The sequence below is a fragment of the Marmota marmota genome, unplaced genomic scaffold, assembly GCF_001458135.2.
Source record: "Marmota marmota marmota unplaced genomic scaffold, marMar, whole genome shotgun sequence".
NCBI lineage: Eukaryota > Metazoa > Chordata > Mammalia > Rodentia > Sciuridae > Marmota > Marmota marmota.
In genome coordinates, this window is record NW_026000171.1 from 9183735 (window position 1) to 9255823 (window position 72089).

General features: G+C 38.7%; 2 protein-coding genes across 3 annotated transcripts in view; one reads left to right on the forward strand and one right to left on the reverse strand.

Annotated features, from left to right (window-relative positions):
• The first annotated feature begins 9827 nt into the window (after positions 1 to 9827).
• On the forward strand, positions 9828 to 44613 carry Bcl2l13 (BCL2 like 13). Its single transcript, XM_048787728.1, has 4 exons — positions 9828 to 9846; positions 15012 to 15081; positions 24027 to 24170; positions 40042 to 44613. The coding sequence occupies exons 3-4, from the start codon at positions 24057 to 24059 to the stop codon at positions 40822 to 40824; spliced, it is 897 nt and encodes a 298-aa protein (XP_048643685.1). The 5' UTR covers positions 9828 to 9846; positions 15012 to 15081; positions 24027 to 24056; the 3' UTR covers positions 40825 to 44613.
• Positions 44614 to 71010: 26397 nt separating this feature from the next.
• Positions 71011 to 72089, reverse strand: part of Bid (BH3 interacting domain death agonist) — a 44232-nt gene continuing 43153 nt past the window's right edge. The window contains exon 7 of one of the 2 annotated variants that reach the window (XM_015500820.2): positions 71011 to 72089. This exon is cut by the window's right edge and continues 324 nt beyond it. The gene's annotated coding sequence lies outside the window, so the exon portion shown is untranslated. The other variant, XM_048787729.1, reaches the window with a different exon arrangement.

A 72089-nucleotide genomic window follows, 5' to 3' on the forward strand; every position in this document is an offset into this window, starting at 1 on the left:
ATTTTAATGTGCCCTAGTTTGAGGAACCATAGATTTAGAAAGTATTTTGCTCTGAGAGGTCTAGCCCATTCAACTAGTCAAAACTTGTTAACATCTGATACTCACTTTGAAAACTCCACATGAATTTCAGGGCTAGAGTATAATGATTGCTGACTCACTTGACTCTTCATTTGAAACCTCTGAGGCAGGTGGAATTTGTTGTGTTAACATCTGTTTATCTTTGAAATATTTTCCCCTGGGTTTATAGTGTGGAGTTTATGGTACATTGGCCCTACTGTGTAATGCTATGCTTTAGAAAGTCTGGATAGAGAGGATTAATTAAATGAAAATCACTGAATTCTGTCTATGTCATGGGTTAGCTAAATAAATAGCCTTTTGTGTCCTAACAGGAGTAGACTTTTTCTGGTTTAGGCTTTCCACATGGTTTATTATCAAGTATGACAACTTGTCGTGTGTAATCAACATCACATTAGTCTCATGAGAATAGGCACTCCTTTAATCAGCTGCTTTCTTTAATCTGGTGGGGTGAGCCATAAGGTAACCAAGACATTATTATCATTTTTTTTTTTTTTGTGGGGGATAGTGGTGATATTGGTGGTGGTGCAATAAGCTATGTGGGTGTGTAAGTGTTTGGAGTGTACAGATTTTCTAAAAAGAGATAGGTGACAGATGGCAGATAAAGCATTCATGAGTTCCTTATTTGTCATGGTGCATCAAAAATTATACTCATGTGTTCTAGGATTCAGTAATAATTTTGCTTACTAGAAGCATTAGTTTCTAATCTGTCTCACCATGATTTATTGGAGCCTGGGCAAATCATTTAAATTCCAAGTCCATATTCTTCACATTATGAGGAGGATGGACTAGACAATTTGTATAGACTATAAATCTAAATCCAGGGTTTGGGGTCATAGCTCAGTGGTAGAGTGCTTGTTTAGCATGTTTGAGGCACTGGGTTAAATTCTCAGCATTGCATATAAATAAATAAAATAAAAAATAAAAGGTCCATCGACAACTAAAAAAAAAATTTTTTTTTAATCTAAATCTAGCCAGGCATGGTGGCACATGCCTAAAATCCCACTAGCTCAGGAGGCTGAGGCAGGAGGATTGCAAGTTCAAAGCCAGCATCAGCAAAAGCAAGGTGCTAAGCAACTCAATGAGATCCTGTCTCTAAATAAAATACAAAATGAGGCTGGGGATGTGAGTCAGTGGTCAAGTGCCCCAGAATTCAATCCCTGACCCACCCCCAAAAAATCTAAATCTAAAATCCTGATTTGGACATTGTTTAAAACTCTCATAAGCATGGAGATGATAGTTGAGATCTGATTCTTTCTTTTGTTCTCCCTATTATCTATCATGAGCCATCATCATAAATAGTCTATTTATTGTGCTATATGTGTCATTGATCTGTTCTCATGTGAAATGACTTCTCATTTTATTTCTTTTAATGTTTATCATTTCATAGCTTTAAATATATGGATAACATTTTTAGTCCTCTGAATTTATATATAATTTTATTTTTGTTATATGTAAAGTTATATGTAAATCCAAAGTTATATGTAAATCCAAAGGGGTTTCTTAAGGGTCTTCTCTCCTCAGCAAGGTTTCATATATACCTAGACAGTGCAGTGAGAGGTTAATCTATACGTGTTCATCTATTCATTGTAATCCTTTCAATTCCAAGTCCATATTCTTCACATTATGAGGAGGATGGACTAGACAGTATCATATTAGATATTGGTAGGTACCATTTTCAGATATTTGAGACTTATTTAGTCCATGCTGACTCAAGTCTTACAAGAATCAAATATCTTAAAATGTTTATAATGTAGTCAGAAAAATGATAATAAAGTATAAAGTCATCAAACAATATAGGATAGTATATATTTGTTATATTATGTATCAGACTAACTGATATCAAAAGTCTTTCACCAACCTTTAAACAAACAAGTCATGAAAACATCATGAAGAAATAGGCTTAAATTGGATCTTGAAGGGTGAACCAAATTTGAATAATCAGGAAAAGAAGGGCAGTCTCTGTAAGGTAAAAATGTAGCATAATGTGTTTTGCTTGGCAACAAGTTCAATACTTTTTTAAAATTTCTTTAGTGGTAGATGGACACAATACCTTTATTTTATTTATTTTTATGTGATGCTGAGGATCAAACCCAGTGCGTCACACATGCCAGGCAAATACTCTACCTCTGAGCCACAGCCCCAGCCTCTGGATTTTTTTTTTTTTTTTTGAGACATGGCCTTGCCAGGTTGCTGAGGCCGACCTCAAACTTGTGTTCCTCTTGCCTCAGCCTCCTGAGTCACCGGCATTACAGGCATGCACCATTCTACCCATTGCAATACTGGATTTTAAAAAATTCCTCACCACATATAATTTGATATGGTTTAAAAGAATGTATAATGGAGGGCTGGGATTGTGGCTCAGTGGCTGAGCGTTCACCTTGCATGTGTGAGGCACTGCGTTCGATCCTCAGCACCACGTAAAAGTAAATAAATAAAATAAAGGTATTATGTCCATCTACAACTAAAAAAAATTTTAAAAAAAGAATATATAATGGAAAAAATCTAAATAATAAGTAAAATCAGAAGTAGGGACACTGCATATTTCCATGGTGGAAACAGCAGAACACAGATATGTAATCTCTAATGTTATGCACAGTTATACTAGCATTGAGCAATAAATTTGATTCTTAGAAATAGGGGAAAAATTTGCTCCCAAAATGTAGGCTCTAATCTTTAGGGTATATAAAGAACTCAAAAAGCTAAGCACCAAAAAAAAAACAAAACAAAAAAACAAATAACACAATCAATAAATAGGCCAAGGACCTGAACAGACACTTCTCAGAAGAGGATATACAATCAGACAACAAATATATGAAAAAATGTTCATCATCTCTCACCATTAGAGAAATGCAAATCAAAACCACTATTAATATATCATCTCACTCCAGTATGAATGGCAGCTATTATGACGACAAACAACAATAAATGTCGGCGAGGATGTAGGGGAAAAGCACACACATACATTGCTGGTGGGACTGCAAATTGGTGCAGCCAATATGGAAAGCAGTATGGAGATTCCTTGGAAAACTGGGAATAGAACCACCATTTGACCTAGCTATCCCTCTCCTTGGTCTATTTCCAAAGGACTTAAAAACAGCATACTACAGGGACACAGCCACAACAATGTTTATAGCAGCACAATTCACAATAGCTAAACTGGAATCAACCTAGATGAATGGGTTAAAAAAATGTGGCATATATACACAATGGAATATTAGCAATAAAAAGAGAATAAAATCATGGCATTTTCAGGTAACTGGATGGTGTTGGAGAAAATAATGCTGAGTGAAGTTAGCAATACCAACAAAACAAATGCTGAATGTTTTCTGTGATATAAGGTGACTGACCCATAAATGGGGTAGGGAGGGGGAGCATGGGAGGAATAGACAAACTCTAGATAGGGCAGAGGGGTGGGAGGGGAAGGGAGGGGGCAGGGGGTTAGCAATGATGGTGGAATGTGATAGACATCACTATCCAAAGTACATGTATGAAGACATGAATTGGTGTGATCATACTTTATATACAAACAGAAATAGGAAAAATTGTGCTCTATATGTGTAATAAGAATTGTAATGCATTCTGCTGTCATGTATTTAAAAATAAAATCAATTAAAAAAGAGAGACGGGGGGAAAAGTAGAGGGATATTTTGTTGCAGGAGTAATTTTTTTCATAACTAGAAGCTATACTATTTTGATTTGGGTAGAGTATAGATCTTCAAAGGGACATCCCCACCGCAGCAAGGCATGGTGGCATACATCCTCAGCTACTCAGGAAACCGAGGCAGGAGGATCTTATGTTTATGGCTTAACTGAGCTACTTAGCAAGACCCTGTCTCAAAAGAAAAAGGGTTGGGGATATCACTCAAAGATAGTGTCCCTTGGTTCAGTTCTCAAAAAGATTTTATAGTGTTATAGAGCACAGAGAATGCAATAGAAAATGTCAATATCGAATGTGATATTAGGCTTCAAAACACTGTTTCTTAATGTTATTCTGTATAAAGCTAAAGAAATGACACCAAAATTCAGCTCAGTTAACAAGAAGTCAACACTTTGGGGACCAAGATTATCTGTATATACTTTTCTGATGGTCTAGATTAAAATGATAACATTTAGAATGTAGAGAAATGAAGACTATATTCAGGAAGCCTGATGTTTCAAGTCACATGAAGAAATTTATAAAAAATTAAATCCAATGGGCCTGTTCTCTGGCAAGGGTCTAAAATGATCAGGTATTCTGTTTCTGATTAAGGGCAAGTCAAGAGCAAAACAGTAGATGTTAAAATTGAAATATTTTTGTGGAATTGAGAAGTCTAACCATACTTTTCTCAACTTGATTGTTATCTTGCTCCTATCATCAAAGTATGTTTGCAATATCAATAGATAAAAAAAGGATTTCTCTTAAAAGTACTGTTATTCACTATGGTCCATGATGATGACTTGATCAAAATTCTTACATTTGAGTATGGGAGAGATTATTTTAGCCTGGAAAAAATTTAAACTGGGCCTGGTGGCACACACCTATAATTCTGGTGTCTTGAGAGGCTGAGGCAGGAGAATCACAAGTTCAGAGCCGGCCTCAGCCTCAGCAAAAGTGAGGCAGTGAGACCCTATCTCTAAATAAAATAAAAAATAGGGCTGGGGATGTGGCTCAGTGGTTGAGTGCCTCTGAGTTCAATTCCCTGTTACCCACCCCCCAAAAAATTTTTCCCTCTTCTTTCTCCCAGGCCTCCACATACCCACTCTCAGTTTATAATATAGTTTCCTTCATTTGTTTAATGTAGTGCAATTTTGTAACATTTTGTAACATTGTTGCTAACTGTGCAGTTAGCAAAATCAGCACTAAGGGAGATAAATCAAGAATGTAAGGGGCTGGGGATGTGGCTCAAGCGGTAGTGCGCTTGCCTGGCATGCGTGCGGCCCGGGTTCGATCCTCAGCACCACATGCAAAACAAAGATGTTGTGTCTGCCGAGAACTAAAAAATAAATATTAAAAAAAAATTCTCTCTCTCTCTCTCTCTCTCTTTCTCTCTCTCTCTCTCTCTCCCCCCTCTCTCTCCTCTCTTTAAAAAAAAAAAAAAAAAAAAAAGAATGTAATATAGGCAATTTGGTAGGACTGGGGACTGACAAAGAAAAGATTTTTAACATATCCAGAGAACAGAACAAGAGGAAAACAAAAAGTTTTTTCTGTAGGTTAAATGTGGGGCAATTTGGGGTACAGCAGCATAGTTCCTTTTATACCTTTAAAAATCTTCATAGAGGACTAAGGTGTAGCTCTAGGTAGAGCACTTGTCTAGCATGTACAAGATTCTGGATTTAATCCCCAGCACAGTAAAATAAAAAGTTTCAGCCAGGTTTGGTAGTCTCCTGTAATCCCAGTGTTTCAGGAGGCTGAGGTAGGAGGATCGCAAATTCAAAACCAGCCTCAGTAATGGCAAGATGTTAAGCAACTCAGTGAGACTCTGTCTCTAAATAAAATACAAAATTGGACTGCGGATGTGGCTCAGTGGTTGAGTGCCCCTGAGTTCAATTCCTGGTACCCCTTCTCTACCCCCCTACCCCCCCCCCCAAAAAAAAAAGAGATAATTAAGGATCTTTATAATCTGAAGTGGGGAGAAAGAATCCATCTCCTATCACCACTAAAGTCACAAGTTTTTGCTTTTGTTTTTGTTTGGTGGTGCAAGGGATCAAAACCAGGGCCTCACACAACCTAGGCAGGTCCTCTTCAGCTGAGCTACACCCACAGCCTTCTTTTAGTTGGCTTTATCATAGTCAGCTTTTTAAAGAACAGATAGTATACAAAAAGAGAGAACTTACATATATTAATTTCTTTATTTCCTGTTGAGTTCATGTGTTTCTGAAGGTTCTGCTCTTTTTTCTCTATTCCTGGCAGAAACATGGTCTTATTCTTTTCTGTTTTTTATCAGATTTCATTCAACAGCAGGTTCCCTTTGTTGCCCAGGCTGGACTCAAACTCATGGGCTCAAGTGATCCTTCTGCCTCAGCCTCCTGACTAGTTGGTACTACAGGCATGTACCACCACACTTGGCTTCCAGATTTCACTTTTAATGGACCCCAAAACATCTAGTTGTTAAAGTTTATTAGTGGTTGAAAAAAATATTTCCTAGCCTCCCTAGCCTTGACAATGTGATTTAATTTTGCATTTTCTGACTGAATAGTTTAAAATACTATAGTATTTTAATGGCTTCCATCTCCCTCTTTCAATAGTAACTTTCTTGTTGGTTTCAGGGGTTCAACTAGATATAGCTTCACAGTCTCTGGACCCAGAAGTATTTTTAAAAGTTAAATCTGAAATTGAAGAAGAGCTAAAATCCCTGGACAAAGAAATTTCTGAAGGTCTGTTTATTCTTATTTTCCTAGTCAATTAGCAGATTCTTTCTGGTTAGTTTGGTTTTCTGTGGCTTAGTTTGATTTTCATAGTAAGTAGTTCTCAACATTACACAACTTAACTGGTATGGGATTATAAGGATATGAAACTAGAAGGTAGCCTTTTTTTTCTTTTCCTGGGGGACATATTTATAAGTTTCTCAACTATACCCTACCATTTAGATGTAGCCTTCTCTGGTTTTAAGCAATGAATTAAATGATGTTAAGGTTCTTTCCATTCAATATGATTTGATTTATATTTGGTAACTTTATAACTAATAACAGCATGAAAGAGAGAGCTTCTCATTTTTACATGTATATAAGCTATAGATTGTTATAGTGTAGGTATCATTTTCTAGCCACATATTTTGCACTGAACACTACTTCATCATAAGTTTTAAAAATAATTGTCATTCTACTAGCTGTGTGAAATTATAGTCATTAAATGAACATTTACCCAATTGTTCCTTTATTATTGAGAGGAGCATTTGGTTACTTCCTGTTTTCACTTCCACAAATAATTCTACGTTGAACGTTTTGCTCAGTGATTTTAAAAAATGACTTTATTGAGGTATATTTCACATACCCTAAAATTTACCCATTTAGAAGTTGTAGTTAAGTGGTTTTTAGTATATGCACAGAATTGTGTAACCATCCCATAATCTAAATTAAGAATACTTTCAACTCTGCAAAAAGAAATACTGTGTAGATTAATAATCACCTCCACTAACCCCACCCCAGTCCCACCCAGGCAGCCACTGATCTGCTTTCTATTTCTGTGACTTTGCCTATTCCAGGTATATCTGTAAATGAAATCATGTACTATGTGGTTTTTTTGTGACTGACTTCTTTTATTTAGCACAAGGTTTTTAAGGATCATTCATGTTGTAGCAGGTATCAGTATTTCATTATTTTTTGCTGTTGAATAATATTCCATTGTATGGATATGCCATATTTTGTTTATCCATTCATCAGTTGATGGGCATTGATGGACATGGAAGTTGTTTCCAGTTTTTCACTATTATGTATGATGCTGCTGTGAATGTTCTTGTACACATTTTTTGAGAGCTTTATAATTATACACAGTAGTTGGATTCATCCCAACAAACTCATACATGCATGAAAATTGATTACCCTTTTCCTTCCCATCCCCCCTCCCGTCCCCCATTCTCCTTCCTCTGCTCTACTAGAATTTGTTTTACAGTACTGGGGATTGAACCCAGGGCCTTGTGCAGGCAAGGCAAGCACTCTACCAACTGAGTTATATCCCCAGCCCACTACCTAATAATCTTTAATGAGCAAATTTATAAATCATGTTTATAAATCAGTTACCTGTTAGTACAGAAAGAATCTGAATAGAAATATATAAATAATCCAAAAGCCTGTTGATCTTCTCTTTTATATTCATTTTATCAACTTTTTTTAAAATGGTGTTGGAGATTGAACCCACAGCTTTGTGCATGAAAGGCAAGAACTCTATATCTATATCCCCAGCCCTTCGTTTTATCAACATTTTAATTTATTAAATTTCCAGTTCTCTCTTAAGTCTTGATACACAGTCTTCCACCCGCCACCCTTTTGAGATGAGGTCTCACCAGGTTGCCCAGGCTGGTCTCTAATTCCCAGGCTCAAGCACTCTTCCCACCTTAGCCTCTTAAGTAGCTGGGACTAGAGGTCAGCCACAGCACCCAGTTTCTTCATGTACACTTTGATATTAGAAGTGCTGCATAATAAAATGGGCAAAAGGGAGAAAGGAAAAAAGAGCAACAAAAGGTGTAAATATAATCTCTAAGTCCCATATTATCCAAAGCTAATCATTAAAATGAATACTCTAGGGGCTGGGGTTGTGGCTCAGAAGTAGAGCACTTGCCTAGCATGCGTAAGGCACTGGGTTCAATTCTCAGCACCCCATAAAGTAAAATAAAGACATTGTGTCCACCTATAAGAAAAAAAATAAGTATTTAAAAAAATGAATACTCTAAAGCTTGCTCAGACAGCAAAGTAATTATGAACTCTGTAGGCATTTGCATCTTTCTTGGATGTAAGCAAGGTGTATTAAAATTTGCAGCCTTCTAGGAACAAGCCAAGATGAATGCACAGCATTTTATGAAAATAATTGGTAACTCTGAGGAGTGGGTGTAAACCACTTGCTTTACTGGGATTCTGTGCTGACATCCAGCTTGCACCCTAAAATGACAGTCATTCTCCCTATTCTTCCTAGAGTCAGGGAATGGATAAGTCTCTATAACATGAAGTTGGGAAATAGAGAAGCTAGTAATTTGAACTAAGAAGAGGTAGAATATGATTATGATTACTTTTTCCATATTTGGCTCTTATATTACCTTCATAGTTTTAAAATTTATCTGCAGAAATAATTGAGATAGAAAGTTCATTTTAATAAGAAATGAAAGCAATGGACTCATTTTCTGAGTTGGAATACACTCATCATAGAGTGTGATTTAAGAAGTGGTACATTTATAAAAGCAAAAACAAAACCTTAAAAATAAATATCAAGAGAAGAATAATAGAGCCTAGAGTTAACTCTCATTTATTATTCTTATGCTAAATTGGCCAGTAGGCATAAACTAAATTGGTTAGATATTCCCCCTCTGTGCTGGGGATAGAACCCAGGGTCTCTCCCATGCTAGGATTCCAGTAAGCAATATCCATAGCCCTGTTAGTGTATTTTGACATGTCAATATAGTTGCTTTCTTCTTTTAAAACTGATTTTCCATTAAAACTCTGCCTTTAAAAAAACTCTAGGGGCTGGGGATGTGGCTCAAGCGGTAGTGCGCTTGCCTGGCGTGCGTGCGGCCCGGGTTCGATCCTCAGCACCACATACAAACAAAGATGTTGTGTCCGCTGAAAACTAAAAAATAAATATTAAAATTCTCTCTCTCTCTCTCTCTCTTTCTTTAAAAAAAAAATAAAAAATAAATTAAAAAAAATAAAAAAACTCTAAATTTAGAACCTATCAACTTTTGTATTCCAGATAAGATTAATATCTATAATGATTATCTGACCTTTATAAGTGGTTATAACTATTAACTTTTTCCTAATATTAAATATCTTAGTACCATGAGCTTTTTTAGTACAGCTTTATTTACTAAATTGGTTTTTCTCTTGCCTTGTCTTCAGCCTTCACCAGCACAGGCTTTGACCGTCACACTTCTCCAGTGTTTAGCCCTGCTAACCCAGAAAGCTCAATAGAAGACTGCTTGGCCCATCTTGGAGAAAGAGTATTGCAGGAACTGAAAGAACCTCTGCATAAAGCATTGCAAATGCTCCTCAGCCAGTGAGTTACCATTGCTGAGTGGGAATGTGCTTCTCTAAGTAGTCTCGGATCTCTCATGCGGCGCTGGATTGGTTAAGGCTTTGTTTTAGGTGAACAGTGTCATTTCTTTTCTCACTTTTCTTCGCTTTTTTTTCTTTTGCTTTCCCAAAGCATCTCTGTGTTTTGAATGACAACTTTGCCTCTAAGTAGTGATTTAACTGTTCCGACAAAGATTTGATGGTTTGTATTATTTATTGAGCTATCAGATTTCAATGGATGCATTTAACCGTGTTGTAAACACAAGCTATTGCACTTGTTCTGACCACTTTTTACTATGGTTTTTACCATATCCCAGATATCGCTAAACTTTAGGGACTTCTGTCCATGGAACTACTTTCACATTTTTTTTTTAATTTTTATTGTAGACAATATTTGTATTGTCTACAATAAAAATATTTTTATTTTACTTATTTATTTTTATGTGGTACTGAGGATCGAACTCAGTGCCTTACACGTGCTAGGCAAGCGCTCTGCTACTGAGCTACAACCCAGCCCTACTTTCACATTCTTATAGTAGACTTCCTTCCTAGCTATGCATCAACCATATTAAAGCTAGAAACTTATTAATAAAAATGAAAGTATATTAAAATAGAACAAATTCATTTGTTGTAGAAAGTTATTTTTCTCTAGTTCTTTGCTGACAATTATTAAGGAATTGATGTGAGTTAGCGACATATTTATCTTACTGAAGATTGACAACTTTATAAAATAGGAAGAAGACTGTTGTTTATTAAAAGGGCCAAAATTCAGATGCTAAATTACTGTTGTAGTACTTTACTACAACAATAATTTCTTACTTTTATGTAGGGACAATTTATATATTTGTTGCAAGGAAGCAATTTTAGGAGAATTCAGTTAAATGAACAAACAGAAAACTCCTAATTATACTTAGGGAAATGAAATCATATTTGAAATTTTTTTTAAATATATATTTTTTTAGGTGTAGATGGACACAACACAATGCCTTTATTTTTATGTGGTGCTGAAGATCAAACCCGGGTCCCGCCCATGCTAGACAAGCTCTCTACTGCTGAGCCACAATCCTAGCCCCATATTTGAATTTTTTAATCTTAAAAAGTTTGTTTAAGCCAGGCATGGTGGCCCATACCTGTAATCTCAGTGACTCAGGAGGCTGAGGCAGGAGGTTTGCAAGTTCAAACCCAGCCTCAGCAAGACCCTGCCCCCTATTAAATAAATAAATAAATAAAGCCGGGAATATGGCTCAACAATCCCTGGTACTAAAAAAAAAAAAAAATTGTTTAAAGATAAAAATGAAAGAAATATATAGGTGCCAGGAAGTAGAACTTAAATAGGAAATGTGGATCAAAATAGTGATGTCAAAAAGTGTTCAGTGGAGCCTTAAGCACTGAGGTTGCTATAGGAGCCCCTGAAAAGGTAAGGGGTAGATTGAGTTAGTGGGGCTTATTAGGACCTCTCTACGCTTCTTAAGCCAGGACGCTATACTTCCATATGTTTTTTATATATGAAGTTTCATGTAAGGTTTGAAGAAAGAAATTTGCAACTTTGCCAAAAAGGAAACCAAAACAAAAAACCTTGTAAAAGCTATTGGGAGTAAAATAACTAAGTGATAGGCACAGGCAAAAGATTCTGTTTCTAATTTGATGGAAACCATTTATGGCTTTGAAACCTTTTCATTCTTTTTTTTTTTTTTTTAATATTTTTTAGTTGCTAATAGACCTTTATTTATTTATATGTGGTGCTGAGAATCAAACCAGTGCCTCACACATGCCAGGCAAGTGTGTTACTGCTGAGCCCCAGCCCCAGCCCCTGAAACCTTTTTATTCTTTATGTCAGTTTTTTCATTTGTTAGCTTTAACTTTGCTTTGATAATATCAACTCTTCCAAGAAGAATATCATATAGTTTTTTTTTTTTAATATTGTTCCTGGAGTCTTTTTGTAATCTATAGAAAAAAATTTGATCTCATCTCACTATAAATTATGTTTGCAAGAAAATTGGTTTAGATGAATGTTTTCCCAAGCCTTGAATACCAGTGCAGTTATTTTAATATATTTTAGTTGTCAGTGGATCTTTATTTTTTATATGCGGTGATAAGAATCAAACCCAGTGCCTCACACATGCTAGGCAAGCACTCTAATGAGCCACAACCCCAGCCCCAGCATAGCAAAGTCAGATCTTCCTGTGAATAAAATTTTTTCAGAAGTCTACTTTTGAAAGTTTTTAATTTTGTTACTAATACCTTGAAAATAACTAACTGGTGATATATTAGAAGTATTATACAGGTTGAAGGCAATATCTTAAGGTGGAAAATACCATCTGCTCCTCCAAACAGTTTTGTTAAAGTAGGAAATTACAATAATGCTGAACTCTTCATGCGGAACACCAGCAATTTTAAAAGGTACCCACCTCTCTTTTTTTTTGCTCTTAGGCCTGATTAGGTTATTCATCTTCTTAACTTTTCTATGTATTAGATTTTTTTTTGAATGTTTTAAGCTTCTGCATCTCTTATGTGTACATGTAATGTTTCAAATCGTGTTTCATTCTGAAGGATGCTAAAGTACTTTAGCCTGATAGACATGCTACTTATAAGGACTACTGTGACCCACAGCAGCATCAAACAGTTCAGGAAAGGAAGTGAAGGGACTGATATACACAAGTAAAACTTCAGGGAGAATATAGGTAGGTAGACTACATAGTATCTACTGAAGTTCAAGCTTTACAAGATTGAAGTGTATACTCCAAGGCTTCTTGAAAAAATACTAAGCTTACTTTAATGAGAATGTGATATCAGGAAGTTAGTACATACTGTATCCATCTTACTATTAAAAAGATCATCCCTGGTATTTCAGTATCACTCTAATATTGATTTGATATTGATGTGTATAAAAGATTTTATGTATGTCTTCAGAACTGTTTTCTGAAATATCTAAACCAGTGCTATTCAGTAAATGTAATGCAAATCAAATATATGCAATTAAAATTTTTGGCAGCCACATACAAAGTATGAAATTAATTTCTAAAATTTAATAATATATTTTCAGCCTAGTATATTCAAATTTCATTTTAACACATACTCAGTATAAAAAATTATTAGTGGGATAGACTACATTCTTTTTACTTACTGTTTAAAATTCAGCGTGGGGCTGGGGATGTGGCTCCAGCGGTAGCGCGCTCGCCTGGTATGCGTGCGGCCCGGGTTCGATCCTCAGCACCACATACAAACAAAGATGTTGTGTCAGCCGAGAACTAAAAAATAAATATTAAAAAAAAAAAAAAAATTCTCTCTCTCTCTCTCTCTCCCCCACTCTTTCTTTAAAAAAAAAAAAAAAAAAAATTCAGCGTGTAGATTATACTTTCAGCACAACATAGCCACATTCAAATGCTCATTAGCCATATGTGGCATTGAGACATTGTCAAGGCTTTTGTCAAAATCCTCACTTGAAATGGGAGCAGTGTGACCTTTGGAGTCAGATCTAATTGAGCTTGAATTCCTACTTTGTTCTTTTTAGCTTTGATATGTAATATAAAATATACATACATAGAAATATTCTACCTATCATAATAGGCTATCAATAAATTGTAACTGTTATCAATCTTAAATATTCATAGGCTGAAGAAATCAGACCCGAGTGGTCAGAGCAGAAAATGCCTTTGAAGTGGAATTTTAAAGTCCTATAGAGAGCTAGAAGTGTAGCTTAATGGTAGAGAGCTCATCTAGCATGTGTAAGACCTTGGTTTGATTCCCAGCACTACACACAAAACAAACAAAAAAGCTCTAAAATCCTACGAAAGCAAGACTTCTTCACTCCTTTTTACATGTCTGTTAACACTTTGCCCAAAACGGGGTTGGAGGTCTTGAATCTATTATCCAAGCTATTGTTGCCTTTATGTCTTATTTGGTACAATTTTTTGTGTTTGTTTAATTTGCACATGAGATCAGTGTTTAAAATATAGTACTTAAAGCCCTTCAACAAATTAATGAGACTTTGCTGTCATCACTCAGTGATTTCAGGATTTTTTTTTGTCTGTTTTTTTGTTTTGTTACTGGGGATTGAACCCAGGGGTGCTTTACCACTGGGTCATATCCCCAGCCCTTTTTATTTTTTATTTTGAGACACAGTCTCAGTTGCTTAGGCCCTCACTAAGTTTCTGAGACTGGCCTCGAATTTGGAGTCCTCCTGCCTCAGCCTCCCAAGTTACTGGGATTACAAGCATACGCCACCACACCTGGCAATGATTTAGGTTTTTGATATGACTAGAACTTGCATGTTTTTGATATGACTAGAACTTGCTAATTTCCTTGCCCTCCAGGATTATATTTTTTTATTATTGTTATTTTCTGATCCCTCCAGGATTTTATATCATAAGACTACAAGTTAAAAATAGGACACCAACTAATTATAACAAGTAAAATAAATAGGGCACCAAGCCAGGCATGATGGCACATGCCTTTAATCCAAGCAGCTTGGGAGGCTGAGGCAGGAGGATCATGAGTTCAAAGCCAACCTCAGCAACTCAGCAAGACCCTGTCTCTAAATAAAATATAGTGGTTAAGTACCCCTGGGTTTAATCCTCACTACCAAAAAAAGAAAAGGCACCAATTTTTGACATTATTTATTCTAATTCCTTGTATCCTTAGTTTGAAAATCTTCCAGTAACATGTTTCTTTTTTTTTTTTTTTTTTTAGAAAAATTTTTTGGGTTGTAGATGTACACAAATCTTTATTTTGTTTATTTATTATAATGTGGTGCTGAGGATCAAACCCAGTGCCTCACACTTATTATTCAAACGCTCTACCACTGAGCCACAATCCCAGCCCCAGTAACATATTTCTTTAGTTCTTAAATATTATAGATGTTTTGGCTTTTAAAAGTGTTAAAATTATACTTTTAATTTTATTTGTTGTTATTTGATATTAATAACCCAAGTATTTATCTGCAACATAAATAAGTTCTATCAGATAATTTCTAAGTAATTACAAAAAATTTATTAGATGATACATTTATCTTACTATTTTAATAACTACTTTCCCAAATATGCATCTAATGCTATAGAATGCTTGGAAAAAATGAAGCCCAAATACTAAAAACCATATCTTATATAAAACAATATGTTGAATAATCTTAGTCACTTTAGCAAAAGATTCAAAAAAACAATAGTGTCTTTATATTTATTCATCTGAAAATTTAGAATTTTTCTTTTTTGTGACACAGACTTTTAAAAAATTCTCTACAGGCCAGTGACATATCAGGCATATCGTGAATGTACACTGGAGACCGCAGTTCATGCCAGCGGCTGGAGCAAGGTATTAACCAAATTATCTTTATTCTTACAAGATTTTAGTGTGATAATGGTAAAGTATAGGAGGAATCATTAGTGTATTACATTAAGAAAGTGTTAGAGCTCTTTAATGCGTAAATATAACTATGTTAAGTGGATATTTCTTATTTAATTGTTGTTTTGATTAATGCTACTTCTGCTTGGCCCAAAAATATGTCCCTCATAGTATGTTCTCCTTCCTTTCTACACACTCTGAATTTCCTATCATTTCTTCATTTCCTTGTATTAGAGGTGACTTTTATCTCCATATGGTTATTTATTAAAATGTGAGTATATCTTGGAGAAGACTGACTTCATTTGAGAGATCTTCTTATTATTTTCTTAACTAATATCATTTGTGTCTTATAGTTTGAAAGTATTTTGTGTCACATCCCATCTGATATCACGACCATCCTTTTAAGACGGCAGAATGAATTTTATTAGATTTTTGTGTTGTTTATTAGGTCAGATGACTAATCAGGAAAAAAATGAAAGAAATTGCCTAGGTCTTCTTAACTAATAAATATTGGAGCTAACACTAGAGCTAAGATCTAAATTAGAAAATTTTAACCTCAGAGGGTTTTTTGTTGTTGTTGTTGTTGTTTTTTGCTATACCATACTGTTTGTCCATTATCTTAGACTGTATTTTCTACTTATCACCTTGGAAAGGTGAGTATAAGAGGATGTAATATGAAGAAGTATGGCCCCCAGGTGATTTAGCATCAGGGAGGAAAAATTTCAGCACCAATATTTTTACAAATAGCCACCTCTACTCAGAGTTCTTTGTACAGTCATTCCTATATAGTATTCAGTATGCCTAGAGGATTGTTTACAGGACCACTCTCAGATACCAAAATTTGTTATGTTCAAGTTCCTTGTATAAAATGGTGTAGTATTTGCATATATGCACTTCTCCTGTGTCCTTTAAATCATCTCTAGATTACTTAATTTAACTAATACACTGTAAATGCTACATAGGTACTTGTTATACTGTATTGTTTAGAGAATGACAAGGAAAAACATCTGTGCATGTTCAGTTCAGATGCAGTTTTCCAAATATTTGCAATCCAAGATTGGATATAGAACCCAAGGATATGGAAGGCTGGCTGTAAATAGGTCAGACAGTGTGACCATATGTGCCTAATTGATGTATATTGGGTATGCAATCTGATTTGTTTCAAATCTCAGCTTTTTAAAAAAAATTTAATTGGTAGTCAACATTGTTTTTATCATGTACAACATGGTGTTTTGAAGTATGTATACATTGTAGAGTATTTAAATCTAGCTGATTAACAAATATGTGACCTCATTTATCATTTTTGTGGTTAAAAACACACACTCACCCTCTTCACATTTTTCAAGAATGCAATATATTGTCATTAATTATGGTCATCATGCTATGCAGTAGATCTTTTGAAATATATTCCTCCTATCTAATGGTAATTATGTATCCTTTGAACAAGGTCTCCCTATCTCTTTCTCTTCTTAACTATTGCAGTCTCTTGTAACCATTACATCTCCTTGTTTAACTAGATCTGCTTCTCTGAGATCAAAATTTTTTTAGTTTCTCAAACATCAGCTTTATCACAGATTAAATTTATTTAGGCAGGTTAATTAAGCTTTCTGAATCTTAGTTTTCTCATCTGTGAAATGGAGACAGTACTACTAACTTTATACATTTAATTAGAACTAGTTGAGATTATATGTGTAGCACATTATCTGTCACCATAAAAAGCATTCAGTAAAAGGTAAAAGATTTATACCATGTAAAGAGAGACCAGAGTAGTATTATAAGCACTCAGCAAACAGCAACTAATGTACTAGTTTCTGTTTTTGTTTTTCAGTGCTTGGGATGAAACCCAGGGTCTTACACATAGTAGGCAAGCGTGATACCACTGAGCTTCAACTCCAGCCCTTCTTAATTTTACTTTATTTTATTTACTTATGTATATTTTTTGCAGTACTAAGATTTGAACCCAGGGTCTCACACATTCTAGGCAAGTGCCGGACCACTGAGCCCTACACTTTGATTTTGAGACAAGGTCTTACAAAATTGCCAAAGCTGACCTTGAATTTGAGATTCTCCTCCCTCAGTCTCTTCAGACTCTGGAATTAGAGGCATATGCCACTGTACCTGGCTTAATATACTAGTTTTAATACACAAGACCTTGTCCTTATGCATCATATAACAATGGAGGTTAATTTTGAGGATTGCATCCTTAGGCGACCTCATTATGTGAACATGTAAAGTGTATACAAATTAAGACTGGTACGGGTCTGGGGTTGTGGCTCAGGGGTAGAGTGCTCACCTAGCACGTGCAAGGCACTGGGTTCGATCCTCAGCACCACATAAAAAATAAAATAAAGGTATTGTGTCCAACTACAACTAAATAAACAAAATATTTAAAAAAATTAAAACTGGTACGATGTCACTAGGTAGTATAATCTTAGAGGACCACTGACCTGTGGTTCATTTTTGACTGAAACATTATGTATCACATGACTATTGTTACTTGTATAGAGTTTCAGAGTGTTCATAATATATTAAAATATATTTTTTTCCTCATTTTTTTGGAACAGAGAAAAATACAGACATTTGAAATAGATTTTATAAATAACAATGAGCTTGGTTATGATATATTTCTTAGTATATCAAACATCTTATACTTAGGTAATAATTTTACTAGTTTTCTTTTCTTTCTGTTGCTTCTGTCTAGTAACTGTTAGAGTAAATTCTTGTATGCCCTACCCTTCACTGCCCCCATCCTAGAATGATCATAAAAAATCTAAGTCAACCTGGTCTTCACTGCCCTTTTTCACCCTTCCTGTTTTTATGCATTTTCCTGTTAAATGGATAGTCCCTCATCTGGATCAGGGGGCCAACTATTGACTTATTTAAGCTGTGGCTTAAATACCTCAAGTTAATGAGGCATGCCAATTAGAATATTACATTTTCTGCTGAATCTAGTATTACTTTCCTTCTAAATTCTCAAGGACTAAAAAGAACCTGGTTTATGATATTAGGCTGCTAAAATCTACCCTCCCTCATTCCAATTAAAATCTAGAGTGGTTCACAAAACAGTAAGCTTACAGTTTACATTCAGCATGAGGTTTGCAAAATTCCAGTCTTTTTTTTTTTTTTTAGTCTTCAACACCTTGTTTAGCCACCTGATAGAAGCAAAACTATACAACATCCTGCCATGTCACCCCAAAAACAATGTTTTTACTCGTTTTTATTTTGTTTTGTTTTTGTTTGTTTACCATGCTGGAGTTTGAGCCCATAGACTCACACATACTATGTAAGCACTCTATCACTGAACTGCATCTCCAGGCCACACTTTTTTGATAGCTGAATGGGTCATTAGCAAAGGACCTATAGTGCTTTTTAAAGGGGGAAACAAATAAAAGCTGGGCATGGTGGAACATGCCAACATGCCTGTGATCCCAGCGGTTTGGGAGACTGACACAGGAGGATTGTAAATTTAAAGCCAGCTTCAGCAACTTAGAGAGGCCCCAAAGCAACTTAGCAACACCCTATCTCAAAATAAAAAGGGCTGATGATATGGTTCAGTGGTTAAACGCCTCTGTGCTCAATCCTTGGTACCAAAAAAGTGAAGGGGAGGCAAAAATTTGATATAATATTGCTTACTATCTAGCAAGTCAATAAAGCACCAATCAGAAAAAAAAAAATGTCTACAAAGCATGCCAGGTTAGGGACAAACTGAGTATCGATTCATTTGTAAAGAAATTTTTAAAGCATCTTTATAGAATACTCTTTAAATATGTTTAAAAGAGTAGATGGAAAAAGCTGGTTATGAACATACATTAGTTATATGATCTTTTGTTATTAAAAAAAAAAAAAGGACATCAGACTGGGAGTGCAGCTTGGTGGTAGAATTTGTGCTTAGCATATGTGAGGCCCAAAAGTGTACATATATAAATGTAGAATATATATATATAATCTCAAAAAAATTGATATTTGCCAAAATATTAAATAATCCATTGTAGCTATCTTGGAATTGTAAGTGATTTTTTTTTACTTGTGGGTATTTTTTTTTCCTGTCTGCTTAAAAAGGAGAAAATGACCATCAAAGAGAAAAAAAACCAAATCTGTTTTCATCTGTTTCCCCACATATTCTTCCTTCTCTTCCCCTAGATTAATGAAGTAGACCTTAGACATCATATTTTATTCATAAACCCATTAGTATGTATTCCTAAGAATAATGTATTTCTTTTACCTTATTTTTGGGGATACTGGGAATAGAACCCAGGGCCTTGTTCATGCTAGGCAGGTATTCTGCCACTGAGCCACATCCTGAGTCCTATATCCTCTTTTTAAAACCTACTGATTGGGGCTGGAGTTGTGGCTCAGTGGTAGAGTGCTTACCTAGCATGTGTGAGGCACTTGGTTCGAGCCTCAGCACCACATAAAAATATACAAATAACACATAGAAAAAAACCTACTGATGCTATCATTAGCACACTTAAGAATATTAACAGTAATTCTTTAATATTGTCACATAATTTACTAGGTATTCATTTTCACTCATTCGTTTTTGTTACTGTGAGTTAAGCCCAGTGGAGCTCTACCACTGAGCTGCATCTACGTCTCCTAGCCCCTTTTATTTTTTTATTTTGAGACTTAGCATCTCACTAAGTTTCTAGACTGGCCTCTAACTTTTGATCCTCCTGCTTCAGCCTTGTGAGTATGCATCACTGTGCCCAGCTGCTAAATGTATTTTTAATTTAATTTTTAAATGTTTTAAGAAATTTTATCATAACTGTATGATTGTTTTCTTTCCACATTTTTTATTGGTTCATTATTATAGTTATACATAATGATGGGATTTGTTGTTAAACATTTATACATGCACACAATATAACAATATAATTTGGCCAATATCTCTTCTCAACACTTTCCCCCTCCCTCACCTCCCTGATGCCTTTTCCTCTACTGATCTCCCTTTGAGTCCTGCCCCTGCCCACCTTTTTTTTTCTTCCTCTTTTTCCTCTTACCTACACATATGAGAGAAAATATAACCCTTGACCTCCTGAGTAATGGTTCCATCCATTTTCCTGCAAATGTCAACCGTGTTTTAAAGCTGGTTTATTTGAATCAAAGTCGGAACAAAGTCTGTGCATTGTTTTTGGTTGATATGTTTTGTTTTTTGTTCACTGAAATGTAATTCACATAAAATTTGCCCTTCTGAAGTCAGGTCAGAGATTTAGTATATTCACATTAGTTCATATAGACCTAGAAATGTGAATAGTGAGACCTTCTCAAAATGAATGGGAATTCAGTTTTATTTTAACATTAAAAAAAGAAAAAAAAAACTTAAGTGTCATGGTACACTCCTGTCATCCCAGATTCTCAGGGGGCTGAAGCAAGAGAATTGCAAGTTGGAGGCCATCTGGGCAATTTAGGAAAACTCTGTCTTCAAAATAAAAATTACAAAGGGCTGAGTCTGTAGCTCAATGACAAAACACCCCTGAGTTCAATCCCCAGTATTGGAAAATTAATTAACTAATTAATTTAAAATAAAAAATAATATAAGAGGGATGAATACAAAACAAATGTGGTTGCAGATTATATTGAATACTCTTTTGGAGGGGGTTACTGAGGATTGAACCCAGGGGCACTTTTACCATTGGGCTGTATCTCCAGGCCTTTTTAATTTTTTGAGACAGAGTCTCATTAAGTCACTACCGACCTCCTAAATTACTGAGGCTGGCCTCAAACTCATGGTGCTTCTGCTTCAGCTTCTGGGATTACAGGCATGGACCACCATGCCCAGTAATATAGAATACATGTGGGTAGGAAAATGCCAAGTTAATGGCCATCAGTTGTAGAAATAACTCATGAAGACTTTTTTAAAAAAATATTTTTTTAGATATTGATGGACCTTTATTTTGTTCATTTATTTATATGCAGTGCTGAGAATCGAACCCAGTGCCTCACTCATGCTAGGCAAGTGCTCTATCACTGAGCCACAACCCTAGCTCCTCATGAAGCTTTTGTGCATAGGCAAATGAACTGGGTTTAACTATTTAAAAGTTATTTAAACCGTGTTTTAAAAAGTCGGAAGTCGAGCTGGGTATGTAGCTCAGTAGTAGAGCCTTTTCCTAACATATATGCAAGGCTCTGGGTTTAGTCCCCAGCACTGCAAAATAAATAAATAAAATAAACTTAAAAAAGTAAAAGCTAAAAGTCACTGTACAGGTCTATGAAGAAAGTATGTCACCTAAGTAAGCCTGGTCTATAATAGACATTAACAGTTGTGTGAGGTATGAAGGGGGGAAAATAAATCATCTGACACAACATACATCAACAAAAAAAGTGTTGTCAATCAAACTAGAAAATGGTAGTCCATAAAATGAAATTTCTACACTCTGGTGACTATATTTCAAGAAAGACAGAATGAGAAGATCCAGAAAAGGACAATTTAAAGAAAGAAATTAGGGGGCTGGCGTTGTGGCTCAGTGGTAGCGTACTTGCCTAGCAAGCACGAGGCCTTGGGTTCGATCCTCAGCACCACATAAAAACAAATAAAGGTATTGTGTCCAACTACAACTAAAAAATAAACATTAAAAAGAAAAAAGAAAAAGAAATTAGGGCTGCGGTTGTGGCTCAGTAGTATAGAGTGGTTGTTTCACACATATGAGGCACTGGGTTTGATCCTCAGCACCACATAAAAATAAAATAAAGGCATTGTGTCCATCTTCAACTAAAAATAAAACATTAATATGAAAAGAAAGTAATGTGATAAGAAGATTACATTTTGCCCAAATGTATAGTGAATGAGGGAATACAGTCAAATATTAAAATTGACAGAAGTGAAAGAGGATTGCAGATTTATTATAAAATCAGGGTATCTACTTTTTGATACATATGAAAAAGGTAATTTGGAACAATAAAAGAAATTCTAAAATGTTTGCACCTCATTTCCCCAAGAAGCAGTAGAGCTTATTATGAAGAGTTTCAAATTTTTATGTATTTATGGATTTTTGTGGGAAATAAAAATGTTTGAGGTTCAGAACATCTCAGGCCTTTGAAGCTCATAGGATATGAATAGCAAGGCTGACTGATAAGTCCCTTGCCTGTTCTTGCCCAAGGCAAAATACTGGGGCTAGATGAACTTTTTTTGTTTCTGTTTTTGTTAGCATGATAGATTTTCTTATTATGGGAAAAGCCTAGCATATTTGTCTTTATAGCCCTATGTCTTTCCATTAGTGTTAAAAACTGGAGTTTTCTAAAAGGTCAAAAAGTAAATGAATTTGTTTGTTTCATTCTCTGTCAGAGTTTAATATAGACTCCTTTGGGGCTGCTTAGAAGCCAAAGAATATTAGTATGAAGTATAAACTCACTGGGCATTTTTATTTGTCCTCCTCTGGGGAAATATTTTGTCAGCCCTCAGTTATTTTCTTGGTAATCCAGTAACAAGTAACGAGAATTGGTTTCATTTCCTTGTGCATTCCTTCTGCTATCATGTAGACCTTTTGATGTTTTAGACAAGAGACTTCATATAGATGGCTAGCTGAAATACTTAGTTTTTTCTTTTCTTTTTTTTTTTTGTTTTAATGTTGGGGATCAAATGGAGGGACTCAGGAATGCTAGGCAAGTGCTCTCCTATTAATTCTTTTTTCAATATGTAATTCTTCTTTTTGTTTTTATTACTGAGGATTGAACCTAGGGCCTTGCATATACTAGGTAAGGACTCTACCACTTAGCTGCATTTTCAGCCCAATATGCAATTTTTTTTTTGTAGTTGTATATGGACAGAATGCCTTTATTTTGTTTGTTCATTTATATGTAGTACTAAGGACAGAAACTAGTGCCTCACACATGCTAGGCAAATGCTCTGCCACTGACCCACAGCCCCAGCCCACTTTTTTTTTTTTTTTTTTTTGGAAGGCAACAACAGACTAGTTTGTTATAAATTTTGATGGCTTACCTTTTGTGTTATTAGGTACAGGTTATAATGCCTCCTTTTATATTTGATTTTTTATGATTTTTACAATATAGGTCATAATTTTTAAAAAGTTCTTATTTTCAAATAATAAAAGAATATGGTTTAAACTATAAAAAGTACAGAAAGAGGTGCATCAAAAAATAGATTTTTTTTTCACCTTTGTTGACACTCACCTAGTTCTTCTTAAGCAACCACTATTTTTAGTTTCTTATATGTTTTTTCCAGAGATACTGTAGGGCTATACGAACTTATATGTGTATATGCATTTTGTTTTGTTTCATGAATGATCCCTCATTCTCCTGTATCTTTCTTTCTCTTAAAGTAAATTTTGGTAGGGTATGAGTGGGAACTGATTAATTAATTAATTAATTTGGTGATTGAGTACTGAACAGTCTCTTTTCAACTCTATTGGATGACCAGAATTCATTAAATTAGTCTGCATTGAGTTGTTTTTAGTCTTCTGTTATTATAAATAATACACGGTTATTTTTATATAATAATTCTACCACCCTATCATATGAAATATTCAGAAATATATGTAATATTGAGAAAAAGATTCTAGTAGGGGTTAGTGTTTTATGAAATAAACATATGAAATATAATGATACATCTGAGTATAATTTTCCAGTATTTTGATATAAAAAATGCATTATAAGAATTTCAGACTCAAAGGCCAAAAGTTCTCCCTGATAAGTAGATGCTGATGCACAATGAGGGGCATGCGAAGAATGGGGAAACTTTGGACAAAGGGGAAGGAGGAGACATCATTACCCTAGGCACATGTATGACTGCACATATGGTGCAACTCTACATTGTAAACTACCAAAGAAATGAAAAGCTGTGCTTCATTTGTGTACAATGAACAATGCATTCTGCTGTCATGTGTAACTAATTAGAATAAAAAAAAGAAAAAAAAAAGAATTTCAGAGTGTCTCTCCCCGCCTCTATCTTTACATTGAAGATTTTGGTGCCTCTGGTTTTGCTCCGACAAATGCTTTTGGAGTTGACAAGACGTGGTCAAGAACCTTTGAGTACACTGCTACAGTTCGGAGTGACATATCTGGAGGACTATGCAGCAGAGTACATCATTCAGCAAGGTGGCTGGGTATGAATTATTGTTTTTTAAAACATTTTTATTTAAAAGAAATTAGGCCCATTGTTTTTTTAAACAGCATAGGGTTATGTCTGTATTAGATGATGATCAGTGGAAAAGTTATTCATACAGTTTCAGTTAAGTTACTAAGATTTTACTTATAGTAAATTGATATATGAGACTTTTAAATACTTATTAATTATGAAATATTTCATACTAATAAAAATATATAAATAACTAAGGATGAATAATAATAAAATGAACACCAATGTGTTTATTGCCTCAGTCCAAGAAAAAAATATGGTTAACATTTTGCAAGATTGGTGCTGGCAATTGAATCAAATCCTCACACATGCTAAACAGTACTGTGCCACGGAGCCATACCCCCAGCCCACACAGCAACTCTTTTGAATCTCCTTATATTCCCCTCCTGAATTTTGACATACTCATATCTGCCTCACAATTTTCTGAAGTTTTTAAATTATAGCTTAATTATATATATATATGTATATTCTAGACAATAAGTTATTTTGTATGCTTTGAACTTCATCTGAATAGTATCATACTACATGTATTCTTCTGTAACTCACTTCTTTTACTCAATATAATAGTGTTTTGTTTTTTATTATCAAAATTTTGAGTATGAAGACAGAAATGGTGTGACTCTACTTTATGTACAACCAGAGACATGAAATACTGTGTTCTGTATGTGTACTATGAATTGAAATGCATTCTGCTGTCATAGCAAATTAGAATAAATAAATGAATTTTTTAAAAAAGAACAAGAAAAATTAAAAAGTACTTGAGACAGGGTCTTCTTATTTAATTGCCCAAGCTGATTTGGAGAGTAGCTGGGATTATAAATGTGTGCCATTGTACCGATATTATGTCTTCGAAGTTTACCTAAGTCAGTTTCTTAACTTTTTTTCATTATCACCTCACTAAGGATTTTTTTCCCCCAGTATGGGGAATAGTACTCTGGGGGCATTCAACCACTAAACTGTATTCCAGGCCCTTTTTTTTTTTTTTTGGTAGTGCTGAAAACTAAACTCCAGGCTTCAGGGCTTAACATTTACTAGGCAAGTGCTCTGCTAGGAAGCCACATCCCCAGCACCCCCAGCCCTTTTTTTTTTTTTTTTTTTTGAGAGAGAGAGAGAAAGGGGGAATTTTTTCATATTTATTTATTTATTTTAGTTTTTGGCAGACACAACATCTTTATTTGTATGTGGTGCTGAGGATCAAACCCAGCGCCACGTGCATGCCAGGCAAGTGTGCTACATCTTGAGCCACATCCCCAGCCCCACCCCCAGCCCTTTTTATTTTATTTTTATTTTTGGAAATGGTCTTGCTAAGTTGCCAAGGCTAGCCTCAAATTTGTGATCCTCCTGCCTTAGTGTCCTAAGTTACTAGGATTACAGGCATGTGCTACTATGTCTAACTCTAAGGATCCTTTCTAGACATCATTTCCCCCTAATAATCTCCTCCTTCCCCCAATGGAATTTTAATGTTTGTTTGTTATGTACTGTGTGGCCTTTTGCAGGGCCACAAACAATTGTAATGTGTAACATTTCCCCTGTGTCTCTGAAACATTTTTCACCCTTAATATCATCCCCATTGAGAATGAATGATCTAGGTTCATTCATTGGCTAGTGTTTGTTGTAAAAATATGACAGTTTATTTTCAATGGGTATTTCCACTATTTTGCTAATGCATATGTGTAAGAATTTCTGTGTAGAATTTCTGGATCATAAAGTTATAGACAAGTTTTAATTTACAAAATAATGAGTTTCTGTCACTCCTCATCTTCCCCTTTACTTGATTAAGATATCAGTCATGTATAACCAAGATTGTTTTAAGAAAGAAGCAAGGGTTGGCATGGAGATGCATGCCTATAATCCCAGCTACTCACGAGACTAAGGCAGGAAGATCTTAAGTTTGAGGATAGCCTCAGTGACTTAATGAGACTGTATCTCCAAATAAAATAAAAGGGGGTTGGAGATACACCTCAGTGATAGAGTACATATCTAGCATGTGTTAGGCCCTGGATTCAATCCCCAGTACTGCAATAAAAGAAAAAAGAAAAAAAAATGAATTTGTCCTTCCTAGGATTTATCTCTATATCTTATCTTTTTACTTCAATTTATCATGTACCAAGCAATTATTAATCATGCAACAAGCTCTTGAGTGCCTGTTATACACTATGCTCTATACTGGACTTGACTGCTATGAATAAAGAAAATCCTTGACCCAAAGGAATTTATATTCTCATGGAAGTAGACAAACAATTAAGATATATAGCCAGGCATGGTGGCACATATCTATAATCCCAATAGGCTGAGACAGGAGGATCGAGAGTTCAAAGCCAGTCTCAGCAATTTAGTGAGGCCCTAAGCAACTCAGCAAGACCCTGTCTCTAAATAAATATAAAAAAAGGTCTGGGGATGTGGCTCAGTGGTTAAGGCCTCTGGGTTCAATCCCCAATACCAAAAAAAGGGGGGGGGGGCAGTGTATCCAGTAGTTACATATGCCATGGAAAAAATAAGACAGGAAAACATAAATGGGATAGGACTTGAAGTTTTTATATCAGCCAAGTGAGAACTCACTGCTGTCTAAGCAAAGATTGTACTATTCTCCCTGTTTTAATCCCACCTTATTCTCTTTTTTTCTATTTATACCCTAGGAGTAGAGTTTTCTATTTCTTTTTTTCCCTCTCTTTGATGGGGTGTGTGTGTGTGTGTGTGTGTGTGAGAGAGAGAGAGAGAGAGTCTGTGCCTGTGTATCTTGGGGTTTGAGGGTTTTTTGTTGTTGTTTTGGGTGGTGCTAGGGATGTAACCCAGACTTTCACATATGCTAAGCATGCATTTTTAAGCTGTGTTAAGTTGTAATTTACCTAATAGTTAGTGATAGTATAGTGATTTTATAAACTTTGCACACTAAACTTTTTAGCCACTATACATCTAAGAATTTGAGCTAATAAAAAAAAAAGTGGAAATTTAATTAACATGGATGCTAATGTAAAGTGTATTAGGTTTAGATACTTGTTAAATGCTTTTTTTTTTTTTTTTTTTGGTATTGGGGATTGAAACCAGGGCACTTAACCACTGTGCCACATCCCCAGCCCTTTTTTGTATTTGAGACAGGGTCTCACTGAGTTGCTCAGGTCCTTGCTAAATTACTGAGGCTGGCTTTGAACTCACAATTCTCCTGCCTCAGCCTTCCAAGCTGCTGGGATTACAGGCGTGCACCACTGCACCTGGCTGTTAAACACTTATTGAATGAAATGCTGAGCATTTGTAGGAAAATAAGAAGTATTTTCATGCTGCTGTTTTGTTTTTGGTATTGGGAGATTGAACCCAGAATGCTTAACATCCCCAACCTTTTAATTTATTTATTTTTTTTGAGTGTGTGTTTTTTTTTAGTTTTCTGTGGATGCAACATCTTTATTTTATTTTTATGTGGTGCTGAGGATCGAACCCAGCGCCCCGCGCATGTCAGGCGAGCGTGCTACCGCTTGAGCCACATCCCCAGCCCCCTTTTAATTTTTTATTTTGAAATAAGATCTTGCAAAGTTGCTTAGGGCCTCACTCAGTTTCTGAGGCTGGCTTTTAACTTGCAATCTTCCTGCCTCAGCCTCAAGTGAGCCACTGGGATTATGGGCATGTGCCATTGTGCTCAGCTCCTGTTGTTGTTAAAAATAAGAACTATGATAAATTGTTGCCATTTTTTTTTCCCTATTCTAGGGTTCTCTTCTTTCTTTCACCCACCCTCCACCTGCCACCACCCTCCCTCCCCCTTTTTTTGGCCAGTGTACTGTGTGATTCCTGTGAGAGCCAAGGGACACCTCAGGTTAATTTCCACTTAGCTTATGTGGTACTTTACAACAAAGGAAGAAGAAAAACACAGAAGAGTGTTATATATTCCCTTCCTGATTCTGTTTTATTATGACAGTGCATTAAAGTTTGTCTATGGTTATAATTGTTAGATGGAAAGTATTTGATTTAACTCAAATATTTGCGCTAAAGACAGAAAGTTACCATATGAATAACAAGTTTATTAATATTTAAAATATGATTTCATCTGTAAATTTAAATGTCTGATCTGTATTTCACATTGTTAGATCTAAGCCATCCATTTCTTTGTATTTAATACCAAGATACTGGGGCTGGGGTTGTAGCTCAGTGGTAGAGCACTTGCCTGGCATGTGAAGCACAGGGTTCGATTCTTAGCACTGTGTGTGTGTGTGTGTGTGTGTGTGTATATATATATATATATATATATATATATATATATATATATNNAAAAAAAAAAAAAAAAAGATCAAAATAAATAAATAAAACCAAGATACTGCTTTTCTACCAGTCAGTGTAGTTGTTTTCTCTGAAACAAAGTGTCAGCATATATCACCTATTAGGTCCTTTTGTTGAACATTGGGTTGTCAGCTCTTAAAACCATTCCAGAAGAAAAGCATTTCACTACATGATGTAGCATGTCTGTTATATCAAGTCTATAGTATGATTTCCACAAGGAATGTGTTTGTTTTCACCATTTGACAACATCAGGGTGAAACAAACTGCATAGCTCTCTGTGTGGACTAGTTTTGAAAACCTACAGAGAAGGAGAAAGTGCTGGCAGCCATATCTGTTTGGTAATGGGATGATGGTATGTAGTTGGTCAGGCTTTGGGCATAGATTTGCAGAGAGAAAAATATTTTATTAACAAAATGGCTGAGATAAATGCGTTTTGGAGTTTTGCAAATGGTTTTGCTTTTTTTAATGACCATTGTTTTGTGATTATTTTCTTAGTATATTTAAGCTGAATTTTCCTTTGTATTGGTATTGAAAGAGCATTTATTGAGTTTTAGATGTGATGTGATGAGTTTGACTTTAAAGTGGCTGCAAGTTGAGGTGTTAAAAGCAAACAACAGGGGCTGGGACCTGGGCTCAGCAGTAGAGTGCTCACCTAGCACGTGCAAGGGGTCGGGTTCGATCCTCAACACCACATAAAAATAAATTTTAAAAAATAAAGGTATTAAAAATAAATAAATAAAAAAAAAATAAAGGTATTGTGTCCAACTACAACTAAAAAAAAAAAAAAAAAAGCAAACAACAACAGGTGGCTGTGGCTTTGGCTCAGTGGCCGAGTGCTTGCCTTACACTTATGAGGCACTGGGTTCTATCCTCAGCACCACATAAAAATAAATAAAATAAAACTATTGTGTCCATCTACAACTAAAAAAATATTTTAAAAAAAACAACAAAAAGAAACATGGCTATATATGATTTTTATCCTAGTTACTTCATTCGACTGGGACTTGGTCATATAATTCCAAACTTACATGAAAGAGTCTTAAGTCAAAATTACTGATCTTCCCTATCATGTGAGAGTGGCATAGTTCTATATGCCCTTTAAGTGTCTGTGTGGATTAACACAGCTAAGGCTTCTGGTATATGGAGCACTCTCATAAGTAGCACCAACTCAGGTTCTTTTTCTTTTATTGATGTGGGGTCTCACTGTGTTGCACAGGCTGATCTTGAACTCCTGGGCTCAAGAAATCCTCCTGGGTAGTTGGTACTACAGATGTGCACCACCCCACCCAGCCTAACTCATGTTCTTTCTCTTCATTTTCCAGCAGAATGACCTACTAGTGTTTATTTTATCTAACAACATCACCTTAGAGGGATGATTTTCCTGCATATTTTTCAGATTTTCTGTGAGCTGTACTAATGAAATCACTAATAGTATCTGCCTGGTTCATAAGAATTTTCTGAATATTAATTGATAATATCTATCATACTGCTGAAGCCCTTAGAGGTTAATTTTAGTAAACAGTAAGCCTTAATTGATTTCATGTGCTGTGCTAAGTGTGGACCATACAAAAGTTTTGTTGTTGTTGTTTTGTTTTGGTTTTGGTATTGAAGATTGAACCCAGGGAGACTTTACCACAGAGCTACATTATCAGACCTTTTTATTTTTTATTTTGAAACAGTATCACTAAGTTATGGAGGCTGGCCCCCTACTTGTCTCAGCCTCCTGAATTACTGGGATAACAGTTGTACACCACCGCGCCCGCGCCCAGCCAGAGTGTACCAAAGCTGAATAAAATACAGGTCTCAGACCTAGTTGAAGAAAATAAATATAAATAACTGTAGCATGTTATGTGCAGTGAGTGATAGAGCTATGCTAAAAGTACAATGAGAAGGCAAAAGAAGGGAACAATTAACCAAGGTCAAGTATATAATATTGATTGAATTAGAAACATATATCTTAGATCTAATTAGTAGCTTTTCAGAGCTAGAGATAGAATATAACTTTCGATTGTTGTTTGTACTGGCATTAGAATGACGATGTAGGGATTTCTTGTTTGTTTATTTTCCTACATTGTTTTTGTTTGTTTCTTTTCATTTACTCTGCCTCTTCAGTCAGAGCATGATGCATTGCCAACAGAACTGAAAATTAAAAGATTTGTTTCTTGCCTTATCTCTGCCAAATACTAGCCCTGTGTTTGGGGGAAAATTCCTTTAACTTTTCTGAGCCTCAGGTTCATCAACCTGCGAAATATCTGTCTCACAAAGATAGTGATGTGAAATGTTTTGTGAAAATGTTCCGTATTTACAAATGTCAAGTTCTCAGATGTGTCTCTAAGAGTGTGTTTCTATATATATATATAGATAGATAGATATAGTTTATTTACTTATTTATTTATATGTGTGCTGAGAATTAAACCCAGTGCTTCACACAGGCTAGGGAAGCACTCTACCACTGAGCCACAACCCAAGCCCAAGAGTGTGTGTTTTCCTCTGTCTGTTTAAGTCTGATTGAAATTTTCCTTCATACAAACCAAGATGTTGTGTCTGCCGAGAACTAAAATAAATAAATATTTAAAAAAAAAAAAAAAAGGGCTGGGGATGTGGCTCAAGCGGTAGCGCGCTCGCCTGGCATGCGTGCGGCCCGGGTTCGATCCTCAGCACCACATACAAACAAAGATGTTGTGTCCGCCGAGAACTAAAATAAATAAATATTAAAAAAAAAAAAAAGAAAAAGAAATTTTCCTTGATTCTGACTTTTATTTGCCCTGCAGCCCTGTTAGGGCACAGAGTAGTTGGCAAGCTATGACTCTGACTCATCTCATTCCCTCCCTCCTCTTTCTCACTCTCATTTCCTGGGATTTTCTTGCTACGCTAGAAGTAAGTCTATCTCCTGAACAGAACAGTTCAAGTCCACTGTGGTAAGGCTTTTTATTTTTTCCATTGTCATGTACTAAACTAAACACCATGAAAAATTTAGTTTTACATAAAAGATTATTGGTGAAATGTCATCCAGAGTCTGTCATAGCATTTTAAACAAAATTAATCTTTTGTATCTTTTTCCTGACTCAAAAATTCTGATTTCTGTTTTAAGAATAGTAAACCTTCAAAAGGTGGTGTTATTGTTTTATTCTAGGATACAGACTCTTGGAAACTTTTAGATTAGTGATTTGTTAGAACAGTTTTTATACAGTGGGAGGTGACTTATAGAAAGTAATCTAAAAATTAGGTGGGCAAAACTCAGATCAGTTTAGGTTAATGAGGGTAAGTTGTGTTTTATGAATCTGTTTTTTTGTGCAGGTGTTTTTACTGTGTTGTGTTCTGAAATGTATTTTTGTGGCTCTTAGTCATCATGTTGGGTGGAAAGCTACTCTGGAATTTCTTTCATATTTTCGTTTTCTTTATTTGGTACTGGGGATTGAACTCAGGGGCACTCGACCTCTGAGCCACATCCCCTACCCTATTTTGTATTTTATTTAGAGACAGGGTCTCACTGAGTTGCTTAGTGCTGAGGCTGGCTTTAAACTTGCAATCCTCCTGCCTCAGCCTCCCTAGCTGTAGGTTTATAGGTGTACACCAGCATGCCTAGCTTCATTTTTTTATTGTAGGTTAATAGTGATCAAAGAGGCATTTAGTTTTTGGTGTTCTGTTTGAATTTTATCTGTCCTCATTTTATAGATGAATACTTGAAGGAGAGATTTATGTAAAGTGTAAGAAATGATGATGAAGGTGTGTTGGTATATCATAGGGGAAGTGAGTCCCTAGATGAAATTACCAATATGGCTGGGCTTGGGAATTCTGCCAGAGTATCCTCCAATGGAACAGTGAAATTCTTATAGCAGCTTATCAGCAGCTATGACTCAGAAGTTAAAATATTTCTGAGGTGGCAAAATAATTTGTAATCAATGTGAACAAAAAGGAGTGAAACAATAAAGTATGATCAATATAAACATCAGGAAGCAGCCGCTACAGATTTTGAAATTGTTCTTTGGTTGATTTTTGCTTAGCTCCTATCATCAAACCAAATCATATTTTGTTTTATTTTAAACTTATTTTAAAATATTCCCTTTTTCTCCTTATCTCTTTCTTCTCTGTTTCCCATTTTAATTGAAGAATTTCATGCACAAATCTTCATGTGTTTGCTTGAAGAAAATAAGAATTACCTCTTCTGTCTGCTTCTAGCCATAAATTCTAGAGATGCTGTGATACAGTGGGAAAAGTGGCAGAACCCCAAGAGACAGGATAGCCCAGTGGGTGAAAGGATAGACCCTGGGGCATATTACCCAGTCCTGAGGTTGCACTTATGGTTTGAGGAGAATTATGTCTCCTCTGCAGCAGCTTCAGTTTAAGGAAATAATGAGACTCCCTTCTCATAGCATTGTGAGGTTTAAGTAGATTAATTTAAGCAAACTCTTTAGAACAAAGATAACAAGAGTTATATAAGGTTATCTATTGTTACTAACATCCAATTCTAGCAAGCCAAGGAACTCCAGGTTTCATTTATTGAAAAAGGGAAAGGGCAGTTCTGATTTTTTTATACACATTTAAACTGTCTCATGCCGTAGTATCACAGCTAGTTTTATATTTCTGAATCCTTTAAAGATACTCCTTTGCATTTTTCATATAAATAACATTAAAAGAGATGAATACTCCCAACAATACAAATATTTTGTTTTAGAAGCAGTTGAGATTGTTGGAATTATTAGATGTTGTTATTCTACTTAAAATATAATGTGTTAACCCAAATAGCTCTGTTAGTGAAAGCCTCTTCGGTAATGACAGTAATTGTTAAGGAGAAGGGTGGTTATTTTTATAAGCATTTCAGTGGTCATGTGTTCTTTCTTCAAGACTGTACAAAAGCACAGAATATTTGGTGAATCTTTATTAAAATGTCACGTGTCCTAAATACAGAGATAAGTTGTAAGGTAGGGAAGCTATGACAATAAGGAATAAAGCTATTTAATCTGAATTGGCATTTTAGCAGTAGATTATACTAAAGTCATAATTGGATGCACTTGTTGCTGTAATGTCTTAAATGAGAAAGGCCCTCTAGCCGTGGAGCACACCATACACTTAAATCTTTTGTTAGCTGTAAGCTGTTAAAATAATAAGGGTGTGTACATTAGCTCATGGTAAAATGCATGCTGAACATGCACAGGAACCTGGATTTGATCCTCCATGCCACAAAAAAATAATAATATGGGGAAATGACTTTTTACAGTAAGTTATCTGTGGACTTATTCACTTTTCCCTTATTTCTAAATTACGGAGCTTTTGAAAGTTTGATTTCTTTTTTCCTGACTTAGAGCCTTAAAACTCTCCTTTCTGAGAATTTAAAATCTAACCTTTCTTGTTATGTCTCCTTTTTTGTTTGTTTTACTTGTTTTTTTCTTTTAAAATCAGCTTCAATTTTTAAAAGTGCAGGTAAGAAATTGTTGAGAGCTCCTATTAGCACTTTGACCCTTGGATGTCTTTCTGTTTGAAGAGCTATGTAAGACTTCTTTTGAAAAGGCATAAAAGCAGATTACAAAACTTGTAGAACAGTGAGCAAAGAGTGAGAACAGGTGTGATTCTAAGACTAAGAATAAAAATTATGAGAAATTACTTTGTTTCCAAAAAACAATGATTAAGAACGCTTTTTGAGGATTTTTTTGTGCAATATTTTAAATGCGCAGGAAAAACAAGAACACACTGTTTTAACTCACTATTTAACATAACTCCAAAAATGGTAATTATTAACTTTCTTTTTTTTATTTTTTTATTTATATATGACAGCGGAATGCATTACAATTCTTATTTCACATATAGAGCACAATTTTTCATATCTCTGGTTGTATACAAAGTATATTCACATCAATTTGTGTCTTCATACATGTATTTTGGATAATAATGTCCATCACATTCCACCATCATTTCTAACCCCCTGCCCCCTCCCTTCCCCTCCTACCCCTCTGCCCTATCTAGAGTTCTTCTATTCCTTCCATGCTCCCCCTCCCTACCCCACTATGAATCAGCCTCCTTTTGTCAGAGAAAACATTTGGCATTTGGTTTTTTGGTAACTTTCTATTTTTCACTTAACAAAAAGTCTACCCAGTTTTTAATTATCTAGATTTTTCAATGTGAAAGAAAGAATTTTAATATTAAGCAACACCTCATTACGTTTCCTTTTAGCTCAGTTGCAGATAATTGAGGATAGAGGATTACACACCTGCTAACCCATATTATTAATTCCTTATTTAGGAATTTTGACAGAGGAATAAAGTGAACAAGGAATAAATAGGAACATGGTGCTATTTTATACTCTTACTACTTTTTCTTGCCTTTTTCTTCCTTCTTGTAAAATCATTCTGCTCAAGCACCTTTCTTTTGACCCTCTCCAAATGGCACTCCTTGAAGAGAGGGTTGGATAAATAGATAAACCTTTGAGTATAAGTTATCTAACAGAGAAAGCCCTTCATCATAGGTGTTGAGGGTCTACCTAATTAGAATTGTGTGCTGACAAAAAGGAATAAACATAACTTCACAGGAAATTTGTTACCATTGTCCTCAATGTTGATTCTCCAGTCTTTCAAGAAAATTACAGAACTGGTTTCCTGAGTAAACAGTAGCAGATGTTTTCATCCATCTTGCTTATTGCCATCCTTCATTATTAGTGATTTACCAAGAATTAGCAAAGCTTAAGATATCACTGATGTGGCTGTAAGTATTCAGTGAATGAAGTGATTACCTTTGCAATCAGTGAGAAGTTTCAATCACCCTCCCTGTCCCTGGCCTGTGTTCTAGAATCTCTCTTGGCTTTGGGTGCCATAAAGAAGATCATTTTATTACAACAGAGTTGTGCTATATAACTTGTAGCAAAATTTGATACCCAGGTCCTACCTTTATTAAAGATTACCATTTAGTTGTTTGGGGTCGTAGCTTTAGCATAGGAATTCTTAAAAGTTCCACAAGTGTTTCAAATTAGGCAGCAAAGTTTGAGGGCCTGCAGCCATATAATCTCACCAACTAGATTACAAAGTCCTTGAAGGAGATTATACAATAATCTTAAACTTGTATCTTCAACATAGCAGTCAACTGTGAATTTATTGGAATGCTCATTATATAAACATTTAATGGTCAAACACTGGAAACATAAAGGAGTCAGTAATTAGTTGTTCAGACTAAACAAATATCAGGAAAGCTATGGTAAAGTGTAGATATTTCTAATCATTGTTGAGAATAAAAAGAATAATAATTGTGCAGTGTAATAGGCATCCTCAGGAAGGGCTTCTTTAAAGAAAGAAGTAAAGAATCTTTGTTGAAAAGCAGCAGGGATTAGGAAGATGAGTTTGGGGATCCATGACTCATCAAGAGACCTCTGCTAGACATGGAAAGTGTTTGTTATGTTCTGAGTCTTCTGTGTTGAAGCCAGTTAAGAGATATCCTAAACTGAGCGTTGGTTATGGTTCAATTCTGTTCAGATCTCCACTGAAAATCTTTCTTTTCTGTTTATAGTAGAAGTTGGAAACAGATGTATTTCCTCTTCAGAGAGACATGCAGATCTAAAACAGCTGGTGATGGCATGTTATCTTACACATCCTAAGTGTTCTATCCATAAGGGATGGTGATTCCAAGGCAGCAGTAATACAGAAAAGGGTTCCAGCTATCTCAGTGAAAAAGACCCCACAGGGATGGGGATGTGGCTCAAGCGGTAGCGCGCTCACCTGGCATGTATGTGGCCTGGGTTCGATCCTCAGCACCACATACAAAGAGAGATGTTGTGTCTGCCAAAAACTAAAAAAAAAAAATATTAAAATATTCTCTCTCTCTCTTTAAAAAAAAAAAAAAGACCCCACAGCCAAGAACTGAACCACCTTATCCAAGTTAATTATTATATTAATAATGTTAATTATTACATTAATGTAGTACTAACTTTGTATAATATATAATTATAATTGATACAATAAAAAAGTATGGAATCCTATAAGCACACGAGGAGAGTGGAGTAGATGCATACGCTTTACTATATGTTTTGAAGCTAAGAGTAACAGGTAAAATACTGAAGTGATGAGGATTCAGATGCGCACAATTAAGGGAAGCATGTTTTCTCCCCTTAAGTACTTATGATCTATAAATGGCCCCTGAATTATGATGGTTTGACTTGTGATTCTTTGACTTTATGATGCACATGTGAGTGCAAATATATATACAGCCATTCTTTTTTATTTTTTTAAGAATTTAACTTTTATTTTATGTATTTGTTTTCATGTGGTGCTGAGGATCAAACCCAGTGCCTTACCCATGCTAGACAAGTGCTCTACCACTGATCTACAACCCTAGCCCTACATATAGCTATTCTGTTTTGGCTTTCAGAGCAGTATTCAGTAAATTAGTTATGAGATATTCAGCATTTTATTATAAAATAGGCTTTGTGTTAGACAGTTTTGCCCAGCTGTAAGCTAATGCATGTGTTCTGAGCATATTTAAGGTAGATGAGACTAAGCCAAGTTGTTCAGTAGGTTAAATGTGCTAATGCACTTTCAACTTAAGATATTTTAAGCTTATAGAGTTTATCAAGATGTAACCCTGTTGGGGCTGGGGATGTGGCTCAAGCTGTAGTGCGCTAGCCTGGCATGCGTGCGGCGCTGGGTTCGATCCTCAGCACCACATACAAATAAAGATGTTGTGTCCGCCGAAAACTAAAAAATAAATATTAAAAAATTCTTTAAAAAAAAAAAGATGTAACCGTGTTGTAGGTTGAGGAGCAACTGTAATTTAAGAGATCTAATAATATAGTATGGTATGAAATGTATTATTATAATACTCTGTGTGGCCTAGACTCAGCTATCTAGGAGTTGAGGAGAAATAAAGATTGGGTACAGTGGTCCAGATGTGATGGCCTTTAAGCCAGACCCTGTTGGAGCCAGATCACAGATCTTAAACTAGAGTTCCTTGATAGGCTTCAATGGTATTTATAAGAATGGAGTCTTATACATAGGGAGATGTCTTATACATGATTTCATATTTGCAAAATACTTTCTGCTCCCTCAAAATGGTAAAAATCCCATTGTCTACACAAATTAGGTGACAGGGTTTAGGAATTTAGTACAGCACTTGTAGGGGACAATGAATAAACTCATCAAGATAAGGCTTCCCTCTTTTGTGGAACCTAGAATATGATGAAGACAAATTTGTGGTAGGAATAGAGAGGAAAGATTCGCCTTATCCCCACTCATGCTCTTCTAATACTAATATGCTGTGGCCTTTTAAATTTTAATATTTGCTTTCCTAGGAAAATATTAATGGGTTCCAGAAGGAATAATGTATTCTAAATATTGTATGACAGCCCTTTTGTTTTTAACTGAAGGAGTCAGATAATTAGAAATAGATTTTAAATGTAGCAGTACTTATTTTATAAAATTCAGCTGAGCCCTTATCTAATGGCCAGATGGCACCTTAGCATCATCTTTTCTGTTCTGAGATATTGATGGGGTGTAAGAGGGACTTATTAGAAGTGGAAAATTGAGTTCATTTATCAGTAGAACTAAGATCTTTATCAGTCTTTTATCTGCTGCATTTGGTTGTGAAGGGCTGTTTGTTAACATTCATTATTGATGATAGTCCCAGAAATGTTAGATGGTTTTATATTATCGATATAATACAAATAGAGCAAGAGTTGAAAGAAGTGAAAACCCGTATGATTGTAGATGCAAAAGTCTCTCTTTTTGGTCCTAAGTACTTTAAAAAAAAAAAAAAAACAGGGGATTATTGTTTCAAATTGTTTTCGCTTTTTTTTCATATGTGTGTGACACTGGGGATTGAACCCAGAGGTGCCCTACTATGCTATACTACTAGCCCTTTTTTGTTTCTTATTTTGAGACAGAATCTCACTAAAGTACCAAGACTAGCCTCGAACTTGGATCCTCCAGCCTCAGCAAGTCTCTCTTATTAATATGGGGTCTCACTATGTTGCCAGGTCAGCCCTGAACTCCTGGGCTCAAGTGATCCTCTTGAGTCAGTATGGAGAACAGGCTGTGCCCTGCTCGGAGTTGCTCTACAATGTATAGAATAGCAGTCCTCAGACTGTACCTAAACCTGACTGACTCCATTTTGTAAAGTAGTCGAACTCCATTTTGATTACAAGTGCCAAGACAGAATGTCTCTATACCTTGTTTGTGCAAGTAAACAACCACATCTGCCCAGTACAACCTTAGGCACAAATTGATAAATAATTTCTACATATTAATCAAATTCAGTCATGGAGTATCTGGACATACAGACATCCCAAATCACATCAGAAACACCAGATTTAGGAGCTTATCAGCTTCATCAAATGCAACCCCCTCACCTAAGACCCATAAAAAGAGGAACTCCCTGAAACTGGCATAGCTAGCTCACAACACCCAGCCTGTGCCCAGCTAAAGACAGTATGAGTTTTTATAGGGTCTTTTTTTTTTTTTTAATTTAGTTTTTTGAGTTTTAAAATCTTTGTTTTTGTGAATTATGCATTGGGGATGGAACCCCAGGCCTTGCACATTCTAGGCAAGTGCTGATAAACACTGATTAACACCCCAGAACCCTAGAGTAACTTTTAAATCAGAGCTCTGATTCTATTTTTGTAACTCAAAGACTTCAGTGCCCTACCATTGCTTATTGCTCAATGACCCTGTTTCTTAGCTATCATTCAGGTTTCTCTGTGGTCATGTTCTAACTGAGCTTTTCTATTTTTCCTGTAATTCATGCACTAATTAAACTCGGCTACTTGTTTTCTACTTTTTTCACGGGTCTGTGTCTTTGCTAGTATTGTATCTTCAGTTTGGCCTTTACTGTCAAAACCTTCCCCTGCTCCAGAGTCCAGTAAAACAGCTGAGTTCCTCATTGAAGCTGTCATCCCCACATTCTCTCACCTCCACTAAAAGAACTCATTTTCCTATCTGAACTCTTAACTGGCACTTTGAATATGGCATAGCATTATTTTCATATCTACTAATTGATAAATCCCCTGAGTACAAGGTCATGCTTTTGTTTCCTCTGTTGTATAGCACTAATTATTGCATCATATATGTGTGAATTACACTGAATATACATGAACTTTTTTTCTTTAGTTGTAGATGACATAATAATTTTAATTTTTTTAACATTTTTTTAGTTTGGAAGTGGTTGGAAACAATACCTTTATTTTATTTATTTATTTTTATGTGGTGCTGAGGATCAAACCCAGGGCCTTGCGTGTGCTAGACAAGCGCTCTACCGCTGAGCCACAATCCCAACCCATAATTTTATTTTTATTTATTGTGTGTGTGTGGTGCTGAGGATTGAACCCAATGCTTCACATGTGCTAGGCAAGCACTCTACCGCTGAGCCACAATCCCAGCTCTACATGAACTTTTGATATGTTAGGTTCAAGGCAGCTGGTCCAAGGATTGTCAAAAACTCTTGCTGTATATTGGCCTACAAATAAATGCATTCAATCCAGAAAACACACGGATCTAAACAAAAACATGTTTATTCCTGGAACTTCATTTAGGAGAAAATTTGTTTCCCAGTTTGACCTATTTTTACAATATTGACCATTCTTTATGTTGACTCTTCTTTTCTAGGGCACTGTCTTTAGTCTTGAGTCTGAGGAGGAAGAATACCCTGGTGTCATTGCAGAAGATAGCAATGACATTTATATCCTGCCTAGTGACAACTCCGGACAAGTCAGTCCCCCAGAGTCTCCAACTGTGACGACTTCTTGGCAGTCAGAGAGCCTACCTGTCTCACTGTCAGCTAGCCAGAGTTGGCACACAGAAAGCCTACCAGTGTCCCTAGGGCCCGAGTCCTGGCAGCAGATCGCAATGGATCCTGAAGAAGTCAAAAGCTTAGATAGCAATGGAGCTGGAGAAAAGAGTGAGAACAACTCTTCTAACTCTGACATTGTGCATGTGGAGAAAGAAGAGATACCTGAGGGTGTGGAAGCAGCAGCTGGGACTGCCTTGCCAGCCAGGGAGTTGCAAGAGGCATTCCCTGGAGCCCCTGCTCCCTGGCTTCCACACATTACTGCCTCTTCTTTGCTGGAGACGAGGGAACATGATGCAGAAATGATTGCAGTTGAGAAAGCCAGCCCTGCTCCATCACTGTTTGTAGAGCTTGATGAAGAAGAGGTTAGAGCAGCAGCCATGGAACCTAGTGAAGTGGAGGAGGGGGTGCCCTCTGCACTGCCAATTGACAAGGAGATCCCTATAAGGAAGAGGAGTTTTAGTGAGGAATTATCCCCTGCTGCAGAAGGAAAGGCCCTACTCTCTTCCGAGGGCAAGTCTATGCTGCTATTTGGAGGGGCTGCTGTTGTCGCCATCCTGGCAGTGGCAGTTGGGGTTGCACTGGCTCTGAGAAAGAAGTAGCTGCTGCTTCAGAAGAGAAAGAAGACAAGAGGATCTAAAGTTGATTTGTCCTTGCTGGAATATGAACTGGCAACTGCCAATGGGACATTTGTGGAACACTCTGGGAGGATTGGAGGTGCCCACTCAACAAGGCAGCAATGGGATCCACCTGTTAGGGCTGGTCAGAGGATATTCACCTTGGTCTAATTGTCAGTTCCAAAGGGCCTTGGCTCATTCTAGGCTCATTCTAGATTCAGATTCTTATAAGAGTAAAGTATTCCCTCTAGAACAGGGTTTCTCTGCCTTGGCTCTGTGGACATTTCAAGAATTCCTTGTTGTAGGGGCCATCCTGTGCATGGTAGGATGGTCCGCAACATCCCAGCCCCCACCCACCAGATGTCAGGAGCACCCTATTCCCGGTGAGGACAACCCAGAATGTTTCTGACATTGCCAAATGTTCCCTGTGGGCAAAATCATCCCCCATTGAGGACTACTGCTTTAGAGGGAGAGGCTTTATTTAGAAAACTCTGGGGTAGAAATTTCTAGTGCAGAGGTCTTAGCTGTGGGCTCTACAGCTGTGGGCTTGTCAGCCATTCATCTCCTTGGAGTTTCATCTTTCCCAGTGGCCGTCCTGTATTCTACAGCTGTTCCTTTTAGGATCCCACCACCCAACACACAATTTCGTCTTTTAATATGAGGGTTCTCTCCCCTCATCCCACAACCTCTCAGGTACCACACTGCTCCTTCTTTTCCCCATACTCCTTTTCATCCTGATCCTGAGAGCAAGGGCTCCTCTGGTGCCCTGGCGACCTCTGACAAACCCCTGAAGCTTCCTATAGCTTCTTGCAGCAATGCTGCCTTTAAGAACCTTTGAAAAAACACTTAGAAGAAAACATTATAGAGACCTTGGGTCCCCTAACTTGGGAATGCAGTGCTGGTAACTGGCTACTGGAGGATAGTCATTTAGCCAGGGATCACCCTGTTTCCCTATGGTGACTTGCCAGTAACACCTCTCATCAGATGCTGTCTGCCCTTGGGTTAGTATATTTTCCCCAGTATCTGGCCTCAGTCTTATCCAGCTCCACTATGGGTCTCTTGTGACATGGTGAAGATCGTCACCCTTGGGCTTACAGAACCAATTGAGTCATATCTCCTATTAAACATACTATCATTGAAATAAAATGATAAGTATCTTTTTATTACCTAATACTAAATATCACTGAAATAAAAAGTTGGAAAAGGAAGCTTGACTTTGAAGACTGAGGCTACAGTTGAGGTTCTAGTTTGTCCTTTAGAGATCAAGAGCAGAGGCTCTGCTAAAGTCCTCACAGCTCAAATGTCAGGGAAAGAAACCAGAAGGACCCAAAGCAATTTGTGCCAGTTGAGAATCAGCATCATTTTCAGGCTGATCCTGTCCCTAGAGGAGGGGTGGAACTGTGTTCTTTCATGCCTGAGGGCCACAGTGTCACTCTGCAGGGCATACATTCTGGTAAGAAGTCATCTCAGATCTATCTTAGTCAATGTAACAAATTACTTTTTAGATCGTGAAATTGATAATAAAATACTTTATCTACCATGATTACTAAGACCTGATGTTTTAAATGGGCTTTCTTTTTGAAATAAGATCTTCTTAAATATTTTTAGAAGTCAGTCAAGAAGAGATCCAGTGGAGCTGAGGTTGTGGCTCAGTGGTAGAGGGCTTGCCTAGCACATGTGAGGCACTGGGTTTCATCCTCAGCACCACATAAAGTTTTTTTTAAAAAAGTTTCTATTAAAAATAAGATCCAAGCGTGTTTGTGTGACTTAACAGTGTCATCATGCATCATATCTTTTTTGTTTTGTTTTTGTAATGCTAGGGATCAAACCCAGGAAACTGAGCATGCTTGGCCTGCACTCTGCCACTGAGCTTTCCCCTGCCCCCAGCCCATGCACTGTTTCTTTATGTTCTGATTTTCAGCGTCCCATCTAAAGAGTTGTTTTTCTTAAGGATTTTGTTCACCTTAATTAACATAGCTGGAGGTGAGGAGGTGAAATAAGGTTGATGAAGTAAAGACCTATTTTTATCTGTGGGTTCTGACACTTGCATGGGATTATTCTATATTACAATTGCTTTTTCACTTTATTATTTCATTTTATTTTACATTTTCATTATTGTGGATTGAACCTAGGGCCTTGAGCATACTCGACCAGGGCTCTATCACCAAGCTACACCCAAGCCCCGCCTTGTTTTAAATTTTATGGTACTTTAAAAGAGGGTCTTGCCAAGCTGCCTAGGATGGCCTCAAACTTGTAATCCTTCTGCCTCAGCCTCACAAGTAGCTGGGATTACAAGCGAGTGACCCTGCACCTGGCTCTAATTGCTGTATTTACGGTGGCATAGGTTTAGATCAGAGAGTCCAGTGAGTTAGGACCTTGATTTCTGTTTTCTTTTCATACTAAAATGTGCATTCTTTTGTTCATTCTCATACCCATAGGCTGCTCTGGTTATGCACTGGCAGGATCCAGGTTCATTTCTGAGCTGCCAAGAGACAATGTATGGGTTAGGACATTTGGGTCTGCGCGCTCTGCAAAGGCAAGAATAAGGAAGAAGTGTGATATTGAACTGGCTACTCGCTGCCTTATTTGCCCAGCTGTTGAACATTAACCTAAAGTAATTTGGCCAAGTGTATTTTCTGGGTAAATACCCTTTGTTAGTTGCTAAGTAGTAGAATGTGTCGCTGTCCCTTTTCTTTCCTCACTTTCTGAACCTCTGCCTCTGGCAGTGGGAAGAAGTAACTATAATGAGGGATTCTTCTTGCTACAGCCCTTAGTTTTTGCTATTACATTTAAATTGTGTGTGTGTACACACACACACACACACACACACACACATATATATATCTCAAATTCCTCTACCTCTTGGGGAGGGTGATTTGATAGTATCAACCCATTCCTTCTTGTCCCCTGATACACATGACATCCAAGTCTAAGCTAAAAGAATGATCCAGAATACACCCAACTTCTTTAGGGGATGCAAATGTAGAACTGAATATCACCCTGTTTGTCATCCTTTGTTCTTTATGAACTACAGAGGAAAATTTTGTTAGTTTATGTAGAACATTTCTAGTCCCCCCAGTGTTGGAGATGGAACCCGGATCCTTGAGCATGCTGGACGAGTGCTCTTTCACTGTACTATGTCCCCAGTCCTCTATAGAACTCTTTTTTTTTTTCTTTCAGTACTTGCAGGAAATGAAACCCACATGCTCAGTATACAACTCTTCTTAATTGATCTATTGAATGTAATGATTTCTGATTACTTGGCAAAAAACAACAACAACAACAAAAAAAAACAGTGAAGGTTTCCTGAGAAAAATGTCAGTATTAAAAAATGCCAACTCATCCTCTGTATTAATGTGCTAATTTTGGGCCCATAATAATCAGTACCTACCATGTGCCTTAGGAGGATTTTAGTGATCATTACTGCCCTCTAGAGAGTATTCTAGATAAAGAAATGCCACTGTCCACTTGGATCATGCATTCCCCACCTAAAGGTATCCTTGACTCTTCTTGTGTTCCTGTCCCATCTCCTATCAAATACAGCCACTACCTGGGTTTGTTGTGTGGGTGGAAAGGGGAGGTAAACAATGAACCTGGAGATGTATTTTTGAACTGCAACTGCCACTAATTTTCTTAGCCTTTGTGCTAATTCCTTCCAATAATATAAAAGCAATGCATGCTCCTTGCCTTTTTTCCCTGAAGGTGTGATGTGTAGACATTTGATTTTTCTCATTTTAAGAGCTCTTTTGTAGAAATAAAAGTTTTTATAGGTGAGACATTGTATCCCTTCTTTTTCCTTTCTCTTGTCTTTTCACACAGACATCTCTTTCACAGAACTTGATGTGGTGATCATATTTGGCAAGCGGGCCAGAGGCCCTCTGATCAGTAATAGAATCAACTTTCAGCCTATGAATGAATCTCCTTTCCAACAAAATGCTCTATGCCAGAATAGAGATCTCCCTGCTGTCATCTGGGAAATCTGTGTGTTTAGGAGATGTGTTTTCCATATTAGAATGTCCTCTTCCTAAGGAGAAAAAAAAAAAAACAACTCTGTGTTTTTTGCAAATATTTTTGCAAATATTAGCTGCACCTTGGCAACACACCAGAGCTTATTCCTGGGCCTCGCCTACCTTCACACACTATCACAGGTCTAATGCCTATTCCTATGTCTGTGCTTCTACAGACTAAAGAAATCTAACCACAATTTTGTAATTTTCTTGAAGTCTTGTAGTATATAAGAGACAAGGCTACAATTTGACTTAATCTTGACACCATGTTTAGTGCTTCTTCCAAGTTCTTGCTGTTTGAGAAAGATAAGGTAATGTTCAGCACTTCTAATCACAGCTCATGTCTTCCTCCTTAGATGCTGAATGAGATGCCTTGTGGGTGCAGAAGAATTGTCAGTGCTGGTGACTTCTCTTTTGCTTTCTTGGTTAATGTGTTGGGTGGTTTTGCACGCAAGCAAGGCTAGGCAACCTGACATGGGGATCATCATCAAATGCTAAGGGAGCCAGGTGCAGGTGGCACCATGACACATTTTTCTCTCTTCCCCTTCCCCTAGTTTTTGGTCCTCTCTGTTCCTCCTTCCCTGCTGACCATATGCCTGTAGGTTTTGCTTGGCCTTTCCACACTCAGAGTTCACAACCAGGATTGACCCAGATCTTGTTCAGCTGACCCATGACTTCACACTGGTAAACCCTTCCCTTACCATCCATAGCACAATGTCAATTTTTGCCTTGCTAATAGAGCCCGACTCTATAGCAGGGAAGAGTGAAATTCAGTCGCTGTATTATAGTTATCTCCTTTATCAAGAGGACTCCATGGAAAGTTGGAAACTGTCGTGTTTCTAAAATATCAGTACATCCCATCTTCCCTTTAGCCCCCACCTGGCTTGTGTGTTTCCTGGTTCACTCCATTGGGGTCCTCTCCATGTTGATGTTTAATCCACAGGACGCCAACCAGACAGCGACTTCATTGTAGCTCAAGTGGGAGTTGTTCTCAGGGATATTTGCAAGGCCTTGTCATAAGTTCAGAGTAGCAGCTGCTCACCTCTTCCCACCTCTCCTGAGGGGGCCTTTTATAGTTACATTGCTCACCTCAGTGTGTGATCTTCATGCAACTAGGAAAAACTGAATGTACAATTTAAACAAAGGTATTGACACTTGAAGATTACTAGTTTCCTGCCTTTTTCCCCTTGAAAAAGAAAATGAAGTACATCTTCCTTGTAAATAATCTGGAATAAGTTGGATTATTACTGATGTTTTCTAGCAAGAGAACTGTATTATGCACATGAACCATTGCCTGGCACCAAAGGAAAGAAAAAATTTACTTCCTACCCTTGTATCTGCTGTTATAGTCTTCCATTTCTTTTTTCCTTCAAATTAAAGTGCCTCTTAATATCTGACTTGTTCTTTGATTGAGCTCAATTTATTATTGACTTTGATGCTCTCATTTCCCCCAAATGATGTAATTAAGTGGTAATTTTGGTAATTAAGTTAACATGCATTTTACTTAAGCAGCAGGTATTTCCTTTTTCTGAATGAAGCTCCTTTAGCTCTGCTCATTACTGCTGTGGTTTGCCCAATTTATCATTGCAAATTGTTCTGGCTCTGTTTCCCTCCTGTTGCCTACCTTTTGGACAATCTACTCATCATCAGGGAAATATTCCAAAATTCAAGTCTGAATTTTGCTTTTCATCAGCAGCAATGTCTTGAGGAGAACATTTTGGAGGTGGCAAGAAAATGAGACTTGAAGATGAGCAACAATTTATCTTCCTATTCATATAGCAACCTCATGTGCTGACTTAAGGGGGATCATTTCAGAGCATTAGTCTTGTCATATTTATAAGTACACACCATTTTGTTTGATTTCCAGTTCTGCAAACCGAATCGTCATAAAGAAAGGACACCCCACGTTCTAGTTCCCAGTCAGTGAAAGCTAATGATGCTGCTAGAAAATGAACCCAGGTATGGGAGCTAAGGTCCTCTAAGGCAACCTTAGGTACCTCAGTAGGTGATGCTGGACCCTAAGAGCTGAGGTCAGGGAGGATCTGACCCACTGAGTGGCTGGACCTTGATGTGCCAAGCATCTTTTAGTGGAGGAAGCTTTTCATCTTTAGCAAAGGAGTTTCTGACACAACAAATATTTTGAAAACAAGGGGAAAATATTCTCTGAATTAAAGTCACCTCAGTTATATCCACACTATCAGTATGTTATCAGAACAAAACCCATTAACTACCAGGATCTAGTCACCTCAGTTATATCCACACTATCAGTATGTTATCAGAACAAAATCCATCAACTAACGGGATATGCCAAGTCCTAATGGCTAGAATGTGCTCAACATTGGAACCTTGTTTTTGATACAGTGGGGTCTTTTATGTTAGCTTGAGGAGAGGGGGTGATAACCTTGCTTTATACTCAAGAAAGCGTATCAGATGCAGAATGAAAAAATTGACACCAAGACCTTTATGAGCTGTATTAAATGGTGGCCAAGGATATTAATATAAATGAAACAGTGGAAGGTCAAAATTTTGTGAATGATCAGTGGGAGAAAATAGTCTGAAATTACTTGCTGTTCAGATTTCTTTTCCATCAGTTTAGATTTGACCATTTTTTTCAAAGGGCTTCTTTTGGATGAAAATCTCTCCCCGAATGAGCCCAACTGTAATGACTGCTGCATGTATGAGTGTGTATGGAGGCATCTGTGTGATTCACCCTATTTCTACTGTGATGTAAATCTTAATTTTTAAAAAAGCCCACTCAAAAACATTCAAAATAATAGCGTCGGGCTGGGGATGTGGCTCAAGCGGTAGCGCGCTCACCTGGCTTGCATGCCGCCCAGGTTCGAGCCTCAGCACCACATACAAACAAAGATGTTGTGTCTGCCAAAAACTAATAAATAAATATTAAAATTCTCTCTTTAAAAAAATACTTCAAAATAATAGCGTCACTTAAAGATTTATATCAAATGGTGGCCTTCATACTGCAGGTAACAGAAAAATGTTTTTGGTTAAGAAGAAATGGTGTATTAGTCCCTCTGTGCTCTTGCTCTTGTCTATATGCTTCCCCCAAGCAATCACATTGTTTTGTTTGTTCGTTTTTGGTTTTTGTTTTTTTCCAGGTTGTGGGGATTGAAGCCAGGGGTGCTGTACCACTGAGCTGCAATCCCAGTCTTATTCATTTATTTTGAGACAGGGTCTCACTAAGTTGCATAGGCTGATCTTGAACTTCTGATCCTCCTGTTTCACCCTCCAGAAGAGCTGGGATTCCAGGTGTGCACCACCACATCCAGACCAAAGCATTACATTTGCAGGCATTACATCACATTTACTGTTGAAGGTGACACAAGTGATGTGGGCCCAACACACATCGCCACACTTCCAGATTGAATCCTAGACTGTGGCTTCCAGGTGTGAAAGGCCCATTCTGAACCACTGCTAACTTGAAGCTTTTCCTTCCATAAAGGAAAGGTTATACCTGAGTGAGTTGGAGTTACCTGTATTTATTTGGACCCTGTCTCTCAGAAGGGGAAGCACTTCACCTGCATAACTGATAAATCTAACAGTGTTTGTCTTTTATGCCTAGAGGCCTGTTCTGTCCTGAGGCAGATTCCATGCTTGGATGAACTCAGTGGGGGTTGGGGCTGAAAACAATTATGATAAGGCTATTAATAGGACATCTGGCATTCCATGAGCTTCCAAATGTTATCAAAGCCTTGACTTCTTGGAAAGAGGAAAAATATATTTAGCTGCTTGATTTTGGACACAGTGGTTTACATGGGCCCTCATATTGCCATGACACCTTTTAAATAATTCTCTTAACACAAGGAAATCAAACTAAACTATGTATTGAGGCCAGAGTTTGCCATGGTCTGAGAACAGCATCTTAGTCTAGAACCTCTGGGTCATTTAGCCAGGCTTTTACACAGATTGTTACTTCTTTGGTAACAGGATGTCCCCCGTTTTGAGAGGAAGTTCTCACATGCATATGGGGGGTATGTGCTGTTCTCCTCCAAGCCTTGCTTTCCTTGAACAGGATGCTGCTTGCTGTAAACACCGTGCTCCAAGGGTGAACTTTAATATTAAACATTAACTTTAAAAAAAAAAAAAAAAAGCACTAAGTGTTTGTTTTCTGCCCTCACCGACCCAAAGGCAGTGCCACCCCTACTGTCTGGGCTGGGAGTCAGATAGGGAAAAGCTGGCTCTGGGTCCTGCGTTCTCCCAGTCTGGGCACCCACCTAACTGTGGGCAGGAGCAGGCTTCACTCCTGGCACTGAAGCAAAGGTTCACGAAATTGTGGAGCGAAGAGCTTTATCCCGCAGCATTCACCACAATCTCCTTGTCATCAGGGCTCCATCAGTGTAATGGGATGCTCATTCCATCTCTGTGAGAGTCATCAGAGGACTTAGTACTGTAAGTCATGTGGGGGACAGAGGTCCCAGCAGGGAAAGTGACTCTAGACTGTTCCTGCTGATGTAATCTTACTGCTTTCCCACTTCTGCTGTATGCTATGTCCTCTGTCCACTCTGTTCCCTATTCTAGATAGACCCAACTTGCTCTGGTTCCATGATTGCTCTGAGGAAAAAACTATCTCCACCTTCCATTGGGGATGGGCATCCACCAAAACTGGAGCTCTAGAGCACCCCAGCTACCCTGGTCATCAGACCCCCTACCCTCCAGACCTACACAGGACCTGCAGCTCACCTTCTCAGGCCTGTGACAACTGTTCTAATTGCTGACACCTGCCTCTTGACCACCCTGACATGTGTCTTCCCCATACAATGAAGCTTCTGTTTCACCTCCTCCAGGAGGCCTGTGAATGTCCTCCCCACAGAACCCATGTGCTCTGCTTGGGACTCCAGGATGCAGCTAGACAGTGGTACGTGGTACGCAGCATGCTGAGAGGATTCAGGATGCAAATTGAAATAAGGAGATTAAACTTAATTATTAAGAATACTTGGGCTGGGGATGTGGCTCAAGCGGTAGCACGCTCGCCTGGCGTGCGTGCGGCCTGGGTTTGATCCTCAGCACCACATACAAACAAAGATGTTGTGTCCGCCAATAACTAAATAAATAAATATTTAAAAAAAAAAAAGAATACTTGAAAGGACGCCCTACGCATGGAAAAAAAAGAAGTGTGATAAAAAATAAAAAGGATTATTTTCCAGGGGAGGGGAAGGACACTAGTGGCAGAGAGATTGGCACGCAGTAAAAATCAGGAACTGTCACTGAGGGAGGTGCCTGAAAGGCCTCTAGATCCACATCAGCTAGCAGGTGTGCTGCCCTAGGTGGAATTGGGTCTTGCTCGGTGGCTTCTGTACCTGCAAGCTCTAGATCCCCCATGGCAAGAATATCAGCTACCAGAAGGTAAGATGGCTGTACTTCCACAGAGATGGCTCCAACTTGTCCAGGATTATCATCAGCTGAACAATGTGCTACCAGAGGTGGAATGGATCTGGCTTGGCACTGTCTGATCCCACAAGCTCTAGCTTCATAGTGGCTTGAAGGCCTGTTGCCACAATGGGAAGGGGCTCTACTCCAGTGAATATTGCCCCAACTGTCTCGAGATCCACAGCATCCATACCACGTGCTGTAAGAGATGGGAATGAAGTCTGATTCAACTGCTTCTAGACATGCAAGCTTTAGATCCCCCATTCTTGGGAGATCAGTTACAAGGAGGGATTGCTGTATTTCCACAGAGGTGGCCACAGCCTGCCCAGGATCTTCAAGCAGCTGGACAACATGCTGCCAGAAATAAGATGGGTTTTGACTTGGTCCCATCTGAATCTTCCAGTTTCTAAATCCATGTGGGCTGAAAAGATCTGCTGCTCCAGTAGGAAAAGGCTCTACCCCAACTAAAGAATGCTTCCCCAACCACCTCAGGATGCACAGCATCCAGACTATGTGCTTCTAGAATTGGAATGAAGTCTGGCTGATTCTGGACCTGCCACCTCTAGATCTCCCATGGATAGAGGACCAGTTACCAAAGATGAGATGATTATCTCTACAGAGGTGGCCCCAGCTTGCTCAGGATCCTCAGCAGCTGGGCCATGAGCAACCAGAAGTGGAATGGTGTCTGACTCAGTCCCATCTGAACCTGGATGATCTAACTTCATAGTGACTTAAAGGACTGATGCCCTAGGTGGAGGGGGCTCCACCCCAACTACTATTGCCCCAGCTGCCTCAGGATCCACAGCCTCCAGACCTTATTGGGCCAGAGTTAGAATAAAGTCTGGCTCTGCTGCTTCTGAGAGATCCATCTGCAGCCACAAAGAAAAATGGCTGTATCTCCACAGAGGTGGCCCTAGCCTGCCCAAGATCCTTAGATGCTGGATCACATGCTGCCAGAGGTGGAATAGAGTCTCACTTGGCGTCATCTGATCCTGCCAGCTCTAGCTCCTTGGTGGGTCGATGGTGGGCTGCCCTAGAGAGGGATCCACACCAACTAATGTTGCCCCAGCTGCCACAGGATCCACAGCATCAGGACCATGTGCTGTAGAGTTGGAATGAAGTGTCACAGGACTGTTTCTGTAAGCTTACTGTGGCTGGAAGATTAGTTTCCAGAAGGGGAGAGAGAGCTGTATCTCCACAGAGATGGCCCCAGCTGCTTCAATATCCACAGATGTTGGAATATTTGTTGGAAAATGTGAAATGTCCTCTAGACTGGTTGCTTGGGACTGAGTTGCCTCCTGCTTCATAGATGGCACTAGGGTCTCTGGTGACTCATGCTGTCCCTCTGGGGATGGTGCCAGAGCTGACCCTTCCTCCAGTGTTGCTGATATCACTGACTGTTCCTATTCCTCAAGCTCAAGTGCTCTGTCTCTGGGCTGCCTCAAATCTAAGGACTGAATTGGGAAGGCTGCTGCCAGAGGCAGCTCTATATCTGGAGGTGGCGCTGGAACTGCAAGAAAAAAATCCCAAATATGACTGCCTGAGCCTTTCCCATTCACAGAGGACTCCTGCCACTACTGAGAGAGGCTCCAGCCCCCATCCACACAATAGGACATCTTCTCAGACTGAGACTGGGGTCCCCTGCCTGCAGGTTCCCAGGGTGGTCCTGCTCCTGGCCAAATGCCAGTCCCCTTGCTTCCTCCTGGTGGAGCCCAGTACCAACCCCTCCTCACAAGTTCTCAGTCACCACCTCAAGCCTCCTCACTATAGGCTCAGTCTCACTCAGATATGGGTCCTCCTGCTCGGTCAGGAGTCTATAGATACAGAAGTTGAGGTTCGAGCTGGGCAGTACACAGGCCATGAGCTGGTTCAAGCTGGCCAGGTCTAGGAACCCACAAAAATCCTCAGCATATTTATCCAGCCAGGTTTTCAGGATGGAGCAGAGGGCTCTAGGCATGCCCTGGAGAGTAGGTTCCCATGAACAGGTAACACTGCCCATATGCAGTTGGGCATGGAGAGTAGAGTTGGGAGGTCCATGTGTGGCAGGCTGTTCCTCGTACCTCCTGTCCAGCCTCCATCCAGGATGGTGTGGGCAAGCCTGGCTGGGATAGGCTATGGTATGGCTGGATGTGGAGCCACTCTGAATGATTCTCACAAGGCCCCTGCTCTGAGCCACCAGCCTCCCCTCTGTTCCTCCACCAGTGCCAAGGACCCCACCCACAGCTATCTATCTCCTCCTCCTACAGGTGAAGCCCTAGACCTCCGCCCTCTAGAGTGAATCCAAACAAGTGCTAGACCCCTGAGTTTACCCAGCCCTTCTCTACTCCAGCCTCCCAAGTGTCCCCACTCTGGAGACAGGAGCCCTCCCTCTGACTCAAAGCCCATCCACTTATTTTTTTAACTATTATTTATTAAATAATTTGTTTTTATGTGGTCCTGACGATCAAACCCAGGGCCTTGCATTTGCTACACGAATGCTTTACCACTGAGCCACAACCCCAGCCCCAGCCCATCCATTTCTTTACTTGTTCATTCTCACAATCTGGCTGAAGATTCTATGTCTAGAGGTAGTCAGGAAGTCCTCACCTTTAATGTCCTATGCCCCTCACCTGCCAGTATGCCTAGTGGGACTGAAATTCCCAATAGGAATGGAAGCCCAGGAGGTCTGGGAAGTTTATCTGCTCTGCTCCCTGAATGATATGCTCAGTGATTAGAAATGTGCCTACACACAGTACGTGCTTCATATATGTTTGTGCAAATAATGAAGCCAACCAGCTTCTTTCCAGATATCTATCTCATTGGGCCTAGGCCCCCTCAGTCCACCCCTAGAAATCCCTGCCTGGCATCTAGGTCGATGGCCCTTCTAGAGGGAGTCCCCAACCTCCTTGCCAAATAGGGAAGCTGCTGTGCCCAAGATCTCAGACAAGTGAGGCCTGAGGCAAGAGATTCTTATTCTTCATGGAGTGGGTGGAGGGGGTCATTACACAGAGAAGCCTACAGCCTGAGGCAGCTATTTTACAGAGACAGGCCCAGGGCAAGCCTAGGGCCTCGGGCTCATCTCTCTCACTTGGTCCTTTAAATACCATAGGACAGTGGTCCTCTGCAAACACCAGTTTCCACAGAGCTGACTGAAGAAGCTCAGAGAGCCGGAGGACATTCCTAAGAACTAACAAGCAGGTGGCATGGCCTCCTGGGCTTAAAGGGGTGTGCACCTTTTGCACAGCAGGCCCAGCACCTGCCAGCTGGTTGTGAATTTTCAACAGGTATGCAGGAAGACAGGAACAAAAAATGGGTCCTTGTGTAACAGTCACCAGTTGGTTCACAAGCTTCTCCACTATTCCTGACTCCAGGGTCCCCACCCTGCAGTTCTCATCCAGGACTGGGCTGACTCATTTTCACCCTAGAAGGAACAAAGCTAACATGGAAACAGTAGCATACTACAAAGTCACTCACTGCCATTCAGTGAAATGAAAACAGCACCAAAAGAATTTTCCTTCATATACACATGCATGCACATGTGCACACACTCACATACTTGGGAAGGGTCTCTGGAGCCATCTACCTCTGGGCTCCTTCAGAAAAATCTCAAGAGGTGTCAAGGTGAAGGCTGATCTAGCATCTTGAGGTGAGCGAAGTTCTCCTCAGCAATTTCCTGAGGCCTGAGCCTTGGTGATTTAGAAGACATGAGATCATCCCTCTCAGTGGTCCTGACAAGTGAGCTGGATGGGGCTGGCTCTACAATGTGGGTGCCTGGCTGCCAGGGCTCCAAGTCCTATTTGGTCTATTGTCAAGGAAATAAGGTCACTTTTCTGGGGTCCTCTTACTTGAACCTCTCCCTCATACAAGACCACCCCAAAGACCCACAGGCATGATGGCTGATCCCCTCTCCCCACGTTACCTGCATGACTGAACATGACTGGCATATTGTTATGCCAATGCACCCTGGCCCACCATCCCTGAGGCAGGCCTCAGTGTACCCAGTGCCCCAGCACTGGGGAGACAAAGCCATGTTCATATCCACAGCCCTTTTTTCTTTCCAGATATGAGACCCTGGATGAGTCGTGCCTCTCAGGGACTCCTAAGTCTCCCCACCTGATCCCTGGGGATTATTCTAGTATCTGTTTCCAAGTATGTCATCAGGTGTAGTACATGCCCATTAAGTACCTGTATTACCCATGAAACACTAAGTGTGTAGTCACATGCACAGACACATACCTGGGAAGGGTCTGGAGCCGTCCACCTCTGGGCTCCTTCAGAAAAATCTCCAGAGGTGTCAAGGCAAAGGCTGATCTAGCATCTTGAGGTGAGTGAAGTCCTCATTACAAAAAAAAAAACAAAAACCCAGGCTGGAGTTGTGGCTCTTGCACTTGCATAGCATGTGTGAGGCAACGGGTTTGATTCTCAGCACCACATAAAAATAAATAAATAAATAAAGGTCCATCAATAATTAATAAAAATATTTTTTAAAAATCCCTATTACGTAAACTTAGAGATGTCCAGTGACTAGAAAAGGAAAGACAAAGATTGACATAAAACTCAACCAAGATCTGAGTCCCACAGAGAGATCTAGGGAAAATCACTTGCCTTCTTAAATCACACTTCCTACTCTGCACCATGGGAAGTTTAAAGTGACTGAGACGCAGAGATTTTCGCATTCTAGTATAGATCTTCTAATGAAGTTCCAGGGACACTTAGAATTGGTACAAGTGCCTCCTCTAACGATGTGGATACCCCATAAGTGCTCCCAACATCTGCAACCTCTAGTGCTCAAGGCCTGAAGCCCCACCCCTCACCTTGTGGAGAACACAGGAGTGCAATGCTTGGGTCATGGACATACACTTTCCTTGCCTATGTAATGAAGTCTTGCTCTCCACAAAAGCCACTTTGCACAACAGTTCCGATATTTCTGCCTCCCTGGCAATATCTGACATTACACAGCTTTCTAGTATTTGGCAATCTAATGTGTATGAAGTGTTATAAGTCTTTTCAATAACATTTTTGATTGCTACTGACAATCTATTTTGGACTTTCTGTCCATTAAATTCACTGTTAACCTCACAATCACCCACTTCTCTATGAAGTCACTATCTTTTTCTTTTAGATTTTCAGGCTTTAAAATTTTATATGGTACTTTCTTGTCAGATTTTTACTTTACACATATCTTTTCTTACTTTATTAGTTTGCCCATTAAATTTGTTCCCAGTGTCATTTCTTGAATAGAAAGCCTTAAATTTTATGCAAGAATATACATAGATTATCTTTCCTTATTGGTTTGTTCTTCTAAAATTGGATTTAAAACTCCCTTTCTGGCCAAGCATGGTGGTGCATGCCTGTAATCCCAGCCTCTCTGAAGGCTGAGTCAGAGGATCATGAGTTCAAAGCCAGCCTCAGCAACTTAGTGAGGCCCTAAGTAACTCGGTGAGATCCTGTCTCTAATAAATAAAATACAAAAAAGGGTTGGGGATGTGGTTCAGTGGTTTGCAGATGTCAACCCAGAGTTTTGATATTACAAGCAGGTTCCACTTTCTGGGCCTGATCCCAAAGGCCTCACTACTAACAAAGATTCTGTGATTGGTTTGGTTTAATGCTTTGTGTTACTATCTTGAAGTTATTAATAATTTTTCAGGTGCTGGTGATTAAACCCAGGGCCTTGCACATTCTTCACACCCACTCTACCACTGAGCTACACCCCAGTCTCTACTATTAATAATTGTAGGAAGGGGACTTGAATGATCATTTTTCACTAGGCCCCACAAGTTATGTAGCTAGTACTGAATAGAGCCATTGTCCAAACTTCTTGTTAACAAAAAATGTCCTTATTAATAAAACACTATTGGGTGGACTTTGTTATATAAATACATTGAACACATTCTGATACAATTAACTTGAGACAACATTCACCTTTTTTCCTGGATTCTGCTTGTCAATAAAGCTTGAAACTGTGTAAACAGCATGATTTCTGGATTCAGGCAGCTCTGCAGTTTGAGCATTTTATTTCAAACCTTTGAACCTCAGTTTCCTTGGTGTTAAAGTGGCAAGGAATAACGCCTACCAATTAAGAGCTGTGGGAGGATGAGGTGAGTTTACACATATCTGACACAGCTTAATATCTGACAGTTAATAGATGTTCCAGTAATGTTTGTTACATTCTTTTTCACTTACACACTTTCCAGTCAGTCTACTTGATGGGCTGAGGGTATAGCTCAGTGATAGTGTGCTTACCTAGCATATAAGATCCATGGGGTCAATTCCCAGGACTGTGAAAAAAAAAAAAATCCATGTAGGCAATAGTCACTATCTGGTCCTTAAGATCTCACTTAAAAAAAGTTAGAGGTTAAGGATGAAGAAATAATATTGTCTACTTGAAGAACTAAAAGAAGCTGAAGAAAAAACCACCTGAATACCATCTTGCCTTGAAATTTCCTCCACCAGATTAATTAACCCATTACTCTTAAATTGAGCCTCACAGAAAGTCTCAGAACATAGACAAAATATAGACAAGTTCTTTGTCAGGATATAACACATATATCCTCTAGTCCAAATCCCAACTGAGCCCTCATTCCCCTCTGAAAACTCATGAGTAGTCTTTAGTGTTCACATTCCTATCAACATTCTGGTCTTCTGAACTTCCATTAGAACCATCCATTTTGCTCTGCTTACAATATTCTAAGACTTATCTAGTCTATATCCACAAACATTTACAAACTCCTCCCACAAACCAGTTCCAACAGAGCAACAACCCTAATCCTGGTATCATTTTCTGTGTTTGTCAATTTTTTGTCATTGGGACCAAAATTCTTGACAAGAATAAATTAGAAGAGAAAAAGTTTATTTGGACTTATGGTTTCAGTTCATGATCAGCCAACTCCATTGCTCTGGGCCACAGTGAGGCTGAACATCATGGTTGGAGAGTGTGGTGGAGGAAAGCTGTCAGACTCATAGCAGCCAAGAAGCAGAGAGCGGGGTAGGAAGGGCTGAGAGGCAGATATAGTACAAGGCCATGCCTCAATTGACCTACTTCCTCCCACTATACCCCACCTACCTACAATTACCATCCAATAATCCATTCAAATTATCAATTCACTAATGAGGATACAAGTCTAATCATTTCATCTTTGAACATTCCTGACTTGCCTAATACATGAACTCTTCAGGGGCCATTAAAGAGCCAAACCATAACAGAAGGAGTCTTGCTATGTTGTTCAGGCTGGCTTTAAACTCATGGGTTCAAGTGATCTTCCCACCTCAGCATCCTGAGTATTTGGGACTACAAGTGTGCAGTCAAAACATGCCCAGCTCACCTAAATAGGTTTTAAAAGGATATTTCAGAGTGTGGTGGCATATGCCTGGAATCCCAATGGCTTGGGAGGCTGAGACAGGAGGATCACAAGTTCAAAGCCAGCCTCAGCAATGGCAAGGCACTAAGCAACTCAGTGACACTCTGTCTCTAAATAAAATACAAAATAGGGCTGGGGATGGGGATGTGGCTCTGTGGTTGAGTGTCCCTGTGTTCAATCCCCTTAACAAAAAAAAAAAAAAAAGGATCTTGCTGGCACCTGTGTCAAATCTAAAGGGAAAAAATATTTTAAACAGGAAGACAAATTAGAATCCTATTGCATTAATCTGGATGAGAGATGGGTTAGAAATGGAGAGCTTGGGGCTGGGGTTGTAGCTCAGTGGTTCAGCACTCACCTAGCATGTGTGAGGCACTGGGTTCGATTCTCAGCACCACATATAAATAAATGAATAAAATAGAGGTCCATCAACATCTAAAAAATTTTTTTTAAGTAAAGGAAAAAAAGAAATGAAGAGTTTAAGAGAGGCAGTTGGATTCTGGATATCTTTTAAAGGTATACCAAAGATTTTTTTGATGAAGTGGATTTGGAAAAGAAAGGAGTCCAACTTTTTTCTTTAATTTTATAAAATTTCCAAAGTGATTTTTGTAAAATCATAAATATTACCCTTAACTGTTGGGTGGATCATTCAAATACCATTCACTTGACACCAAAGGTAAGTGATGTTGATTAATTAAGACACCTATCTACCGGGGACTGAACTCAGAAGCACTCAACCACTGAGCCACATTGAGTTGCTTAACACCTCGCTAAATTGCTACGGCTGGCTTTGAACTTTTGATCCTCCTGCTTCTGCCTCCTGAGCTGCTGGGATTATGGGTGTGCACCACCGCGCCTGGCTTTATATTTTTTTAATTAAGAAAATTTATTATCAAAAGGACACTAGAAAGAGACTAGAAAATCCAGAGATTTGGAGAAACTCAAGGAAACTTACATCATGAAATATAAAGTACTTTTACAATAAAAAAATGCAAACATCCCAACAGCTTCACACATGGTATGTTAGGCAAGTGCTCTACCACTGAGCTACATTCTGAATCCTTTTAAAAATGTTTATTTTGAAACAAAAATTAAGTTGCTCAGACTGGCCTCAAAATTATATCCTCCTTCTTCAGACTCCCTAGTGGCTTGGATTACAGGTGTGTGCCACCATGCCTGTCTCAGAGACTCTATTGTCCACCAAATCTACTCTTTTCTCCTCCCTCATAAACAGATCTAAGTTTTAGCTACCCAGAGAAGAAATTATTTCTCTGCTTTTTTTTATATTCAGATTTGGACAGATGACTAAATTCTGGCCAATGAAATGTAAATAGTCTTGTTGGATGAAACTTCCGGAATTTTCCTTATGTGGAGGAAATATTAGTCCTGCATATGATAATGAAAATACTTTCGGCCATCCTAGACCCTGAGGTGAACCCAGGAACTGGGGATGGAAAAGTAGAAAAGTAGAAAGATGGAGCTTGGATTTCTGATGATATGAAAAGCTGCTCTACTACCTCTGCATTGTATACCTTCATTCTTCTCTTATATGAGAGAACAAATACTTAACTTATTTAAGTCACTGTTATTTTGAATATTTCTGTCATGTGAATCCAATCCCAATCTCATGCTGATGACTTTTTTTTTTTTTTGCCTTCTGCTGACTTTTTTACCACATTATTCCTGACTTGCAGTCAGTGTGCTTACTTAACATCAACCTCTTCGCTCTTAATTTTCTGTCATTATCTTTTGTTTAGTGATTAGGGAGCACTACTATCTGCTAAGTCTAGAGGTACTGTTTTAGGCAAAAGAGATCTGGATGTGTCCTAGGAGCTTAAATAACATTGAGAATCTTACTATGCAGAGGGGAAACAGATGACCAACTTTGTTAGACATTAATAAAAATAGCCATTAGATACTTTGAACACATGGACACTATCACATTTATTTGGCTACATATACTTTCTTATTTTTCCCTGTGCTATAGTTAAACATAATGGATTACAATTGACTTCTATGTGCCTGAGATGTATTTACTCCCATGCTTGTTTCAAATTAAGTACTTAATTTCTATTTATTTAAGAACATTTTCATTGTGAAATATAATACACCTAAAGAAATGTACACAGGAAGTCAGGCACAGGAGCACACACTGTAATACCAGCTACCAGAGAGGCTGAGACAAGAGGATTGTAAGTTTTATACCAACCTGGGAAACTTAGCAAGAACCTGTCTCAAAAGAAAAATAAAATGGGCTGGAGATGTAGCTCAGCAGTAATGTACTGGGGTTCAATCTCCAGTTCTAAAAAGAAAGGGAAAGACATAGGGAAAAAAGAAATTGCATAAGGGGTTTGGGAGTGTAGCTCCATGGGAGAGTGCTTGCCTAGTATGGGCAAGGCCCTGGGTTCCATAACTAGCACTGGGGTGGGGGTGGGTAGAAGGATGAAAGTAGAAAGGTAGAAGAAAGAAACATGTAAGTACAATTTAACAAATTGTGAAATTACAGCTCATGTAACCATCACCTAGGTCAAGAAATACAAGTTGAGCATGAACCCCTGCCCAAGCTGCCTAGGAAGCACTACTCTGGATTGATTCATTGATTGATCTGAGATGTGGTCTTACTATGTTGTCCAGCCTGGTCAGCAACTCCTGGGCTCAAAAGTTTTTCCTGCCCCAGCCTCTCTAGTATCTAGCACTTCCATACTCATCCTGATTTTATGGTAATAATATCCTTCATTTTCTTTAGCATTTTACCATGTATAAATTCAGTTTTACTTTTTTTTTTTTTTTTGGTATGGGGATTGAACTCAGAGGCACTCAACCACTGAGCCACATCCCCAGCCCTATTTTTTTACTTTATTTGGAGACAGGGTCTCACTGAGTTGCTTAGTGCCTCCCTGTTGCTACTGCTGTGCCTGGCTTTTCCTCCTGCCACAGCCTCCCCAGCAGCTGGGATTACAGGCGTTGCCTCAGAGCCTGGCTTTTTCTTTCATTTTTAAACCATGACACTGCATGTATAAGATTCAGCTATATGAATGACATCAGTGTGAGGTATACAATCGTGGGACATGCACAGTACAGATACTTTCATCTCAAAAGTAAGAAATTGTAAGGAAGAAGGAGGGACAGGTCCCTAGCAAGTCCCAGAACCTAGCATGGGAAATTCCATTAGACTTTAAGGCTGAGATGAGAAAGATCTTGAAAAATAGCCCATACCTAGATATCTGTTTCAGGGTGCTTGTCTCATGGCAGGTATATAGTCACCTTGTTGGGCAGAGCATTCTCTAAGAATTGGTTCTCATGTTGGAAATATTGAAAGGAGAGACTGTACAGCAGACCCAAAAGCTGCAATGATACACGTGTTTCCTGGGAGGGAAAAATCAGAGAACCTAGGCAAGATGAAACAGAATTTGGCGAATGAATAAATGCGAATACTAAAGAGGGGAAAAGGAAAACTGTTTAATTGTGGTGGTGGGAAATAAATGTGAGTAAAATGATTTTTCATCTCAAAAGCATTTTAAATTAATAAACACTGGGAGGCAGGGAAGAAATACAATTCAAACCACTCTTTCTCGGTTTAGAGACGAAGTTTATCTATATCCTAAAATTGAGGGCTGCTGTTACCCTTTGTATGACTCCGATAACCGAATGTAATTCTCGCGAAAGTTGGGTTATTACCTGCAACAAGGCACCGGTTGCCCGGTAGATTCCGTGCTGTAAGGGCTAAATAAAAACAGGTATCTAGTCCAGCACTTGGCACAGCTCAGAGACTGTATGCGGACATTAATTTCGGCCCACGCTCTCCTGGTATATTCTCAAAGGAAAACGACCCACAGTGGCGAGGGGCCTCTGTGATGCCCGCGTGGACAGCCCCAGTATCTCAGATCAGAACACTGCCTTTCCGGGACACATTTCCCAAAGCCAAGGGCGAGAGGAAAATCCAACGTCCCTTGAACAAAGGGTGCCCACTGAAGCCGCGACTCTAGTGATAATACCGAGTATTTCCCACCGCGGTGGCTGTCTTTGGATTCTGGTAATGGACCCTGAAGAAGCCGGTGGAACAGTTGACGGCTCTGGGGGCGGGTCTGGGCAGCGCGCAGGGGGAGGGGCGCGGCGCCGTCCCTGGCGCGTGGTGCCCGCGCAGGCGCGTTGGTGGTAGTTACGCCAGCTGCAGCCGCTACGGCCCCGACAGCGCCCGCGAGCAAACGGGAGTCTGCTGTGGCTGCAGCTCGACGTCGAGCGGGACTTCACGCCTCCGTCCTGTAGCTGGCGCTGAGCCTTCTGCCTTTCCTGCCCGGCTCCTCGCCCCCGGCCCCATCTGGGCTGGGAAGAGAGGCCCCGGGGAGGGGCGGAGCTGTAGGTGAGGCGCCCGGAGCCCCTCCCCCTCCGCTGCCCGAGCTAACCCTTGTTAAGTCTCACACTTGTCCTTAGACCCACTTAAAATCAGGCCTCCCATCTCAGGATATCACAAATGAGCGGGAAAGGGGGGCTGGGGCTCAGTGGTAGACCGCTTGCCTAGCATGTTTGAGGCACTGGGTTCGATTTCTCAGCACCACAATTAAAAAAATAAAAATAAGGGTCCAAATAACACCACCTTGATAAAAAAAAAAAAAAAAAAAAAGATCACTTTTTCCATAGACGTTAGCCCTTTGTTAATACTGTAACTGGTAAGTATAAAGTAGAAAAAAGGATAGTTAAAACATTTGCTCTAGGGCTGGGGCTGGGGCTCAGTGGTAGAGCGCTTGCCTAGCCTGCGTGAGGCACTAGGTTCAATCCTCACCACCACATAAAAATAAATAAAGGTATTGTGTCCATCTACAACTTAAAAAAGAACAACAAAAAAAAAATTTGCTCTAGGCGTTAAGCAACTCAGTGAGACAAAATAGGGCTGGGGATGTGGCTCAGTGGTTAAGCGCCCCTAAACTCAATTCCTGGTACCCCAACACAAAAACAACAACAAATTTGCTCTTTAATTTTTTAACCTTTAAAAAATAAAATTGAGTGCTTACACTTCAGGAAGATGGGTGCAGGTTTGAAAATGAGATCTACAGTAAATGCCACTGAACTAAATATAAACATTAGTGTACAAATGAATGCTTTCAACAGAATAAGTAGGAAAACTTCTCTAACCAATGACATTTCATTATGTAGTGTAATCAAACGTGATCATTCCAGAATTTTCATACTTTCTTTTCAGAGGATATGTATTTGGGTGCTTTTAAAAAAATGAAACTTTTTAGTTGTTGATGGACTTTTATTTACTTGTTTATATGCAGTGCTGAGAATCGAACCCAGTGCCACGCATACGTGAGGCAAGCGCTTTACCACTGAGCTACAACTCCAAAAAAATGAAACGTTTTAAATCCCACAAATTGACAATCACCAATGAACTAAAATTTTTTTTCTGTACTCTGAAATTTCTTTAAATTATATACTTAACCCCACAAAGAAACTGGATTAGTTTTGTATACAAGACTTCTTCCTCCTGAAAAATTATCACCAAGTACTTGGAGGGGGCTACCTTGTACAAGCTATTCTTAGAAGAAATAATGCATGAATTTAGTTTATAAACTCTTGGGCTATGTATTTGACACTTAAAAATTTAAATTTATGGAATTTGTGTCAACCATTCTTAATAGTCTGTAGATACTGTTGTGTAATTTTCTTTGATCAGAAACAATTGGTTTCAGTACTGTCACTTGGGTCAGGGGTTTTCTTCAGTGTCATTTAATCCAAAGGAGTACTTTACAGTTTTCACTTTTAAATTTCACAGGAAGGGTTCTTCACTATTCTTCTAGAAGCCAGTCCAGCAAAATTAGAGGAAAACTTCTAAGGAGATTGACAGCTCTTAAGAGAAAGCCCACATTTTCAGGCTAAATAGTTGAATCTGATAGGGGACAATAGTTGTTGAGCACTGGGAACATGAGATAAAGGAAATCATTCCATAAAATGGGCCATCTGTGCTGACAGCCACATGCTGTCATCTTTGAAAATCAATTTACCTCTAGCTGTGCCTGGCTTAAGTGGATAGGATATGTTTGATACAGTCCTCAGCAAACCACCTGTTATATGCAGGAGAAATGCAGGCCCAAACTAATTCTGATAAGAGGAACACAAATTACCTTAAAGGGGGAGATTTTGTGACCCTTACACAGACCAGATCCCAGAACTCAAGAGAGATAAAGATAATTCCCCAACCATAAAATCCCTAACAGCATGTTCCAATTAGAACTGGTTAGCATGAGCCAAAACGAACTAGAGTTGTCATGGCAGTGGGGACTTGAAAGTCTGATGTCATCCTGCTATCAGTCAAAAATCAAGAGGTGGGGCTGGGGTTGTGGCTCAGCGGTACAGCACTCGCCTAGCATGTGTGAGACCCTGGGTTCCATCCTCAGCACCACATATAAATAAATAAATAAACTACAACTAAAAAATGAATGTTAAAAAAAAAGAGGTGTACCTAGGTGGGACTCTCTGGAAACTTCCCTGGGACCCCTAATAAAGCAGGTACAGGAGAGGCATGCTGTCCCACTCTCCCACTTGAGATTGTTCCTTCCTATCTCTTCTAATAAACTCAAGCTTTTATTCTGATCTGTATGTCTGACATCTTTCTGACTTTATTGAAAGAATCAGGGTTTGAAGGGGGGCCTTCATGCTGCCTCATTTTCTCAGAAGTGGAGCCCTGTAGCTGTGCCTCCTAAATAAGCAGAAAATATAGTTATCATGAGTTGACTTTTAAAATAGAAACTGCCCTGCATGTTGTTTTTTCTAAATAGATGGCGTTCTCCAGCGAAGCAGGTACCAGCCAGTTTTCAGTTAATCAGGTTGTTTTATGAAACACCAAAACTGAAGGGGAGTACACTGAAGTGTCCGTATACACTGAATTGCTTTGCATGGTCTCTGTTAGTTTTATTGTCACTATGACCAAAACACCCAACAAAAAATGACTTGGAGGCAGAAAATTTGCTTGGGGCTCTCAGTTTCCAAGGGCTCAGTTGATGGATGGCTGACTCCATTGCTGTGGACTCCAAATGAGGTTGGACATCATGGCAGAAGGACCCATCAGAGGAAAGCTGCTAGTAGAGTCAGGAAGCAGAACAAGAAAGTAAGAGGGAAAGGAATCACAGAAAGAATAACTCTTCCATGGTATTCCTCCAGTGACCCACCTCCTCCAGCCACCTTTACAGTTACCACCCAGTCAGTCCATTCAAACTAGGATGGATCAATTAGGTTACAACTCTCATAATCATTTTACCTCAACATGCATTAACACAGGAGTTCTGGGGAGACACCTCATATCCAAACTATAATAGTTGCATTTGAGATAATTGATGTAAGAATCTTTATGGAAACATCAAATAAAAAGTGAAAAATGAGCAGGTATGGTGGTGCACGCCTGTAATCCCTGTGGTACAGGAGACTGAGATGGGAGGATCACAAAATCAAAGCCATCTTCAGCAAAGGTGAGGCACTAAGCAACTCAGTGAAATCCTGTCTCTAAATACAAACTAGGGCTGGGGACGTAGCTCAGTGGTCTAGTGCCCCAGTACACCCCCCCCAAAAAAAGTGAAAAATAAGATAAAAAAAAGCAAAACATGATTTTGTTCTAATTATTTCAACCATGAATATTATCCATCAAACTTGGACTTGGTGATATAGATCAAATTTTTTTATATTTTAAAATCTCAATCATAATTACTGATTTTTCCTGTCCAATGAGGGTGGGTCTTAGTTCTGTGTGTCTTTTAAGCATCGGTGTGGATCATCAAAAGTGGAGTTCTGATTTATAGAGCAGGAATCATAGATAGCACCAACTCATTTTATTTTTTATTTTTTGACAGAGTGTCCCTCTATTGCTCAGGCTGGTCTTGAACTCCTGGGCTCAAGCAATCCTCCTGCCTCATCCACCTGAGTAGCTGGGACTATAGACAGGTGTGCACCACCCCACTCAGCATAACTCATATTCTTTCTCTTCAGAAAGAATCAGAATGACCCACTAATTTTTATTTTTATTTTATTTTTTAGTTGTAGATGGATACAATTCCCTTATTTCTTTTATGTGGTGCTGAAGATTGAACCCAGTGTTTCATATGGACTAGGCAAAAGCTCCACCATTGAGCTACAACCCCAGGACCTAATGTTTATTTTTGCCTAACAACATGGCCTTTAGAGAAATCACTTTCCTACATATTCTTTGGATTATCTATAAATAAGCTCTAATTTGCTAATTAAATCACTAGTAGTATCTGCCTGATTTATAAGGATTTTCTGAAGGTTAATGAATGAAATGTGTAATGCTCTTTAAGCCCATCAGGGATTAATTTTAGTATACATAAGCCTTCATTGATTGCACCTGCTATGCTAGGCACCATGCTTGATGCTGAGTATATAAACATTGAATAAAATATAGGTCCTTTTAAGCTCAGTCCTAGTTGAAGAGACTAAATGCAAATAGTTGTGCATCATGTTGCATACAGTGATAGTGTGTTCAAAATGCAAAGAGAAGGCAAAAGAAGGGAACAATTGATTGAGGTGCGATGTTCACTGAATTAGCTTCTCAGAGCTAAAAATATGGAGCATATCTTTCCGATGCTGTTTTTACTGGCATTAGAATGAGAAAACAGGAGGCTCAGATAGGAGGATGGAGTGCTTGAAACAACCCTGAACAATGTAGCCAGATTCTGTCATAAAATTTAAAAAATAAAATAAAATAGGGGCTGAGGATTAGCTGGGGATGCAAGGGGGCAGAACATTTGACGTAATGTCCGAGGCCTTGGGTTTCTTCCTCAGTAGCATATAAACACAAAAGGTGTTTGGTTATTGCTTATATTTTTAACTGCTCTATTTAGGTTTTTTAAAAGACAAAATTTTAAAGCTTTTTACTTTTGTCTAATTTTTGAGGTTCATTCTGTTGCCCAGGCTGGCCCTATTATTCTGCATCAAGTGATGTGCTTCCCTCAGCCTCCTGAGAGCTGGGCCTGTGGGTGAAAGCCATCATACCCTGCTGAAGACAATATAAGATTTTGAGTCTCCTTCCCACTATTTTAAAATTACTATGTGTTTGATTATTGGGCACTAGGATGGGATGCAGGACTTTGTACATGCCAGGCAAGATCTCTACCACTCAGCTACTCCCTAGCCCCCTGAAATAATTTCTTAGGATATTTGGGCCTATGTTCTCCACAAGGCAAGAATAAGGAAGAAGTGTGATGTTAATTGGCTACTTGTTGCTCTATTTGCCCAGCTATTGAACACTGATCTAAAGTAGTTAGGCCAAGTGAATTTTCTGGATAATGATAAATATGTTTTCCATTGACTTCTCTAGATGGCATCTTTGCTATTTGCTGAGTAATAGGATGTCAGTGCCCCTATTCTTTCCTTAATTTCTGATCCTCCTCCTCTGCAGCTGCATGAATAACCTAATGAGGACTGTTTCTTACCACAGTCCCTGTTTTTTGCTACTGTGTTTTAAACAAATTTATTTCTCAAATCCCCTTCCTCTTTTTGGGGTGCTGATTGTAGAGGCCACTTCTTCTTGTCCCTTGTCTTAGATGATATCCAGGTCTAAGCTAAAGGAAAATTGAGAATACATTCAACTTTTTAAAAGATTTTTTTAAAATTGTAGATGGAAACAATACCTTTACTTTATTTATTTATTTTACTTGGTGCTGAGGATCAAACCCAGTGCCTCTCCCCTGACCCATAACCCCAGCCCCTACATCCAACTTATTTAGGGGACACAAATGTCAGAATTAAATGTATTACCCTGTTTGTCATCCCTTGTTCTTTGTGAACTATAGAGGAAAAGTTTTTGTTAGTTCTGTAAAACTTTTTTTTTTTTTTGCTACCCCAGTGCAGGGGATAGAACCCAGGTCCTTGAGCACACTGGACAAATGCTGTCCCACTGTACTATATCCTCAACCTTTTGCAGAACTCCATCCCCCCTCACCGCCCCCCGTACTGAGGATTGAACCCAGGGCCTTGTGCATGCTCTGTGTAGAGCTCTTAACTGCTCTGTTCATGATTTCTGATCAGTTAACCAAAAGCCAAGGGAAGGTTTCCTGAGAAAAATACTGGAATTAAAGAATGCCAACTTAACTCTCTGTTCTAATGTGCTAATTCCAAGCCCACAGGAATCAGTAATCACCTTGTGCCTTAGGAGGACTCTTATGATCAGTATGAACCAGACTGAAGTTAAGGACAACTTCCTGATAATGTTTTCTGCATCCCAAATTTGCTCATAGTGAGAGTAGAGGCTGAGGTCTGTACCCACCTGCAGCCTGGTGGACAACAAGGAAGCTGGGAGTGCAGATTACCCTCTGCCCCCGCCTGTCTAGCACAGGCTCACTTCATGTGTGTATCACGTGGCTTTTGTTTCTATAAATTGTAAGAGCTTCTGTGGGACCAGCAGGGGAAGCATTCTAATGGTTTCTCCTCATTTTCACTAAACTGTATAAAGTTCATTTTTGTATCCTTTGCCTATTTCTTATGGTGGAATCCAATTCACTGGGATCCAGACAGGGTCCTTGGGGTAGGCTTCGAATAGTAATAAAATATTAGAGAATATTTTAGATAAAGAAATGCCACTGCTGACCTGATTCATGTATTCCCCACCCAAAGGCATCCCGATTCCTCCTCTTGCCTGTGTTTCTGTCACATCTCTCATGGGTTTGTTGTAGAAAACAATGAACCCAGTGACACATTTGAACCACAACAGCCATTAATTTTTCTCAGTCTTTGTGCTAATTCCCTCAATACTATAAAAGCAATGCCTGATCCTTGCCCTTTTCCCTAAAGGTGTGCTATGTAGACATTTGACTTTTCTCATTTTAACAGCTGTTATAGAGAAATACAAGGTTTTATAGGTTAAGAAACTTCATCCCTTCTCTTTCAATTTGCCTTTTCACACAACTTCACTTTCACAGAAATTGAGGTGGTAGTCATCAGCCAGAGGGCCAGAGGCCATCTGATCACTAAGAGGTTCAACTTTCAGCCCATGAACAAACCCTCACCCAACAGTATCCATATGAAGTCTCAGCAAAACACTCCATGCCAGAACCAAGACCTGACATCACTTATAACCTCCAAACTGGGGTGCATTAGGAAGTGTGTTTTACTCCTTAGAAAGAGTGTCCACTTTCTAAGGAGTAAAAAAAAAAGTTTGTGTGGGTAGCCGTAATTTTTGCAAATATTAGTTGAGCTTTGCAACATGTCCCCTGTTCCAGTGCCCTCACACACTGTCACAGTTCTGATACCTATTCATACACCTAGCTTCCCATGTTACTGATTGTGGAAACCTCATCAGAAACTGTAACTTTCCTAAAACCTTCTGTATGAAGGGCAAAGCAATAATTTGAATTATTCTGACTTAAAGTCCAGTGTTGTTTTTGTTAAAAAAAAAACAACACTTTATGACCCTCCAAAGCAATATTGACAGACAGTTGTACCAGTTGCTTACTGCACAAGGGCAGTCTGGGGCAGGAGGCTGCAAATGTCAGAGTGCCATCTGTGCCCTGCTCACCACAGCCTTTTTAAAATTTCTGTAAGGTACTGTGTAGGCTCTTCCAAGTACATAGCATATTCCACTACAGAAAAATAAGGAAGGTAATTTCCAGGGATTCTAATCGCAGCTGATCTTTGCTTTAGATGCTGAATGAAATGTCTTGTGGGTGCAGAAGAGCTGACTGTGCTGGTGGCTTCTCTTGCTTTCGTGGTTAATGTGTTGAGTGGTTTTGCTTGTAAGCAAGGCTAGGCATCCTGACACAGAATCATCCTCAAGTGTTAAGGGAACCAGGTGCAGGTGGCACCACAGCACATTTTTCTCTTTCCCTTCCCCTAGTCCTTGATCCTCTGTTCCTCCTCCCTGGCTGATGCCATAGGCCTGTAGTGTGGATGTGGAACAAGGTGGAGAATACCTGTAGGCTTTGCTCCCTACATTCAGAGGTCACGACCAGGAAAACTGACCACACACATCTTGACCCATGACCTCCCAGTGTAAACCCTTTCTCTATAATCCACAGCACAATGTCACATCAATTCTTGCCTTGCTAATAGAGTCTGACTCTATATCAGGGAAGAGTGAAATTCATACACTGTGTTGTAGTTACCTCCTTTATCAAGAGGACTCCATGGAGAGTCGACAACTGTCCTGTTCCTAAAATATCAATACATCCCATCTTCCCTTTAGCCCCCATCTGGCTTTCTTGTTTCCTGGTCCTCCATATGTTGATGTTTATTCCACAGGACCCCAACCAGAAAGCGGCCTCATTGTAGCTCACATGGGAGTTGTTCTCAGGGATATTTACAAGGCCTTGTCATAAGCTCACAGTAGCCACTACTGAGTCTTACCCTGCTCCCATCTTTTCTGAGGGAACCTCTTATAGTGATATTGTTAATCTCAGTGGGTGATCTCTACACCACCAGAAGAAACAATGTTCAATTTAAACAAGGTTTTTGACATTTTTAAAAAATATTTTATAGTTAATACATGGACACAACATCCTTATTTTTTAAATTTATTTTTATGTGATGCTGAGGATTGAACCCAGTGTGCCTGACATGTGTGAGGCAAGCGCTCTACCACTGAACCACAACCCCAGCCCTGGTTTTTGACATTTTTAGTTACTGGTTTGCTACCCCATGAAAAGGGAGTTGAAATACATGTTCCCTGTTGAGTCTGTAATGGGTCTGCTCCTTCATGATTTCTAGTAAGAGAATTGTACTGTGCATATGAGCTGTTGGCAAGCATCAAACAATTGATTTTCCCTAGTCCTATTTTCCCTGATGTTGTAGCCTTCTACTTTCCTCTTCAGATTAAAAGTGTCCATTAATACCTCATTTCTTTTTCTGAACTCAAGGGCACTTGACCACTAAACCACATCCCCAGCCCTATTTTTAACCTTGCTCTATACGCAAGAAAGCATATCAGACACAGAATGAAAAAACTGACACCAAGACCTGTGTGAGCTGTATTAAATGGTGGCCAAGGATATTAATATAAGTGAAACAGTGGAAGGTCAAAATTTTGTGAATCATCAGTGTGATAGAAAATAGTCTGAAATTACTTGCTGTTCAGATTTCTTTTCCATCAGTTTAGATTTGATTATTTTTTTCAAATGGCTTCTTTTGGATGAAAATCTCTCCCCTAATGAGCCTAATTGTAATGACTGCTGCATGTATGAGTGTGTATGGAGGCATCTGTGTGATTCACCCTATTTCTACTGTGATGTAAATCTTTATTTTTTAAAAAGCCCACTCAAAAACATTCAAAATAATAGTGTCACTTAAAGATTTATATCAAATGGTGGCCTTCATACTGCAGGCAGCATCTGTTTGCTTTGAGTATTTGTAACCTTTTGGTCACACTGGATACCCAGCCCTGGGGTGGTGTGTGCTGAATGCTGACCAAAGTAGGAGATTTTTCTTTTCTGATGAATTCAAACTCATTTTTTTAAACACTAAGAACAGCTTTTATTGGTTGCAACAGTGAATGGGAGAGCACATGATGGCTCTTGCTCCTGAGGTATCATTCACAAACAAGATAGTTTCCAAAAGCAAATTTAAACTCTTAAGGAACAACAAAAAAAAAATGTTTCTGGTTAAGAAGAAACTGTGTATTAGTCCCTCTGTGCTCTTGTCCATAAGCTTCCCCCAAGTAATCACATTGTTTTGTTTGTTCATTTTTTTGTTGTTGTTGTTGTTGTTTTTGTTTTTTTTCCAGGTTGTGGGGATTGAAGCCAGGGGTGCTGTACCACTGAGCTGCAATCCCAGTCCTATTCATTTATTTTGAGACAGGGTCTCACTAAGTTGCGTAAGCTGATCTTAAACTTTTGATCCTCCTGTTTCACCCTCCAGAAGAGCTGGGATTCCAGGTGTGCACCACCACATCCAGACCAAAGCATTACATTTGTAGACACAGAACTTTTCTGTTGAAGGTGACACAAGTGATGTGGGCCCAACACACATCGCCACACTTCCAGACTGAATCCTAGACCGTGGCTTCCAGGTGTGAAAGGCCCATTCTGAACCACTGCTAACTTGAAGCTTTTCCTTCCATAAAGGAAAGGTTCTACCTGAGTGAGCTGGAGTTACCTGTATTTATTTGGACCCTGTCTCTCAGAAGGGGAAGCACTTTACCTGCATAACTGATAAATCTAACAGTGTTTGATTTTATGCCTAGAGGCCTGTTCTGTCCTGAGGCAGATTCCATGCTTGGATGGACTCTGTGGGGGTTGGGGCTGAAAACAATTATGATAAGGCTATTAATAGGACATCTGGCATTCCATGAGCTTCCATATATTATCAAAGCCTTGACTTCTTGGAAAAAGGAAAAATATATTTAGCTACTTGATTTTGGACACAGTGGTTTACATGGGCCCTCATATTGCCATGACACCTTTTAAATAATTCTCTTGACTCAAACACAAGGAAATCAGGCTGGGGTTGTGGCTCAGTAGTAGAGCGCTTGCCTATCATGTGTCAGGCACTGAGTTCAAATTGCCACACTACATAAAAAAATAAAGAT

Bases quoted from the DNA above. Each gene is read 5' to 3' on its own strand.
- Bcl2l13 (XM_048787728.1), top strand. From the start codon at position 24,057: ATGCTTTTGGAGTTGACAAGACGTGGTCAAGAACCTTTGAGTACACTG. The intron at 24,171-40,041 runs GTATGAATTATT...CTTCTTTTCTAG, and splicing joins TCATTCAGCAAGGTGGCTGG to GGCACTGTCTTTAGTCTTGA.